This window comes from Meriones unguiculatus, chromosome 2 (genome assembly GCF_030254825.1).
Source record: "Meriones unguiculatus strain TT.TT164.6M chromosome 2, Bangor_MerUng_6.1, whole genome shotgun sequence".
Classification (NCBI taxonomy): Eukaryota; Metazoa; Chordata; class Mammalia; order Rodentia; family Muridae; genus Meriones; species Meriones unguiculatus.
Window position 1 is genome coordinate 159,783,956 of NC_083350.1, and position 60,948 is coordinate 159,844,903.

General features: G+C 41.4%; 1 protein-coding gene across 2 annotated transcripts; it reads right to left on the reverse strand.

Moving 5' to 3' along the window:
* Nucleotides 1–12,953: 12,953 nt before the first annotated feature.
* On the reverse strand, nucleotides 12,954–55,199 carry Cog6 (component of oligomeric golgi complex 6). 2 transcript variants are annotated; one of them, XM_060378298.1, is made up of 19 exons: nucleotides 55,009–55,199; nucleotides 53,928–54,021; nucleotides 51,849–51,920; nucleotides 49,993–50,051; nucleotides 49,135–49,246; nucleotides 47,864–47,946; nucleotides 47,439–47,509; nucleotides 45,565–45,658; nucleotides 40,717–40,845; nucleotides 40,553–40,644; nucleotides 38,148–38,212; nucleotides 34,331–34,422; nucleotides 32,444–32,561; nucleotides 28,781–28,912; nucleotides 28,314–28,481; nucleotides 25,519–25,626; nucleotides 24,687–24,740; nucleotides 22,176–22,255; nucleotides 12,954–13,983 (listed from the first exon to the last, which is right to left on the reverse strand). In XM_060378298.1, exons 1-19 carry the CDS (start codon nucleotides 55,110–55,112, stop codon nucleotides 13,836–13,838), a joined length of 1,875 nt encoding a protein of 624 aa, XP_060234281.1. In that variant the 5' UTR covers nucleotides 55,113–55,199; the 3' UTR covers nucleotides 12,954–13,835. The 2 variants fall into 2 exon arrangements, with proteins under 2 accessions (XP_060234281.1, XP_060234280.1); XM_060378297.1 differs by having other exon boundaries at nucleotides 53,928–54,071; nucleotides 55,009–55,164.
* Nucleotides 55,200–60,948: the final 5,749 nt, after the last annotated feature.

Here is a 60,948-nt window from a genome sequence, read left to right on the forward strand (position 1 = left end):
GGTCTGTTGCTTATGTTTTCCGATACTGGGTCTGTTCATAATTTAAATCTGTCTCTTCTGGAGCTATTTTCCGAGTTGAAATATTCCTTCCTGGAGGGAAGAGAGGGGCTGACAGACTCGGGAAGTAGAGGAAATTTACAAGGCTCAGGAAGTAAACAAAACTAAGAAGGCTGAAGATGTCCTGAACCAAGATTCACAAGGTCTTTTCCTGAGGTTATATAAGCAGTAACCAATACATTTTCATTATGTAAGGAGTTCACCAATGTGACCAGTGAATGTTACACTCTTTTTCCTTTCAACAAAAAGAAAAAGTTTTATTTTATTTTTTTGTGTATGAGTGTTTTGCTTGCATGTATGTATATGTACTATGTGCGCCTAGTGCTAGAAAGGCCAGAAGAGGGTATTGGACGACCTGTGGCCAGAAGACACTGCAGATCCCCAGGAACTGGAGTTATAGATGACTACGAGCCATCGTGTGAGTGCTGGGCAGCAAACCTGGGTCCTTGCCAGAGCACCAAGCGCTCTGAACTGCGGAGTCGTGTCTTCAACGTGAACCCTCGTGAACGTGCCTGTCATCCTTGTGCACCCACACTGATCTGTGTATGGTTCCAGTTGTACGCGCTGCCCGAATGAGCACTACAGACCCACAGACTTTGCTTTAATCAATTTTTTTTTTTATCAGAATAACAGATATTGTAGAATGGAGATTTACAAAAGAAGCTTACTGTCCACAGTTGTCACCGCCACGAATCCTTAGATGAAGGCGTCAGGGATTAGAGGCCCCTGAGGGGCGAATGAACACACAAAGCATTAGAGAACTGCATTCACGTCCCCCCTCCACTCACAGCCCTGGACCTAACGGAGCTAACGGTCATCACTTGTGTCTGACACTGTGCTGTAGACTATGTGGCTACGCACAGATTGTTTTAATTCTCCCAACAGACCTGCCACACCTTACTATAGCCCACTAGCCCCAGTTTACAAAGAAGGAAAGTGATATTTTCAGAGACTGACTAGCTTTCCGGAGGCGCCATAGCCAACAGCGGGACTTCAAGTTCAAACAAGTAACACAATCACTGCATCATGTTGGATAATGAACACCATGGGGCTCTGGAAAATTGCAAGTGCCACTGCCTGTCTGGAGAGAGCAGGAGCTGGTTCAATCGCTTCGGCAAACAATCTCAGTATCTCTCTACTCTGTGGCCTGGAAATTCTACTCCAAAGTAGAGAAAGTCCTCAAGCGTTTACCCAAGTGTGTGTGTGCAGTACTATTTTGGAGGTTTTGTCCACAGAGCAAAGCAAACACATAGACAAAATGCCCCAAAATACATTTGACAGGACAGGCAAAATAACTTGTGATGCCATGATGAAAATGTGGACCTTTATGCATGACAGCAGAAGTTACAGTAAATTACCTCAAGAAAGACACCACCTTGAGAGTCCATGCAAGCAGACTGAGCAGTAGGGGGCATTTCTACATTGAAAAGGTTAAAAGAATGAAACCCCAGCAGTTTCCTTTGTGGCTAGGCCAGTAGGACAGACACGGGAAGATGCGACTCCTGAGGACATTTATTAAGTCGGGTGGTCAAGCGCACTGGCCACTGCTTTGTCAGGCTTTGTGGTTCACATAGTATGAGTTAGATATGATATTTTGAATGGAGCAAATATCTGCATAATTTAAACTCTTTTAAAAAGACACCATTGATGGGGCTGGAGAGATGGTTAAAAAAAGTTGCAGCTCAGCTCACAACCAGGCAGCACTGTAGTTCCAGGGCCTCTCACGCCCTCTACTGGCCTCTGCAGGCACCAGGCATGCATGTGGTGTGCTTATGTCAAGCAGGCAAACACCCATACATATAAAATAAAAATGAATATACATATTTTTATATGATTTTATTGTCTCTGTTTGTTTGGTTGGTTGGTTTGCTTTGCTTCAGTTTTCCGAGAGACAGGAAATACTTTGTGGAAATATTTTGATTTTTCTAAAGCTAACATTGAGACTTAGCTGCAAAGCTAGATGTCTGCACGGGGAGCACCCTCACGCCATCCCCCAGGCATGGACACCTACACAAGTACAAGGAAAACCCACCAGCCCCAGGTGCAGAGCTCTGATTAGCCAAGCCTGTTTTTCTGACCCCGGCAAACTAAAGGACTACCTAGGGCTCTGGGGCCTGGATAAATAATCTTGCCAGCACAGAAAGCAGATGAGGAAGATGTAGGCCACCCACACAGCAATCAGGAGTTCCTGTGGGTGGGCCAGGAAATGACAATTGTCCCAGCTCGGTATCAGGGCTAAACCACTAGCAGAACCACAGCAGGGGTGGCATCAGTGTGAGTGTGTGACTAGCCACTGGGTCCAGTGTGCCAGCAAAGCCCACCGCCAGGTCAACACCCATGTGTTCTAGCTGAAACAACTCAAGAGTGCATAACTGCACAAAATAGAGCTACAACATAACTACCTCATTAAAATGGACTACTAAACCTCATTGTCTCTGAGTGTGAAGGACACAGACACATGAGTGAAAGAGCAAGGAGAATTGCACTAAATGACTGTGAGCTGGAGGCATCTGAGAGGACCTGGTGGGGACAAGAGACCCTGGCTCCTCTCAGACAGTGTGTGAAAACTCAGATCTTCTCTGCTACAAGGAGATCTGCATTTGGGGAACCTCAGCTCTTGTTCAAGGGACCCTTGCTCTATCTTCCTTATTTCCACGGTTCGCCCAGGCATGGCTACCTGAGCCAGCTGTGGCATTGAGGGTGGCAGAATTCGGAACTGGAACTATGAAGGATTGGAGCTTGGCTACTCCAGCAGAGCTGCACTTGCCACTCTGTAAAATGACTGATGAAAGTGACAGCCTCTCTTCCTCCACTGGAGGTTTGCACAGGCATTGCCAATGGTCCCATCTTCACCCTCTATACAGATAATTCTATGCTCAATCCCAGAAACTGCCATTGCTCCTACTAGGAACTCCGCAAAGAGGAAAATCTCAGTTGCCTGCCTCTTTTGGAAGGCTCTGAAATAAATCATGATTCCGCACAATACTCCTGCAGCACTTCCTGCCTGCCTCAAGATGCTCAAATGGCTAGGCCTCCCTTTGTTATCAGTTCTCTAAATGGAGAGTGGTCTGACAATTACCACAACCTAGAGAGGAATGAGAAAAGTTAGTGTCTCAGAGCCATCATGCACTCAAGTGTCGCCTAATGAGTTATTTTCTTTTCCGCATTAAAAAAGCAGATAAATGTTAACAAACTGGTGTCATTGAGTGTCACTAACAAGACTGAAACATTTAGAATGTTTATCGTAGGCACGGCTTAGGCAAGGGATGCAGAAAAGAAAAACCAAAAAGGTGAGAAACGAGAAAGAGCACATATATGCCGGCTCCAACTCACGTGCAGCACTCACTGTGGCCATTTACGCTGAAAAACAGGAAACACCAGGCCCTGGGGAAGGTTAATTGCTCACCCCGGGCTCACTTGCTTTCTTGACATCTCTATGCTGAGCGCTCCTGATTGTACAGGCAGCTTTCATGGACTGATCTGTTTCTATGCATGATTCAATGCTGCTGATTCCTTGGATAAGCTCAGGAGTGCAGAGGAGGAGGGAGAAGCATTTTAATTACAAGCATTTCAGCCTGGCAAATAGAACTCTCAACCTGTCCAAGTCCCAGACTTCTGACCCTCTCCAAGATGGCCATCTGCTTCTGCTGTGGCAGTTGGGGAGGGGCTGCCCATGTGAGTTCCCACAGAAAGAGAATCTTGGATCAAACACTTAGCGCTAACAAAGCCTCGGTTCTGAATAAAAGTCTGTTGAGACATTCAATTGCTTTGGTTTTGAAGCAGGGGGAGATGAGGGTAGTGTGGCGAGCTGGAAGAACCCAATTTCAGTCCATCTTGATGGAATGTGGGAGTTACAAAGGCTACTCTTGTCCCCCAGGTTTTTCTGGTCCAGGCCAGGGTGGGCTAGATGGTACAGTCCTTTGAACGGTTCTACGGTTCTAACTGGGTTCCTATGCTGGCCTTTTCTTGAGTGTCAGAACACCCCAGAAGCCACTAAATGGAGGTCCTGCAATGTTAAAGAATGAGCTGGCAATCCTCTCTTTATGGGCTTCCAGAGAAGAGAAGAGGTGAAGGGTCTTGATGCTGGAGGAACAGGAAAGGTGAGTGATATGTCAACTTGGTGTCGTGACTCAACTGCTAAACTGATCCCACAGATCAAGCTCCAAGCAAGGAACAAGAAGATGGACAAGGATGGCAGAGGTGAGGAGGCACAAAGTCTAGTGGCAGCAGTGGCCAGGCAGCAGCTGCTGGGTCTCAGCTGGGCTGCCACAGCTATTAGCTATCCTAGGCACCTCCTCTGGTAAGTGGAGGCAAGGGTTGGTAAGAGTTGTCTTCTAGATCCTATAACAGAACCCTGGTCACAGCGACTTGGCCTTTGAGGCTCCATAGCATTGGCACCTGGCTAATTGCTCAAATATGTGCTCAGCAGAGAGTAATCCCTGCATCCTATTCGGTAAGTATCTGCACACAGCAGGGAAGCTTTGAAGTCTGGGCTCCACCCACTCCTCTGCTAACCACCAAAGTTCTATGGAAGTTTCCCTGAGGCTATTGGCTATGACTCAAACTCGGAGTCCTACCCTAAGCGTAGGCTCAGGATTAGAGATGCTTTTAAAGCAAGATATCCACCACACGAGAAAAGTGCTTCCCTATTTGTTAAAATCAAATCAAAACAAAACAAAACAAAAATGCCCAGAAGGAAAATGGCACACCCAGTCATAACTGGGATTCACATTTTATCTCAGATAGACCCAGAAGCTGGAAAGCAACATGGCATAGGCAGAACCACAGCTCTAAAATGGAATAGCTCAGCTCCAATGTATAAGATACCAGAACCCTTTAGAGATTAGAGTGACAAACTAGTATAAAACACAGTCGAAGCCAGAAGAGCCCAAGTCACTGGATCATGGATGGAAGAAGGGGAAACAACCAAATATGCCCGGAACCTCAATATGCTGTGAGGATTTGGCCTGATTTACCAGTGGCTCGGAGCAGCTGGTGGCGCCGGTAGTTCACTGAGCAGTGACTGGCCTCGCCGGCAAGTGTACCACCTAAAAGCTTCAGAATTAGAGGCAGCGAGAGGAGCATCAAGGTCATGACAAAGAAAACTATCCCCACTGACCGCTCTTTGTTAGGACATGTCATCTCCATACTTCTTTGTTGAGAGCATTGACAGCAAAAATGTAAACAATGTGTTACCAAATGGATCACACCTCAGAGAAATAAAAATAAGTCAAATTCAAATATCTAGAAACCAACTAAATCATATAAATCAAACGAACAGCCTGAAAACATATACATTCATAATTGCTGTGAAAGCTTATATAGCTCACACATCAAACCTCAGAAAGGCTACTGATGATTAGAGATGGCATGAACGGGGTGAAATTGTTGTCTTAACACATGGAGCACCTCCAGGAAAGGCTTAATTCTAAAGAGGACGATTTACTGGAATAGATTGTATGCTAGAACACAAAAGTAAGCATAAAAACGTCAAAGAGCTGAAATACATGATGCACTTTCATGTAATAGAATAAAAAGGTAACTGAAATGTTTATATTGATAAAGATTCATCCAATTAATCCAAGAAACATAAAAGGACACTATGGAGATTAATAAATACTTAGAGTGAGATCAAACAATGGTGGGGAGCCCAAGACCAAAGGATACACCTACACCACAGTTCCGCATCCCAGATACACCTGCACCACAACAGCCTCATCACAGATTCATCCAAATCACAGATACACCCGCACCACAGTTCCCCCACCTCTGTGGCTCAAAGAACATCTCAGGACGGGGTGGAAAGAGTGTAAGAGCCAGAACACCAGGAAGTCTCTCCTATAAATGGCTGCTTGAGCAAGACCTGAACAATGACAATATTAATGGACACGCTAGTGTGAAGGCGGGAGGATTTCCCTACCCTAGACAAAGAACGACAGGAAACCAATGACTCCAGGGAGAATGAGAATTTGGTCTCTTCCCAAGAAACGTCCCCTTATTGGTTATCCAACTCAGTGGCCAGCCTTGAAATCAGAGACACACAAACAGCAAAAACAGACTCCGCTGGCTGTATTTATGTATGTTTTTGTGTGGGTGCGCATGCACATGTAACAATGATAAAAAGAGGCTACCGGCTTGAGAATATGGAGGATGTGGGAGGCATTCAAGGGACAGTAGTTGGGCAGGCGGCCCAGGAATAAAATGGAGGAGGGAAGTGGGGTAATTCTATTTTAATTCAAAATATATTCTAAAAAAATTAAAAAGTAAACAGAATAAAAAGTCTAATAAACACAAAACCTATAAAGATCTATGTGTAACTATCCTATGTATAAGCAAATGCAGATGGAAGTATACACTAACAGGCTGAAATAATTATATATAAAGTTCCATTTCGAGGAGGTGGAAAAACGATCAAGTAAAATACAAAGCAGAAAGAAGGAAATAATGGAGACAACAAATGAAACAAAACAAAACAAAACAAAAATATAAAGAAAATAAATATTTAAGTTTTTTCCTTAGAATGGTGAACCAAAAGCATCTACAGACAGACTGTCATCACAAGGTAACAACGCAGCCAACAGAGCTCACCAGCCAAAGTTGGGATGAATGGACCCATGTCTTGAAATGAAGCTTACCAAAACGGACACAAGAAGAAAGCAAGCTTAGGTAGTCTAAATAAGAAGGGAAGGGAAGAGTAGATAAACTGCAACATCAAATACTATAAATGTTTAGAAATGTGTATGTAGAAAACCCCAGTCAGAGGAAACAATGTCAGGAAGAAAGGTGCCTGGACACAGTGTAATTGGCACACACAAAATAATTCCCTTTCCCTGGAGAGCAGCACACAAATTTAAAATGTAATCTAAGTTCATGATATCTGTACTAAAGAACTGTAGCATAGAAATAAAACCACGAAGTTTTGTTTATCCTGTAAAGGCAGAGTTCTCAAAAATTGTTTGGAAGACAGTAAAACTACCCTGATTAGGAAATATTATTATGCCATGATTTTGATTATCAGAAATAAATAATTTACAATATACAAGTAAATGATTTGTACTATAATATAAGTAAATTACTTTCCTGCTGCCAAAGCTATAACACTTATATAAAATATAAAATCTTTGAGAATTTGACAATGGCTCAGATTTTACTCTTTTTAAATATACAATTCTAAACTCTTTGCCAGAAAATTATATGTCCACTGAAGCAAGCAAATATTTCATATCTTTTGCTCCTAAATTTTCTCCAGTTCAGCTCATGTTTATGAGCTATGTGTTTTTACTTATTTTAAGTGCAAAATGTTTTTATTTTCAGTATTCGTTGGCATTAACATTAGGTAGATTTGATAGAATGGTATGCTGTTATTAATGCAATTTTTACATTAGATTCTCAGCTAACATGCCAATTTTATATTTGGACTTATATTATCTATTCTCACAAGTAATTTGAACAAAAAGTATTTTCATAATCATATCACTGATAATCATACTTAATGTAATTATGATCCCAAAATGACCGTATGTAGCTCTGGCTATAGTATCTAAACAGCCTACTCAACTTAAAAAAAAAAAAAAAGGCCTGGGAAGATGGCTTCGTTGGTTGTTAAAAGTGCTTCTGAAGCAAGCATGAGGAATTGAATTTGGATGCCCGTCATCCATGTAAAAAGCCAGTGGCATGAGCCGGCAATCCTGGTGCTAGAGTGGAGTCATGAGGGTGTTGCTACTAGTGAGCTCCAAGCAGTGAGAGACCCCGTGAAAAAATGAAATGGAGAGCAATAGAAGATGTTCAGCTCTGGCTTTGGAAGGCTTATCCTCACACCCACATCCCCTCCCCCACACAAGAACATAACCTGCTGCAAGAATACAGAGGAAGATGATGCAGCCAGCTTTGATGAGACCTGATAAGCCAGGGTCAGATAGAAGGGGAGGAGGTCTTCCCTATCAGGGCACTAGAGAAAGGGCATAGGGGAGAAGAGAGTGGGTGTGTGGGACTGGGAGGAGAACAGGGAGGGGGCTGCAGAGGATACAAAGTGAATAAATTGTAATAAATAAATACATAAATAAAATTAAATCTAAAAATATTTAAGGACAAACCGAAAAAACTTTCAGGATCATTGACTCTACATTCTACTCAAGATTCCAGTGTCCATTGTATAGAAAAGATAAAGCTTTAGATAGATAAATATTCCCAACTTGAACAATTAATATCACTCCAGCTGACAGCTTAGAAAAATTTGCCTCACCTTCTGTTTTCAAAACAGGCTGCCAGGTGGTGGTGTCTCTGACTCTCACAAAAATTCTCAGTATTTGAATTTCAGATGTGCCAACCGGCATGTTGCAGGCTCACTTTCTGCAATTCTTTTTTTTTTTTTAATTAAAATGTATCAAAGGTTTAAATTTATCAAATAGTAAATTCAAAGAGTAAAATGTATTAGTTTGATAATAGATTCAATACTGTGGAGCCATCACCCCTAATTCCAGAATATTTCTTTCTTCCTCCAAAGGTACCTATCAGCAGTCAGCTCCCATTGTGTCCCTTAGCTCCTGAGAGCTGCTGATGTGTGAACATCTCCGCGTGGGCCCTCCTGCACGCCGCGTGCACAGTCAAGCTGGCTGTAGCCTTTCCTGCTGGCTCCCTTCAGTCAAGACTCGTCCATGCTGTGGTGTGTATCAAAACTTCACTCCTATTCTTTAAATTCTTTTTTTTAATTTTTTTTTTCACAATTTAGTCATTATATATCCCGACGGAAGCCCCCTCCCTCAACTCCTCCAAATCCTACCCTTCCTCCCTCATCCCTCCTAGTCCCTTTCCCCTAGTCCACTGAAAGGGGGAATCCTCCTCCCCTGCCATCTGCCCATAGCTTATCAAGTCTTATCACGACTGCCTGGATCCTCTTCCTCTGTGGCCTAGGAAGGCCGCGTTACTAGAGGCGAGTGATCAAAGAGCAGGCAACTGAGCTCATGACAGAGGCAGCTCTTGTTCCCCTTACTTGGGAACCCTCACGGAGACTGAGCTGCCCATCTGAGCAGGGGGTCTAGGTCCTCTTCATGCATGGTCCTTGGTTGGTGCATGTGTCTCTGCAGGACACCCTGGGCTCAGAATTGTTTAGCTTTGTTGGTTTCCTTGTGAGGCTCCTGTTCCTTCCATGTCCTTCTATCCACCCCCCCACCCTTCTTCTTCCATAAGACTCCCTGCGCTCCGCCCAAAGTTTGGCTGTCTCAGCATCTGCTTAGATCTCCTGTTGGGTGGAGCCTTTCACAGAACCCTCTCTAGTAGGCTCCCATCCTGTTTCCTCTCTTCGCCACTTCTGGTGTCTATCCTATTTGCCATTCTTAATTAGGTTTAAGCATCCTCCCTAGAGTCCTTAATGTTTAGCTTCTTTAGGTCTGTAGATGTCTGTCCTAAATTATACTGCTAATATCCACTTGTGAGTGTATACTCTGCCTCTCTTTCTGTTTCTGGGTTACCTCACTCAGGATGATCTTTTCTAGTTCCATCCATTTGTCTGCCAATTTCATGATTTCCTTGCTTTTAATAACTGAGTAGTATTCCATTGTGTAAATGCACCACACATTTCTGTAATCATTCCTCCGTTGAGGCGCATCTGGGTTGTTTCCAGATTCCGGCTATTACAAAGCTGCAACAAACAGAGTTGAGCAAATATCCTTGTTGAATAGTGGGGCATCTTTTGGGTATATGCCCAGGAGTGGTATAGCTGGATCTTGAGGTAGTGCTATTCCCAATTTTTTGAGAAAGCACCAGATTGATATCCAAAGTGGTTGTACAAGTTTGCACTTGCACCAGCAATGGAGGAGGGTTCCCCTTTCTCCACAACCTCTCCAGCATGTTTTGTCACTTGAGTTTTTGATCTTAGCCATTCTGATTGATGGGTGTAAGATGGAATCTCAAAATTGTTTTGATTTGTATTTCCCTGATGACTAAAGACATTGAACATTTCTTTTAAGTGTTTTTCTGCCATTTGATATTCCTCTGTTGAGAATTCTCTGCTTAGCTCTGTACTGCATTTTTGGGTTTGATGGTGTCTAATTTCTTGCATTCGTTATATATTCTGGATATTAGCCTCTATCAGATGTAAGGTTGAAGATCTTTTCCTAGTCTGTAGGCTATCCTTTTGTTCTGTTGACAGTGTCCTTTGTTTTACAGAAGCTTTTCAGTTTCTTAGAGCCTGCACTGTTGGTGTTCTGTTCAGGAAGTTCTGTTCATTGGCCCTCCTGTGCCAATGACTTCGAGGTTCTTCCCTTCCTTTTCTTCCAACAGATTTAGTGTGTCTGGTTTTATGTTGAGATCTTTGATCCACTTGGACTTTAATTTTGTGCAGAGTGATAGATATGGATCTATTGGCATTTTTCTACATGCAGACATCCAGTTAGACCAGCACCATCTGTTGAAGATGCTGTCTTTTTTCCATTGTATGGTTTTGGCATCTTTGTCAAAAATCAGGTGTTCATAGGTATATGGGCGTATTTCTGGGTTTGGTTTGATTCAATTGATCCACCGGTTTGTTTCTATGCCAGTACCATGCAGTTTTTATTACTGTTGCTCTATAGTACAGCTTGAGATCAGGGATGGAGATACCTCCAGAAGATCTTTTACTGTAGAGGATTGCTTTAGCTATTCTGGGTTTTTTTGTTATTTCATATGAAGTTGAGAATTTTTCTTTCATGGTCTGTAAAGAATTGCATTGGTATTTTGTGTTCTATATCCTCTTGGGGTGTGGGTTACAAATGTGGCCATAGATATTTCTATAAAAGTTGTGTGTAGGTGTGGCTTGACATACTGAATGCCTAAGTCATACGGTGATCCTTTTTAATTTTTTTTAAAAAGCCACCAAACTGTTTTCCACACCCATTTTACACTCACAAGCATGAATGACATTTGAGCTTCTTCACTGCCTCATTAACTTATTGCCCTTTAAACACTGTGAATGTTATAGTTACCCTAGTATGTGTGAAGTGGTGTCTCACTGTGACTTTGACTTGCATTTCCCTAATGACTAATAACAGAACATCCATCTACCAGCTTGCTGGCCATTTCCGTACCTTCTTTACCTGGGCCTATTGGTAATTTTTTTGTATCTTTGGGGAGATGCTTAGGCAGGCTGCATATGTAAAAACATGTATTGCAGTTGTATATTAAACTCTTGAAGACACATAGTCTGCACCACAAGCCCTTGTCAAACACATGGTTTGCAAAGGGTTTTCTCCATTGTTTTTCCTTTCCTTTTTTCCCCCTTCTTCCCACTCCAAGGTAGGGTTTCTCTGTGTAGTCCTGGCTGTCCTGGAACTTGCTATATGGACAAGGTCTCAAAAAGAGACCTTCCTATCTCTGCCTCCTTGAGTGCAGGCATTAAAGGTGTGCACCACCATGCCTAACTTGCTTTTCATTTTATTTAATTTTTTCCTATTAATTCTTTGAGAATTTCATAGTGTTTTGACATATTTATTCCCCTTTCCCAACTCCTCCCAGATTGACCTCCACACCAACCCAACTTCATGTCCTCTCTCTCTCACTCAAGTCCCTTGCCTTGTGTTGTGTTGGCCAATTAATCCTGGGTATGGGATCTGCCCTAGAGTATGGTAGAAATACCAGAGGTCACAGCATTAAAGAACACTGCCTTTGCCTTCCCCGCAAAGGCCAACAGTTCATCAGCTAAAGGCCAAGTGCTCATCTCTCCTTCTACACTGGGTTTCCTCTGGCTTAACTTACACAAGCCTTGACCTTTAACACACTTTAAAAAAACCTTTGTTGAAATCCATCCCTGCTCCCATTGTGTGTCATTCAAAAGAAACTCTTAATAAAAAGTGTGTGTGTTTGGCAGGGCCGGGGGGGGGAGGAGGCTCTTGCTTAATTAATGTAAGACCACAAAGATGTGTAACAAGTATGTTTCACTCTTCCATCCACTCTAAATTCATTTTAAAATATGGTTTGAGGTGAGGTGGACTTACAGCTGTTGCCATTTGTGAAACGATCTACTAAAGAGTCCTGGCAGCCTTATTTGCTTTTTAAATGTTACCTCGACATATAGACTTACTTCTGTACTCTAATTCCATTTCAACCACAGTCCCGGTGTGTAGTAGTTAACACTTATAATTTGCTGCTTAGGATAGCAGGAGTTATAAGCACGCTAAAGCTCACACTTCCCATTTTCTATCTGACGTTCCTCCTGGGCTTCTGACATTCTGTGCCTGTTGGTGTTGACAGCAGCAGCAGCAGCAAGCCAAGCCAGCCCATAACCCCCAGCGCTGTCAGTGAGGCTCCACACTCAAGCTGTGTGGTTAAGCTCTGCTGTTCATGGTTAGGTAGATTCATTTCCATGGGGCACCGTCACCTTTCTCTGGGCTTATCAGAATGTAACCACACAGAAAGCTGAACAGGGCCTGTCCAGGCCCAGCTGGTGGCAATACACCACACTGTGCTGAGCACTGCTGCACTGTGGTTGGTTTTTAAATTGAGACATCTTAGCTATTTACAGTCTTGTATGTATCTATATAAATATTAGGAGCTGCCTGTCTATTTTTGAAAGAAAAAAAAGGCAGATGGAATTTTCAGAGGGACTGCATTGGCTACTGAGGAATACTGCCACCTTCAATGTTCAGTTCTGCCCACATGACATGTATTCTCATGCACCAAGTCATCTTTAATTAGGCTACATTTATGCAAATCAGTACAGCCCAAATGCAAAGCTTGCCATTCAGCAAGCCTAAGGCCTAAGTGTTGTTGTAATGCTGGCCTTTATAACCTTCCATTTTCCATGCTTCTCAGCTTAATACCGTACCACATCTCACCTGAATATTGTCCTTCTCCTGTACTTCCTTTTTCTCGGTGTTTTTTCCAAAACGCAACTGTGAGGATTACAAAAAGTACTACAAACAATGTTGCTCCAGAAATAGTTTAATATATATTAAGAAAACCAAATAACAAGAAAAAAATATCTTTTTCTCTTAGCAAACAAAATGCTAAGTGCATCAATCTTTTTTCACAGTAGAAATAAGTTATGTACAATGTAAGTTCCTTTCTTGAATTATGCCGTTTTGATAAAATATGCCATACATATTCACTGAAAAGACCAGCATGACAAATTGACACAGCGGGCCACAGGTAGTTACTTTTGTTCTGAACAACCCTTACTGGTCTGAATACAGAACAGTTTGTCTTAGCTACACTGAGTGCACGCTGCACGGCAGTACCCATTCGGAATAACCCTTCTGTTGAATGTACATTTAAACATGTACAAACCTGCAAGGCATGAGGCACCGGGTGTAAACGTAAGCAGAAAGGGACAACAGCCTCAACTGTGCTTTCCCCTAATAACTCATTTCACACTTATTTGGGGGGGACAGAGACATGGGCTAGGTTCAAGAAGGTATTCATTACAGGGAAAGCGGAGGGATCTTCTATGACGGGACATTAATTACTGACAGCAGACACAGGTTAGATGTTACGTGGCACTACTTAGAACTAACTCATTGTACTTAAGGCTGAAATAATCTGACTTTTTGTCTCGATTTATAATCCCAAATAAAAAGGACCTTTAAGCTGCTATGCAGAGGCAGCTAATGAGCAAGAGAGGAGATACAGCAGTACAGACTCAAGTCAATATTGAGTTATCTCCAAGTTAGCTGAGAATGAAATTGACCTACAGTCTCATAAAAAGGAAACTGTAATTCTCAATCTTCAAAGTAAGACTTCATAGATTAAAAACCCAAACCACTGCTGGTGATGGCAGGCAGCAATTATCTGCAAAGCCATCAAGATCATCAGGAGAGCAGCGTCTTCACTTGCTCAGGGGACCTGTGTAGGATGCTCTCTGGGTCTTTGTATGCATTGACTGGATTCATCACGGCTGCATACACCTCCCCATAGGCTCTGCAGACCAGCTCGGTAGACTGCTTCACAATCTGCTCCCTATTGATAAGCACACAAAACCAGAACATGACATGAGCTCAAGAACTGTAAGAACACACCCGAACGATATGCTTCATCTCCACGCTGACCAGGTCCTACTGATTGAGAGTATATATTGTTTACTAAAGTCTTCCTCATAATGTGTAGCCTCCAAACGCCAGACGCTCACTTTCAATCACTGCTTGGTCATCAGGACTAAAACAGTGCCTCACAGATAGATGCTCCTTGATTTAGGATGGGCTAACATCCTGAAGGAAAAAGCTAAAAATCATGGGAGGAGAAAGATGCATTTAACATACCTAACCTACCAAACACTGTAACCCAGAGTACCTTAAATGTGTTTAGAGCATTTAACATTAGCTTAAAGTTGAGTGAGATCGTCTGACAAAGGCAATAATAAATTATTTTAGTTGTCATACATATATGCAATGAATTCATCGACAACAGAACATATTTATTTAAGCTGTCTTTCCAGGATCTATGTTTTTCATAATAATGGCAAAAAATAATACATTTGTAAGACTATCTGCAGTCACGAGCCTGTGGCTTACGAAGTACAATAGGTGGAGAGAAGCAGGAGAGAAGTCTCCATGACGACAGGTCTACGTACCTTACTCATCTAACCTTACTGAGTTAAAGCAACATGACAAATTTTCAAAGATTCCTACAGGATTGCAAAATAAGGGAGGCGAGAAGAAGACTGTTGAGTCAACGGTCTGAGCTCAGCGCAGTGGTGCTGACTTTCCACTGAGGAGGAGGATGGTAGAGGGTTGAGGGGGTGCACACATGGCTCAGCAGTTAACAGCGTTTCTTCCAGCATCATGAGGATAAGACCTCAGATCCCAGCACCCATGCAGCAGTCCAGTGTTGTGGCTATAAACGTGTTTTTGTTTTAATCCCAGCTGTGGGATGTGGGACTGATTTAGATGGTCCACAGCAGCAAACTATTTGCCTCATGCCAGCTCTGAGAGGAGCTCCTTGCCAGCTGCAGATAGTTTAAATCTGGGGACCCTGGAGAGAGAATGAATGCCAGAGCCACGAGAGGAGGAGCTCCGGGAAGAGTAAGGCTGCTCCCCACCCCTGCAGCTTCTTGCGCTTGTGATGCAGCGAGACAAGAAGTTGGAGATCTCCAGAAACGAGGACTGGACTGACGACCCTAACCTGCAGGAAGCAGGCAAGAGAACTGTGCCCCTCTCCCACTAACCCTTTCTCTCTCCTACCTAGTAATGGCTTGTTGGAAGGAATTGGGGTGGACTAGAGAGAAAGAGATATTTAAAAATGTAAATAAAAGTTTTTTAAAAAGTATGCCAATCATCTAACCTCTGAGACAGAGGACTTGGGGAACTGGCTTCAAGCTTAGCCATGAACATGCGAGCCCCAGGTTCAGGGAGAGATGATGCCTCAAAGGAATAAGCAGAGAGTGATAAAAGAAGACACTCAAGTTCACGTTTGCACCCAGATGCAGACACACAAAACAAATATTAAAAAATAAGAAAGAAGCTGGTTGGGAATCTACTTAGTCACTGAGCTTTATGTGATCCACTGACTGGTGAGTTTTCCTGGAGCTTCACAACAACTATACCAAAGCAATGTCAAAATTATTTTTCATAAATGAAATAACCAAAAACCATTATGAGAAGGCATTTAACAACTGTTACATAAGCATTTGAAAACTTTTTTTTTCTTTCAACAAGTCTGAAGTAAGGCTTTAGAAAAAAAATTCTAGCTCATCATTCAGAGCAGGATGATAGGTGTTGTGGTGGCCTCAACACTTATTACCCAAACCTTATACTTCATAGTTTGCCTTCAATCTGACTACATCATAAGGAAATAAATGGAATACAGAATAAAGCTACTATACATAAGGTTTAAACTCAGAATAAGGCACAATAATGCATATTAAACATTATTTTTAAAATACCAAGTAATTGGCAAATTTAGCATACTGAAAAATCTCACATAGTTGTTTTCAAATCCTCATTATAAAATAAAAATAGTGAAACTGAATTGTAACTTGGGCCACATTTCCAAGCTAAATTGGCTTACAAATGTCCATAATTCACAATACAGTTGAAAAACTACTACATGTCTTCAAAGGAGAAAACCAGAACAAAGCTAAAACACAGATAATTAAATAAACTCAGGCCAAAAAGACCCAGCAAGACTCTGTAATTTGTTCTGAGTGCTTGTATATGATAGCATGGGATTTTCCATGCTGCTCCTTAGATTGAGAAGCCACTGAGATAGACAAAGAACTAAAACTGAATATGGAACTGAGGAGACAGAGAGAATAGAGGTGGTGGATCAGCACCAGTCTTGGAAGCAGTCAGAGGAGGGAAGAAAGCAGGGTTCCCTCTCCCTCAGCTCAGCCCCAGCCAGGAGAGCTAGAGGGGAGTGGGGATTCACTGCAGTGAGCCCACCTGTGATCACAATCCTCATGTAGGAAGCAAGAACTCTGACAGGGCAAGATGTGAATCATAACCACCAAGTCCACACACTCACCTTCACTCAGTGTTTCCCAGTGAATTCTACATGGCACAGTAGAGGAAAAAACAAAACAAGCCAAACACCAACAGGAATCCCAAAGGCTGGACTGAAGGCTGTGGGACTCACTATGGTTACGGACTGTACTTTATATGTTCTCTATAAAGTATCGATTAGATAAGTCCTTTCCGCACCTTCAGCATTTAAACTATTTAAGTCAGATGACAGCATTTTAAGAGCTTGTCTTTTTAAAGCTATTCATGTATCTTAGTACATGCAGACACACAGTAGTACTTGGAAGAAACGTAGTCCCTAAATACGCTGCTGAAAATTTGCACATTAGTGTCGACTTCTGCAGTACTCAAACCACGTTACCCCTTCCATTCTGAAATCTCTACTATCCTCCCTTTTAATTTCTAGTAGGAATTACCCTGTAAGCTCAACCTTTATCTTGGAAGCTTATGTGTCTGTCTACGCTGCACGTAAGTTTCTGTCTGACTATGCACCATACTGCTTGTCTTTCTGCCTGGTGTCAAGTTATCTTGATGAATAGCAATATCACATATGAGATAGTTTCAAATAAGGAGAATCACTATATTGACAGATTACTGATGTCTACAATGAAAAAGCTCGAGGGACTGCGTAACTAAATCCAAAGCCTTCTAGAGATCACCTAAGTCCATCTGTATGCTTGGAGCTTGCGAGCCTTTGCAGGCGAGCCTCTCAGCAGTGCTGTGGAGGACTAGGCTAGCCTGGGCCCCCACCAGCCTGCACTCAGATCAGCCGCAGCCCAGCTGCCGACCGACGGCCGAAAAGCTAGGTTCACAATGGTTCCTCTAGTATGATTTTCATAAGGATAAAGACTCTAGGGGCCAGACAGAGTGGACTCCTACAGTGAAATGGTATTTTTCGGACATAATAGGGTAGCTGCTTGTATGAACTCAGAGTGGCAGGGACTGCATGCACAGGCCAGGCCAGCCACCCAGCGTGGATAGAAGAGCAGCACACAAGTCAAACTCCCGAGGAACTCCTGGCAACTGATGGCCACTGGGGAAGGAGAGTCAGCTCTCTTCATGGATGTGGCCTCTCAGAGGCTGCCCACACTCCAGCAGACAGTCCCACACCCAGGCACATGGAAGCAGCACAAAGAGGACTCAGCAGATTTAAAAAAAGAACACAAGAAGCTGGGAGGAAAAGTAAGTCGGTGGTAGGGAGGAAGCAAAGTGAGGAAATTTGGAAAGGGAGCGGATCTGATCAGAACACATGTGCAGATATGAAGCTCTCACTTTTAAAACATTGTAAAAATGGAGGAAAATGTTATTTTAATAAAAGGTATGGTCATTTATAAAGTCAGACCACTAACTAGCTTGGTGTCTCTGCTACCATAAAATCTTGGCATCAGTTTACTAAATGGTACTCTAATTCCATCCAAGCTAATTTTCTAAAGACAAAATCTCACCTCTTTTTGTGAATATAAACAGAACATGTCACAGTCCTAAATTCATGTCAACAAGGAAAATCCTAGGTGGTAAAGCTGGTCACAAAATGCTCTTTAGAACCAGTCAACACACACCCAGGGTGGTGCGGCCTGAGGCCATTTACAGTATTTGAAAAGAAAGGCTCAAATAAAACAAGTTCGGTCCAAGTAGGCTAATGTGTTGTAGTGTAAGGAAAATCACGGCCTTATGGACAATCTTCAAGCACACAGGCTCTGCCACTTAACCTATCTACACAACTTGAGGCCTTTACTCTCCAAAGAGCAGAGTCAAGCAAAGGTGCATCTCTTCCACGTCTCTCCAGTGGGGTCAGGTAAGCAGTCAAGTGTAACACCGAAAGCCCAGGCTCTTCTCCAAGATTTGGAAACTCCCCAACACATCTCACTTTAGAAATGATTCACACTCTGGATCACACAGCAAGGAGAATAATCATGATGCTAATTTACCAGCAAAAACATGAGTGAACGGAGGATCAACTTCACATTTCACCAAAGGGCAGGATCATTTGATTCCTTATACTTCAAAATGCTGAACACTAAGAAACTGTTTACCCAGTTACAACGTCAAACTTTCAAAACTCTTAATACAGATCACTATGGAAGGGCAGGGAGAAATCATTTTATTAAAATACATTCATGTAGACTGGTTGCATTTTAAACAGTTATTTAAAGCAGCAAGCTACCAAATGAATTGCTTGCTTCTAGAATCAGGGAGCTTGTTAATCAGTACTTAGAATTCTCGTTGCCTGACAACCCAGTACAACTTCAGCATTACCACAAACCTACTGTCTCTAAAAATAGCTTCTTTCCACATTCAGGTTCTTTGCTCACTCAATCAATTGCACCCCAGGAAAAAGGCTTGAACAGTAAGGCCTGTGAGGACAATACATTGAGGAATAATAAGAACGCTGATGTGTGTAGCTTTAGTGTTGTTGGTTTTGTTTTGAGTGGGTCTCTATTCAGCTCCAGCCAGCCTGGAACTTGTTATATAGATCAGGGGAGCCTCAAGCCTGCAGACACCTGGCTGGCTCGGCCCCTGTGTCACCATACCCGGCTCCACAACTGTTAACAAATGTCCTCCAGGTCATGCTGCATCCTCCTCAGGCTCTGCTTTGCGCAGCAGCACCCTCATGAACTGACCTATTACCTTTGTGGAGCATTCCTCTATTTCTCATGTTAACACCTGGTCTAAATTCCAGCTTTATTGTGATTAGTCCTGGCACATCCTGGCTTCTACCAACCTTTTAATTATAAACTGTCGTTTGCACTCAGAGTACATGTATTACAGAGAGCAGGCAGCTGGGCCACGCTTTTTCACTCCATCTGAGGAATCCCTGCCTTCCCATTGAAGTGTACTGTCTTCTGCGTTCAACAGTTACCTGCCAGGCTACTGCCCTGCTGTCTGCCTCTTCCTGTTACATTTACACTTTTCTCCTTTGTTCCTTGTGTGCTTCAGAGGCTGGTAAGGTTTCCTGTCTGCCCTTACAGGGCTATACAACCCACAATGAATTCAGGAGCCTACATCACCACGACAGCACATTTCTACATCCCTCTAAACATTCCCTTAAATGGTTTTCCAGGTTCAGCCTGTCTTCAGGCTGAAGAACCCTTCATTACTCTGAGGTTATTTTCCTTTATTCTGAAAATTTTCCTGGATTATCTCCTACAGTGCAGTATGCTGGTGTTTTTAAAGATGGTAAAATATATTAATTTTGCTATTAGCTTTGAAGGGTATTGGTACGATTTTTGCTTTACTAGGGCTAGGAGTTGAACCCAGGGTTGCCCATATTCTAGGTAAGATCTCTACCACTAAGCCCTGAGGACCATACAATTCATGTTAATACTCATTCAGCTGGCTACAGGCAGCATCACATTGTCTTTTAATAGTACTGTTTCCAATCCAAGGTCAGCACCTACTCTTCCCTCTAGCTGCTCTTCATGCTTCTCTTTATAAGTGGCTTTTGATAATCTGACAAGGATGGAATGCCCTTTTGCAACTTTTCTGTTCGGGTTTATTTAGCTTACTGGGTAGGTAGATTCACATCATATCTGAAGAAAGTTCTTTTTGCATTAAATTTTTTTGTTCCAGTAACATGATATTCCAATTATGTATACACACACACGCACACACGTTATCCCACACGTGCTTCCCTCCTTAGACTGGCTGGTCCTTCCTTCAGGCGAGATGAATGTTTCATTTTAGATACTGTACTTTTCAAGTTAACTGCAGCAGCTTGTTTGCAGTTTCCTTCCTTATCTCTTAGAATACTGATGCTTTCCTTTACTCCCTGGACACATTTTTAGCAGTATACCTGCTAAAACTACTCGCTAATTCTACAAACATCGTCTGTGGGTCTGTTTCTACCCACTGCCGTGGCCGCGGCCACCTTCTGCATGCCTTGCCCCTGCTCCAGCCTCAGAACATAGATCGTCACTGTGCTCCCTTTGACACTGCATCTTCTCAGGAGTTTGCACTGTTTTATTCAAGTTCAGTAGCAATTGCCTACATTTTTAATAAAAGTGTTGCTCTACGTTAGTGACATTTCATACTGTCATTTCCACAAAAACAGAAGGATGTGGTTTAACCCTTAACCACTAGTCTGGTGCATTGTGCAAATTAAGTATTGCCTAATCTTCTACTTATAAAAGATTTTATAAATATGTATTTTTTAAAACCAAGGATGCCAAGTTATAGAATCTCTTGCTACTTGTAACTGTACTATTGCAGTGTCTTAGGGTATTAGAAGAGTTTAAAGAATCATTTGTCTTGAACACATTTGCAATAAGCATGATGATTTGACAAACAATTTCCCACTTTGTCCTGATGAGAAAACAGCACGCTCAGTGGAAACCACACAGCAAGTTTTCAACTTTGAACTTTTAGAAGGTTGGTGACAGAATTCTTTGTATTTTCTCTTTTGGTGGGCAGTGCCAAGCTGTGCCTGGAGACATGCTAGTGTGGACTCATGTGCCTTGGCAGCCATGCTAGTATGCTATGATCTGAGCTATGATGTTCAGTTCCACTAACTGAGATGAGGCTACAAGCATCTATCCCCACTCTAAGTCAAGGAGCACATACAATACTTAATAGTTTTAAATCTACATAAAACCAAGACACAAAGTAGGCCATAAGCTAGTCACCCACACTGCAAAATGTGTACGACATAATCCATACTATCAACGTTGCCTTGGTGTATTTACAATATAAAAGAATTTGGTTTAACTCCAATAGTAGCCAGAACAATTTAAAATCATTAGCAAAATAGGACTATATTTTGCAGGTTATTTGATCCCATTGTGAACCCCAAGGTTATGAATTGTAAAACGTATTTATTGTTTGGTATAGCCCAGCCCTAACACATATCTTTAATCCAAGAACTTTCTGTTTATTGTAAACAGGTGGTGATGGTGTAGCTCAACCAGCCGTAGCACACACCTTTAATCCAAGAGCTTTCTGTACAAAAGAATAAGTAAAGTTAACCCCAGGTCAAGATGCAGAGCAAGATACTAGCTGACAGAAATTCAGTAGAAAGGAGGGGCTTTGAGAGAGGGGTATTTAAGACAGCATGGAGAAGAAAAAGGTTTTTTTTTTTAAATTAACTAATTATTACGTATATAATGTTCTGTCTGTATGTAGACCTGCATGCCAGAAGAGGGCACCAGATCTCATTATAGATTGTTGTGAGCCACCATGTGGTTGCCGGGAATTGAACTTATGTTCAGCCAGTGAGTGCTCTTAATCTCTGAGCCATCTCTCCAGTCCCAAGAAAAAGCTCTTTAGTTCTTTGGTTCTTTAGCTTTTTGGGATCTTTGGCCTTTTCCTTCTGGGCCATCAGCTGAGCTAGCAGGCTTTTGGTTTTTTTCCTTCGGGGCGTGGACTGAGTAGAAAGCTTGGTACTTTCTCTGCCACTCTGAGCTAGCAGGTTTTCACTCCAGTCCCTGGCTCCTGAGTCTTCACTGGTAAAATCAAACGTCTGGGATTTTCATTCTTTTAAAACAACAATTATATATTAATGAGAGATCCTGAAGGGAAATAGGAAAGGAGTAAGTATGGACAAGGTCAATTCCTTGGAGTACTAAGGCAGGAAGACCACTGAAGACTAGAGCTCTTCAAAGGCAAACGTCTCAGTCTTAATAATAACTTATTTTCAAGAAAAATATCTGATGTTTAAAAATTTATGACTCTCTCCACATCCTAGGAGCAGACACTTACTTCACTGTGGCACTGAGCAGAGAGTTCAGCTGTGGCATCAGCAGGTGGTCTGGGGCTGAGAGGTAGCGGTCAAACTGCACCTGAGAAAGAATAAGACATGAAATGTAGGGGTGGCTAAGTAGCTACCAAACATCCACTTCTGGGGAACGTTACAACTTCAGAAAATCCCCCATTACAGCCATCTAGGGATCTTTGTTCAAATGAGCACTTCTTAAAGCATTGTAACTGAAACACCCTAAAATGCCTATATAAAGCTTCCATGGACCGGGGTTTGAAAAGGCTGGCGGGGTACAGTGACTAGACAGTATAAGAGTTTACATGCAAGTTTCATTTTATGTGTGTGTATGCTACTTTGTGTGCACATGTGTTTGTGGGCGCATGTGTATACAGAAGACAGAGAATGACTTTGGGCCCTGCTCCTCAGGTGTCCAGCTTTTCTCCCTCCAGTACAGGGTCTCTGGCAGCCTAGAGTTTGCCAGGTGGACTGGGCTGGTCAGTGAGCTCTGGGATCCCATCTTCCTCCCTCCTCCTCCCAGCACTGGGATCACAGGCATGCACTATCACACCTGGCTTTTTAAGTGGGTTCTGGGGACCAAGCTCAGGCCCTCCAGCTTCTGTGGCAAGCACTTTTTACTGACTGAGCTGTCCCCAAACCTTAGAAATAAATTTGTAAGAAACTTAGATATTTTTAAATGAATCTGAAATCCATTCATTGTCACTGGAATTCTTAAACATAAAAATTTTCTCTGAAATTTCAGTTTGCTAGCACAGTCTTACTCTGTGTATACGGTATGATTGCTCCCTCTAGGTGGAGTCTTTATCATCATGTAATATACCCTATCTGTCTCATGTAGGGTTCTAAACTGCAAGCTGTCTAACAGCAACCCTGCCAGTTCTGCTGCCTCTTCTGCATAGCTGATATCACAGCATTTAGTTAGTTTCAGTCCTGGAGTATGGTTGCAATGCCTGTAGGGCAGGACCTGGAATGACCTGGGAAGGAATCTCAATGATGGACTGTCTAAATTAGGTTGGGCTGTAGGCATGCCTGTTAGAAATCTTCCTAACTGGATTAACTGTGAGCAGAACGAACCTGACTCTGGACAACAACATTTCACGGGTGGGGCCAAATGAACAGCAGCAGAGCTCTCGCCTCCTGGCTACGGACTGCATGTGGCCAGCTGCTTCAAAGCCCCACCAAAGCACAGTCCCTGTAACTGTGAGTTAAAACAAACCCTTTCCCCATTAACTTGATTTTGTGAGAGCAAGTCTATCAGAGCCAACAGGAAAAGACCCTAGGACAGTAATATGCAGGGTATCTCTGACATCAGAATGATTTGCAGACATCCACTTTGTTAGGGCTCATCTGAAGAGCTCAGGATGGATGTCACCTGTAGCAGGCAAGCCTCCAGGCTCTGAACAACTGACTTCCTGGGTGAATGGAATTAAAGAGTTAGAGCAGCAGTGCTGCTGTGAACTTGCAGAGTTTCACTTACAAGTGACAGGGCTACATGACTTACGAGTAATGCCATGGGGAGATATGCACAGAACATATATGCACACTTATGACACATGCCTAGAACAAGCTGAGGTCAGAAGAGCATACTGCCCAAAGCACTGCTCATCCCAAAAGGAATAATGAGTTTGTGTTTGAGACTGTGTACATGTATATTAGTGATGCCTGACTGTGTGTATGTGTGTTTTGGAAGTGTGCAAGAATGTACAGGTGGGTCAATGGCTGAATGTGTGAACTTGAGTATGTATTAGTATATATGAATTGTGTGTTTATTTGTACATACATGAGACTGTAAATGAACGCTTAAGTGCATATGCTTGAATGTACATATGACTAAGCATGTATATCAGTATGAATGTGCTTGAGTGTGTGTATGCCTGTGTGAATATGTATGTGTCTGTCTGTGAGTTTATGTATGCGTGTGCTCATGTGTGTGACTGTGTCTGAGTATACATGTGAATGTGTGTGTGTATGTTGTACAATGCTGGGGACTGAACACAGGGCTCCGTGCATGCCAGGCAAGCATTCTACTACTGCAACTGGAGCTGTTCACTTGAAAAGTAAGACTGAGGGTTTCACGAGTCTCCTGCTGAAGAGTAACACACTATTCTAAAGACAGAAATCCAAGTTCATTATCATCTCAGAAAAAAACCGGAGGTTTAAACCAGGAATCACGGCAATACAGAGTCTGTAATTCACAGCCTAACTTCACATCTGTCACCACTCCTGTTTCTCCACCAGATTAGGAACCAAACTCTGTAAATGAAGAAATATTAAATTGCACTGGTGACATGGTCAAGGCCTGATGGAAGATCCCAGCAAGCAGTAAATCCTAGTGGGAGCTGGTAAGAGGAGCACACAGATAGGAGCTGTTATTGGGCTCAAATTGAACTCAGTAAATCAAGAGAGAAAAACCATCACCGAGGACACCCGCACCATATAGCCACGGCCAGCACTGCCTAAGGGAACCCACCTTGACTGCTTTGTTATGCACTTACCATTGCAGCCTTCAGTGCCACCGAATCTAGGTTGGGCAAACTGGCTAAAGAACCCTACAAAAAGGTTATAAAAATGGTCGATTAGAAGATTGCCAGTTTGGAAAAAATTACATAGTTGTTTCCAAAGAAAAGTGTTTTCGCTTAATTGTAGTAAAAGAGGAGCTAAATCACAAATTATCAGCAACGGAGATAGCACCACACTGAGACTTACTCAAACCAAGAAGAGGAAAGTGACAAACACTTGGAGGATGCTGATGAGGAACAGCAGCCACGGCCTTCTTGGGGAACGGAGAACAGTGAGGAATCGGTTCCCCCGTCATCCGGCTTCAGTAAAATGCAAGGGTAAAGCTGCAGATGCTTTGCTCTGCTTTTTAAGGTAGGACAGCTACCTTGTGTTAGGGCTCCCCAGTACCCTAGGATCTATTACTACCTGGGTTCTGTAATATCATTTCAGTTCAGATCATCTTCCTTTACTGAGCTATCTGCTAAGTTAGACGGAGAATAATATTACTTGTGTAGCAATCCACTTATTCACTCAGCTGAAAACAAATGGGACTTTAAAAATTCAACAGTATGACCATCTTGTATTCTGTAAAATACTATTTATGTGTATTTACATTTTGTGATTCTAATTCAAAAACATTTTCATTAATTCTAACCAAGAATTATTTGCATTTTTCAGGCACTCTCCTAACCCTGACTGTTAGGAGGGATTAGACTTGTCATTAGAAGACATGAACATAGAAGACAGCTAATCGGTGGCAGAGCCGAGATAAAAATCTAGAGTCCATCTCCTGAAGACTCCCCCTCTGCCAGGCCAAGTGGTACTCACCTGGTCAGGTCTATGCTGCTGTACAGTATTGTAGATGTAGCTCAAGCCAACTCTAGTTAAAACGTAAGAGGCTTGCTCGTTTATAAGAGTGTCCAAATGAGCTTCAATCTAAAATAAAACGCAGCAGAAAAAAATAAAAACATTTTCAATGAAAACTAGCAGTGACAGCAGTAAGAGCAGAGTGCACTGGGGTTGACATCATGATTTGACTTGTGGCCCAGATTGTGGACCCACAGCAACTCCATAACAGCTATTTTGTCCCTTGGAGACAAGGCCCCTGCTTCTTAATATGTTACAACTAAAGTGAATTCTAGGACTGGCCTCTAGCTAAGGAATATGGGGTGCTTCTCAGCAGAGCACAAACAAAAGTCACAGTGTGTGAAATAAATTACTCAGGGACAATGAGGGCTCGAGGCCAACATCCTGAGCCCTCCCTCTGTTCTGTACAAGGCCAGTCTCTGAAGAACCTGGTGGGAAATGGCACAGTAGCTGAGGAATGGGACCCCTGAAAGAAAGCACCCCAATAAAAAAAGCTGTTCTTCCCACTTGCCAGGCTTTCCCTGCTCTTCCACACCACAAACTGTCCCCAGTTTTAGCAGTGTTTGCCAGCGGCAGAGTAGCTGCCAACTCTCATTTCTGTCCCATGTGAAAATCTGCCTCATTCAAGCAACTCCAACTAATTCCTCATACTCAGAAGCCTATTACATTCTCTTTAATGTAAATACCCAAGAGAGTACAACTAAGAGCCCTTACTACTACAATTTATTAAAAACCAAAGAAAAGTTATTTGTTTAAATGTAAGCATTTAGTGCAAGTGAAAAATAAAATAGTCAATGCTAACAATCAAATGAATCAGTGACCTGAAGAAAAACAGAAGACAGAGAAAATATCAACGAAGCAGGTTAAAGAGACTTAGAATAAATTGGAGAACAGATCCATGATATAAAAATAAACAAAGAAAGGATCTCTAGTAAGACAGCAACACAGAGAAATGATAAATAAAATAAGTGAGTAAATAAAAAGTTTGAATCTTCAAGCTGCAATGGCTCTCAAATGTCTAAGATGGGAATACTAGGAAAAGAAGAATCCCTAACCTATTCTGAGATCCTGTCTGAACCCAAAGGAAAATCCTTACAGGTTTCTAAGTACAGAGGCATGACTACTCCAAACTGGAGATTCAGTCCCTGTCTTAGCAGCAATGCTGGGAAAAACTAAGTGGGAGTGGGAGATCATGAGCCAACACGGGAATCTGGAACCTCAGCCCAGCAACATGAATTGTCTTTGGAGGATCCCAATGGACCAACACCTGGGTATGTCTCTGGAAGTTTGTGTGCAGAGTCTAGCTGACATAAAATGTGGGAGGGAAGAATACAGAGTCCCTGGACAAACTAATGAACTCTCTTTAACAGATACAGAAGAATGTTGTGCCATGCAGAAAATGCACAGAACACTGAGGACAGATGCAAAATAATGAACATTTAAGAAAATACATCTGGGACAAATGGCAGAGATTTGTGTATGAACTGGTAACAAATAAGAAAACATTATGAAGCATATTAAGTCCATGGAAATAAAAAGTTATTCAAGACAGAACATTAAGCATTCTCCCTTATAGAGCTCAGCTATCAGCAGTATTTTCAGTCACACACTTCAGCACAGCAGCAGTCTGGGTGAGAGTTTAACTGCACTGGAGAGAGGACAGATTCTGTGTAAGGTATCTTTTGCTTCAGACTGTATGTATAGGTAGGGAAAGCCAAAGAGGCCATGAGACAGAAGGACAAGGTCGTGAGGAAAGTGGGTCATGGAAGAGAGGAATAGAAGATATACATAAGCAGAAGGGGGAACCGAGGGACTGAGAGAGAAAGAAAGTAAGCAGCTGCAGAGAGCGTGGAAGTCATGGAGGAAGAGAAAGAGAACAGCAAATCCCCATGTATGGGATACCATCATAAAACCCATTATTCATGTGCTAAACTAAAAACTTAAAGACTCAATCCTCCCCCAAACCTTAAGTGGCATACATGCCAGCATTTAGAGCGCTCAAGGCAAATTCTAAAAGAAATGAGTATACAAATGCGTGAACAGGAGACACTAGTTCACAACTGTGCCTTTTTACAACAAACTTCAGCATTATTAAGACTTTATGATTGTTGATCACTCTCAAATATTCTTAAATGAATTAAAATTAGAAAACCATATATATCAAAAGCAACAAATCAAACTTACTAAATCCACTACCAAAGTATCCATGCTTTTGGTATCAGAACATCTGGAGCCTTTTGCTGTATCCTTGTTCCCTTGAACCTGCATCTGCCAGTCATTACATCCATGTGGGAGCCAGACCAAGTGAGCATTAGGTACCTTATAAGTGGCTCTGACTTAGCCATCACATAGACTCTGAGTGACACCAGCTGACTTATGGGAATAGAGACTGTTAAGCAAACCAGAGTGTTTCATCCTATACTGCTTCTGTCCTCTGTCAACACAGGCTACCTGTGTTACATGGCCTGAGAAGCGTGTAACACATCTGTGCACAGCAGTGAGCATGCAAATGAGCCAGAGAGCTTCCCGACACCATCTCACACCATACCTGATCAAATTCCATAACCATTTCACATTCTGGCTTCTCTAAAGCTGAAAACCAAAATTGTGTGTGTGTCTGTGTGTACAGTCTTCGAACAGACTATCTTAAGAAATTTATGGAGTCAGGCCATAGGTATTTGTTAAAAGCTAGTAACTTTAAGCTATCACACTGAAACAGCAGAATCACAGAGAAGCTACTTTCTAGCAAAGTATACCTGAAATTGAAGCATTTCCAGGCGCCTGTCTGTGAATTCAAACAGAGCCAATGTTGTCTTCATCATGTATAGTGAGTTGACCATGAATGTGGCCATGTCAGCTGTGCCTAAATTGCTGGCTGATACTGTACACATCTGGAGGAGAGGGTCTAAGACGCATGACAAAACCTGTAAATAAAAAGGAAATGAGTTTATCAGGATATGGTCCTGGATTTATAGCCCTTCAGAATGAAATGTCAAACTAGCTGGAACATAGCAGGTCAACTGATAAAAGTGGACGAAGAAAAGATTTAATAACAAAAACAGCTTAAAAATAAACATCACTGAGTTACCCTTTAAAATCAAGAAGTGATTTAACATTGAAGACGAACCAACAATAAGGGGATTGTCAAAGCATATGGCTACAGAGGCCAGCAGTTGACAATGTGTAAGAGTGGGAGCACACAGTCAATAGATTTACAAACGACCTGCACAAAGTCAGCCTGCCGAGCATCCAGGGGGACGACTGAAGAATCGTGTGACGCCAGGACATCCCGCAGCAAGGTGAGCGTCTGACTCAGGGCAGAACTCGGTCCAAGGTCAGGCGGAGGGAGCTCAACCTGGACAAAAACAATAGTTTACCTGCTGCCTGTGTTTTCCTTATGAAGTTTAAAACACATGGAGGGTTCAGGATAAAAATGCAAATGTAACATAGCACCATGTCTAATATATTACAAGTACAACCTACCAACAGTTGATTTTGAGGTATGCCATTCAGAGTGACAGGATTTTGTTAGCCTACCCCAAAGTTACTATCACAACTTTCTATGTTAAAGCTGAAGAACTGAGAAGACTGATGTTCACTGGAATTGTAGAGTTACACTTTTTACGTGTTGAAAATAGCCTGGTTTAATTCTGTTTTTAGCCCAGGTCATGAGAATAAAATCCACACAGCAGCACAGCCCCAATGGCAGTATCCCTGAGAACACCACCCATTCTCAGGTCTCAGCGTCTAGGTTGGGCTCTTGACTCTATTCTTATTCAGGAAAATTCCAGGAGGTTGATTCATAACGCTATTCATTTTGTGAAGCAATTCACAGAAAATACGGACCACTAAAATTTTGAAAGATAAGTTTAAGCCCTGGATCTAGCACTTAAGTTACCAGGAGAGCTAAGTTCTTAGCGTTTCAGAGGACTCTGAAGGGCTGGGCGGAGTCCCTGCATCAGCTGCTGAACAGCGCCTAGGGGAGAGAAGCTGGGCCTAACATATCACTGGTGCGCTGCTCAGACGGACCACCAGAGGACTCCTGTGAGCTTACTTAACATTATTTTTAATACAAAAAGAACTCATGCCTATAAAATTTTAAAAGGATATCAAAGTGCTTTTAACTTTAACAGATAAGTACTGTAAATTAAACAAATTTTGGCAATTAGAGGTCTTTTTAAGAAACTATAGCCTTGTGTTAGGTAGACAAAGCAAAACTTTTTCAATGTTAGGATTTAAGAACTTCTCACGCATAAAAGTTAATGAATAATTACCATCAGTAGGAATAGCAGAGTAGCCTGTGAAACTCCTCTCTCTTTTATGAAAGTAAAAACAACAACAAGAAAATGCTATGAGATCCATGAGCAAACAAGAAAATATGGTCTAACAGAAAAACAGAAGCTCTTACTGGTCAAGTTGAAGAACCAAAGGAAAGAATGAGAACAATGGCTGCAACAGACAACCATGACTAAATAAAAATGCTGAGGTGGATACACTAACGGAAATGAAAACTTTACTACAGGGGTTCAGCAACAAATGTGAGGAGGTACAAAAGAATGGCTACCGAACTTGAAGAGGGGCCAGCTGAGATTATCCTGATCTATGCAGCAGACAAAAATGGATGAAATGAAAGTAAACAGCACCACATGGGATTCCAACAACACCAGCACAATGCAAGTCCAGAAGAAACAAGCGAAGAAGCAGCAAGTACGTGAAGAAACAGTAGCAGACAACCTCCCAAATCTGATGTACACTGATCTGAATGGTCAAGCAGGTGACTGCATCCCAACACAAATCTACACTGGTCCCTATGGAGACAGAGCATAGCCCAAAAGATAAAGTGAGAGGCTGTGGAGATGGCTCAGTGGTGAAGAGCACAGGCTGCTCTTTCCATAGGACCTGAATTAAATTCCCAGTACCATGAGGTAGCTCTTAACTGTCTGTAACTCATTAAGATTAACAACCAGTGTTGTTAACAGTGTTGGCATAACCAGAATGCACTAGATGACACACACTTAAGGGTTGGAAGATGTAAAATGTCAGCCAAGAATTCCATTTCTGGGAAATGTATTCTTTACGAACGCAGGAGAAATTGAAACTATTAAAACAAACAAACAAAAAACCAAAAATACTTTTTCAGTAGTTTTTGATTATATTTTCTTTTCCTCAGTGAATGAAAAAAATAACTGTATAAAGCTATAATTCTAAATTATGTTGGTAGTATGTTGCTGTCTTTGATAACAGCAGCATAAGAAAGAACAGAACTGTATATAAGAAAGAAAGTAAAGGAAGTAATAGAGATAAAGGGGAATAAAAACTCAAACATATAGAAAACAAGAGCAAACCAAACAAATTCTACTATAAGAAAGTCATCCAAATGTAAATGGGTTAAATATACTAATCAAAAGGAAAAGAATGAGGATAAATTTCTTACAAAACCATGGTCAAACTGCATGTTATCTTCTAACAAGCTGAAAGTAAACGGACATTAAAAAATGACATTGCAAAAAATCAAATGAAAGCTGGCATAGCCACATTAATACCAGACAAAACACAGTAAGGTAAAAGTATCATTAGAAATAAAGGCCATTTACTGACAGTAAAAAGATCAATGTGAGACTATACAACAGTTACCTCTGTTGCATCTATCAACAGAACCTGAATACAAAGCTGACAAAGGATAATTATTCCTGCTACAGAACTGCTCAACACTAGATCATACAGGTCTCTCAGGTTTTGTTGTTCGTACAGAGGAATTTTAATCCAGCAATATGGCTACTCTGGCTGAAATAGAGACACATCTTTAATCCCAAAAGACAGAGATAAGCAGATCTTTGAGTTCAAGACCAGCCTCATATAGAGCAAGTTTCAGGTTTAAAAAAAAAAAAACCTTAAGTCCAGACGTGCTGATACCCGCCTTTAATCCCAGCACAGGATAGACAGAGGCATGCAGATCTCTGAGTTCTAGTCAGTTTTGTTCAGGTAGTTCAGCTGAGTCAGTGAGTTGAGAGGCAGTTCTGTTCGTGGAATTCACAGGCAGTTTTTACCAGGAGAGTTTTATAGAGACAGGTTGAAAAGACAAGAAGCTACAAACATGTGAAGACAACCAAGCGAGCCAGAGAATAAGAAGGAGCCAGAAGATTAGATCACTAGAGTTTGAAGCCAAGCTGAGCAAAAAGTCAGAAGCTGAGAGAAACCAGTTTAAATCAGTCAGCTTGGAGAGGGGTTTGAGCCAAAACAGCCAAGTTGAACCAGCCAGCCAGAGTTCAGAAAGAGCTAGAAAGGTTGAGCTTATTCAGCAGTAAGTTTCAGAGGCTGAAAACATCCTAGGCCTAGATTAGACTATATAGAGGCTAGAAGCTTCCAGGACTAGGCCTAGGTCAGAAAACAGAAGCAGTAAGCCTCCAAGACAACAATTACATCAGGTGAATAAAAGTTACTTTTACATGTTAGCTTCTATTACATAGTTTGTCTACTCACTTTCATAAGCATTGATGTGTATGACACAGCAGATAAAGCTGCACCATTAGGCAAAACTATACATCTTGTAAGAACTGATACATCTTGTAAGAGCTCCAGGTTTCACTGTGTCACATCAGCTCTCACTTAAACGTAGTTCTATGCACTCCTTAGCCACACATATTTGTAAAACTCTGTACTGAAAAGTGTTTAAAATTGAAATCTTTAGAAAACAAGGTAGTGAAAATCACCTTGAGATTTTTCTCAAATTAGAGTGAAGTTATGCAAATCCAGGAATATGAACTATGACTTGAGGTCCATTAAACTTTCGCAATATGAATTTGAAAAGGGAAAAAGTAATTACTAAAGTCAAAACATGAAACCTCCCCATTCAATGGCTGTGGCCCAGGATGCTGAGCACACCCACCTTGTCCATCAGTTTACTTGCGTGGAGACTCAAGCTACTGAAGAATATTTTTTTGCTTAGCAAGTGCATTTCTTCAATTGTTGTCAGTAGAGTAGCTGCACTATTTCCAACAATGCCACTAAAAACAAAGCATATTCATTTCAGGTTGAAAAAAAAAAAGGCCAGCATAGTTCTGTTCACTGAGCACAGTGCTTTATAAAGATCCAGACCTGGAGGCTGGAAAGATACAAAATTCATAAGACTGATTGTTTTCAAGCTTGAGGTTCTGAGTTTGAACCTCTAGTATGCCCATAAAAGCCATGTATGGCTGCATGTACCTGAAACCCCAGCACTGGGGGTCCCAGGAGCCCTTTGACCAACCTAAAAGGGAAACAGGTTCTCAAGGGAATGAGGCAGACAGTGATAGAGAAAATATCTATCACATTCTCCCCTGGCTCCTCATACTGTTTGGGTGTATGTCACACATATGAACATAAGCATATATACCACAGAGAGAAAAAAGGGGGGAGAGAGGGAGGAGAGAGGGAGGGAAAAGTAGAAGGAGGGTGGAGAGAGGAGTGGAGATATTGACTGAACGACTTAGGCTACAACAGTGAGAACTTGTAACAAAAACAAAAACAGATTTAAATAGGAATACATATATATGTGTGTGTGATCTATAAATAAAAACAATCACTCTAGGTTCATATGAAAACATCAGTTTCCATTTGAGTAAGGAGATTAAGAAGGGAAAGAAGCAAACCAAAGTTTGAGCCCACAGCATGAGATCTGAAATGTGAAACTGTGTACATAATTGTTAAGAAGCTTCAGATTCTGAGGTCTCAGGGTTTGGGTATGCAGATTGGTAAAGGCTTATATAACTATTCCACCATTCTGGTCCCAAGCATTCTGGGTAAGGTTTGGTCAACCTGCACTGTGCTCAATATTTCATACTTTAGCAAGGCTGTTAGTCAGAACTGACATCTGTGATATGCAAACACTTTCTTATCTAGCATAATGGACATGCATATTGCTTACATAGCAAAATCTGGTTTTAAGTTGAAGAAAGTCAAGAGTTCTTAGTGATTTGATAACTAGGTTGCATAATGTTGAGTTCTTGTTAATTAAAACTAGCATATTTTATCAACAACAGATCTACAAACTATAGTTACTCAACTCTATACAGCTGCCTAGAAAGCACTGTATTTACACTCATTATGAAACTCTGCAATTTTGAAAAATTATATTAGCATATTTGGTACTATTAAATTTTCTATTAAAAAAGAAGATTCTTAGATCCAGCCAAAGTGTCTTCTCACTTTTTTGCAAATAGATAAGTATGAATACTTATTTTCTTCACTGATACACTGAAGGGGATTTTAATTTTAACATTTTTAGATAAGACACATGGTTTACAATTCTATAAACTTACTTTTCTGGAGCAAAGATAAAGCTATGTCTATGTTATCACTCATGCAAAACTAAACACTAATAAAGAACCGAGAACACTGCTGTCCAGATGACACAGCTCAGTCATTGTGTTCTAGCTATGATGTGCAGGGCTCTAGCTGTCACAGATCTCATCTACTGACGCAAAGGCTTACTCTGTAGGTCTACTTTGTTATGCAAGTTTTGGGTGTGTGTGTGTCTGTGTGCATCCTTATGTGTCTCTGTGTGTGTGTGTGTTTGTGTGTGTGTGCATCTGTGTGTGTGTGTGTGTGTGTGTGTGTGTGTGTGTGTGTGTGTCTTTGTGGTCATTCATGGAGAAGGGGAGAATAAATGACATCCCCTACGGAACACAGGCACACTGAGCAAGCACACATGGTTAGTGACACGAACACTAAAAACAAGACTATGTCCTGACTACAGATAAACAGGGGAGACAAGCACATTTGCTGTTTCAGTTACCTGATTGTATGGTGGTAAAACTTGAGGAGGTTAGAAATTTTATATAACAAAACAGCCCCAGGTTCAGCAAGGATTACTTGTTCGATTCGAACCTATGAGAACATGAAGAAAAAATTCCCTTAACATTTCATAGAAGTATACCTTCTCCTCATTAATGATGGCATATAAACAACACGTACATTATATACAATTTCATTACTGTAGCAATCATAAAATGCTTTCTAAATGCCACATATTAAGATAAACATTTTAACATAAACTCTTAAAAAAAGTGCCTCAGTCTCTGCAACATTCAGCCTCCGTGGTTAACAACAAAAGCCACAGCAGGGCCACTCTGAGGTTCAGCACCACTGTCTAAATAGAGCTAAGACTAAACTGTAGAAGCAACTGCAGCATTCCTAAAAACATGCTTAGACAGTAACACTCATTAAAGAAAGAAGGAAAGAAAGAAAGACAGAGTTTGGGGGAGAGGAAGGAAGGAAAGGAGGAGAGAAAGGAAGAAAGGGAAGACAGAGAATTCGGCCTTGTATCACACTGTTCCTGTTAGCAGACACTAAGAAACCCATAAATGAGCACCACCATATCTGTCCAGCTGTAAGGCTAAGGGGACCAAGTCAGATTTAGCTGAAGAGGAACTTACTCTTTCCAGGAATCTTCTAATTAATTCCCACCACTCAGCTACTCTCTCCTTTAGTCTGTTACCAACGATGCTCAGACTATCTATTCTGTCTGTTCTTACACCGCTACTCATATGATTATCTTCTGCTTTCTAAACACAATGTTTCCTGCATCCTCCAATCTCTGCAGCATCTGGTACAACAGCGCACACAGCAGATGTTCAATAAGTCCTCTGAAAGTTGAGGCTTCTCTGTTCTTTGATTTCAGGATATAGATACTGTTAGCAAATATAACTGTATGTGTAACATTTAGTTATGGGCATTAATTTATCTTCACATCTGCATGTTTATGAAAGTGAATCTTCTTTGGCATGAGGCAGCAAGAAACAACATTTACATTTAAAAATCACCCATTTCCATATGAACACCTCTCTTGGTGTGTGTGTGTGTGTGTGTGTGTGTGTGTGTGCGCGCGCGCGCGCGCGCGCGCACTCGCATGTTGCATGCAGGTGTGAGGACCCTTGCATGCCTGTAGAGCCAGCAATCTACATAAGCAGTCTTCTTTTATCACTGTCAACCTTACTTGGAGCTGGCTGACTAGAGAGAGGCTCAGCAAGCCCAGAATTAGAATTGTATACAACATCACTAAGAATGTAAACATGGTGTTTTAACATCTTAACACAACTATTACACTATACGGGCATTAACTGTGGATGTGCTTTTCTGGGCAGATGGATGGATGTATAACTCCAGCTCAGTTATCTGGCAATCTGTCTTAGAGAATCTATAGACATAAGAAAATTCTCATTTCTATTCCCTTCAGTAAGAAAGGAGAATAGAAGGAGTGGACAGAGGAGGAAAGAAAGCGTGAAGGAGGGAAGACAGGACAATGACAAAAGCCCACCTCTTGGAGCCCAGAGCTCTTGAGGAAGAAAGACACTCTGGGTGAAGTCACAGCAGAGACAGAATAAACAGCTGGAAAAGTGGAGAATGACAAATGGCACACAAGGAAATGCCCTTTCTCACAAAGGCCACAGAAGATGCCAGCTATTCAGCAAAACCGAAAGTCTTAGGAAATACACAATTTTTGTTAAAAGAGAAAAATAAAACAAACAAGAGACTAAAACTGTGATAGCAACAGCAAGGGAAGTTAGAATGGGAAGGGTGGGAGAGGACAAGACCTTGGCAAAGCTTGAGAATAGATAGGAAGCTCCTGGCACAGCTCTGACTTCTAAGTATTCAGTGAATCATGGTCCTCAGAGGGACAAGGGAGGCTCAGGCAGATGCTTGAAACACAGATGGACTACAGGAAATGTAACAGCAGCAAACCCAGGACACAGGAAATGGGGCAGGGACGTTCTGTTAGTGCCAGAACAAGCACTAACGTGGGACAGAGAGGACCAGAGAGAGGGAGGAAGAGGAGGAGATGAAAAGGAGAGGGAGAGGGAGAGACTTCTGTGCTACCTAGGTTTTGATTAACTTGACAGATGCTGCAGTAATTTTGGAAAAGGGAACCTACCTACCAGATTGGCTTGTGGACAAACCTGTGGTACATTTTTTTGGTTGATGACTGATATGGAAAGGCCCAGCTCACTATAGACAGGTGCCACCTATAGACAGGTGGCTCTGGAATATATAACGAGGCAGACTGAGCCATGAGTAAGCAAACCAATAAGCAGCATCCCTCTGTGGCCTCTCCCTCAACTCCTACCTCTGGGTTCCTGTCCTGTTTGAGTGCCTGTCCTGAATTCCCTCAGGAATAGACTATGATGTGGAAATATAAGCAAAATAAACCATTTCTTTACCAAGTTGCTTATGGTCATGGTGTTTTAGCTTAACAACAGAACCCTTAACCAAGACAACTTTCATCTTAAGGAGTATTTTTCTTAGTGATCTATTCACTCTATCTCAGTAATATAAAATTCATTCTCCTTGATTTTCAAGCAGCTAAACTTCTAATAACATGATAACAGATGTTTTGGCTATTAAGGAAAGTTGTAGGAAAATAAAACTGGGGGATGGGTGTTGAGACAGGGTGTCTCTGTGTTGCCTAGACTGGCCCCAAACTTTCTGTGCTATTCAGGTTGGTCTCAAACTCAGTATCTTCCTGTACTAGCCCCCCAGAATGCTGGGATTATAGGTCTGTGCCACCACATTTGGCAAGAACTTAATTTCACTCTCTCTTTTAATCTCTTGCAGTATACAAAACAAATAAATGTATTTGGTTGTGAATGTCTGAACATTGCACTGGCAGGAAGTATTCATTGATGAAAGACATAAAATAATTTCAAAATACTTTTATTATCACGCTATGGTGATATTTGGATTCACAAACATAATAAATTGTGAGAAGGCAGGTCATCTGAGGTTTGTTTGCCTGCATCAAAACACCAAAGAAAATCTTTGAAATAAATGCAGTTTAGCTCATGATAAATGATAAAGTGAATTTCCACAGACTGACGAGAAGTCAGTCACTACCAAGCTCTCTGTGACTCCACTTTCTGTAAATGGAAAGACGTCTGCGGCAGGTGCAAGCTCTGGCAACCACGCACGCGTCTGCCTCACTTTAGTGCCACCACTGTGCACTGGAGGCCTGTGAGAGCTGGGCCGTGTGAGTGAGTTACAGCACAGACATGCTCTGCAACAAGGGCAGAATGAGCTCTGAACCTGCTGACTCCAAATCCTGACCCTGCAGGGCAAGTAATTTGGCAGCAATAGCAACAGGTAAGGATGTTCATATTTGGATTAATCATTTATTAGTATGATTACTATTAAATGTAGCATTCACAGCTGGGCGTGGTGGCACACACCTGTAATCTCAGCACTTGGGGAGGCAGAGGCAGGTGAGTTCTGGGCCAGCCTGGTCTACAAAGCAAGTCCAGGACAGCCAAGGCTACACAGGGAAACCCTATCTCGAAAAACAAAAACAAAACAAAGCAAAACAAAAGCATCATTCATTTGCTGTTTCAGCTGAATCCTTTTCCTTGCCTGCTTATCACTGGCACAGAAAGCATAACCTATGAAGTCAGTCACAACTGTAAACTAGGGAATTCCCACATTGGTTAAACTAAATTGATGGGTTAATTTGAAAAATTATAGCTCAATTTCAAGCTATTACTTATCAATTTCTCTGAACTTCTGAAAATACATCAATACTTTGGTCAGATGCTGGAAAACACAATGAAGACAAAACCTTTTACCTTTAGAGGCCGGCACACGCCCTCAGTGATATGCCCAACGACTTCTTGAATATTTTCTTCAACACCTAAAATTAAATAGAACATAATTATGTCTTACCAAGTTATATCTGACTCTGTAAGTTTTAAGAACTATTATAGGTATTAATTAATGTCATAAATGGCATTTAAAATAAAGAGCAACATTTAAGTTCAGTGTCTTTGGGATATTACAAGTTGTAATTTTTGACATGTTTCTAGCAATGTTAGTAGTAACCAGCCTGTGTCTACAAAATGCTGACAGTTCATGCAAGTGATGATTAACATTTTTGTGACGAAGCTGAGTATGATGCAAAACAAACCCCCATGAGACCTGAGAGCAGGAAGAGGGAAGAGAAGGTGCCACAGGACTCTACAAACGCCTTGCTTGAGGCCCAGTGTGGCACCGAGAACAGGCTGAAACCTGACAGCGCAACCCAAGGAAAAGCTGACATTGCTGTGAACTGATTACTACCAAGCACTACCCATTTGTAAGGTGAGGCAGACAGGCAACCACCTTCATTTTCAGAGCAAGGTTCAGAATTCCCCTAACTCTAACTTTTCTTCAAGCTTCTAGACAGTCTCTCATATGAACTTCTCTACAGGCATCTTCAAAGAAACACATACCTTCTTTCTTTTTTTCCTTTGAGGATGGGTCTTGGCCTAACTATGTTGCCCTGACTGGCCTAGAGCTCACTATATGTAGACCAGGCCAGCCTCAAACTTACAGAAATCCACCAGCCTCTGCTTTCTGAGTGCTGGGATTAAAGGTGTGTACCACTATGCTCAGTCTGGAAATGCATTCTTTGAAAACTGGGTAATAGGATGGTAACAAAAGAAAAAAAGGTACAGACTGTGACTGGTGTGGTGTCTCATGCTATATGAAGCAGGAGCGACAGGAGGAGGCCAGTCTGAGATGCACAGCATGGAAAACCATGTCTCACATAGACAAACAATGCGAACTTTATACCAATTTAACACATGCTACATCCAATCTCAGTACTACAGAGCTGAGTCTGTGACATCAAATGTCACCAATTTGTGCATGGCTTCCCCCACAAACCATCTCAGGAGCCACAGTGATATATGGCCACATTACAGACCCAGTCAGATGATACCAGGAACAGTATTTCTCTCTACTTCCTCTCAAAACCAGAACACCCTTAACTTACAGATTAAAACAAATCCCAGCTCTAAAATAAAATAAATCTCTTATAATGATTGCTCTCAGCTACTTGAATAGATTTCAGAATTGCACAAATTCTTGGATATATCTATGAGGGCATTTCTAAAGTGGTTTAAATGAGGCAGAAGGCTCACCATAAGTGTGGACTGGGCCCAAATTGATTCAAACTGGAATAGGAACAAGAGGCCACCAGCTTATCTCTCTGTTGCTGATGTGGTTCACTACAATGGAACACCAGCATCATCTCTCTCTGCTCTGACTGTGGACCACTGTGATGGAACACTATGATGGCACACCAGGTCAACTCTCTGCTTCTGACTGTGGACCACTATGACTAACCACCTCTCACCCCTGTTGCCATGTCTTCCCTGCCACAATGGAACTCTTTCCTTCAGTCAGAAATTTTATCACAGCAACCAAAAGAAGTAGCTAATATACCTCTTAAGAAAGTTACAAATAAAAGGCAAGCGCAGTGGCACATGCCTGTAATCCCAGCAGTCGGGAAGGCAGAGGCAGGCAGATCTCTGTGAGTTCAAGGCCAGCCTGGTCTACAAATCGAATCTAGGACAGCCAGAGCTACACAGAGAAACACTGTCTCGAAAAACAAAAAAACAACCAACCAAACAAAACCCAAAAGTTATAACTAAGAAAATTACAAATTTTACAGGAATCAACAACTCTGGAATATAGTCATTGCTCTCTCTTCAATCTCAAACAAACATTTTAAGCATCTGTGGTAATTATCAAGAGAAGAAAGAACAAAAAACAAAGAACTTCAGAACAGTCCTTTAAGAAAGAAAAGAGTTGGGGTGATACAAATGAACAATTACAGCTTAGTGACACAAGCAACACTCAGGCTATTCACTGCTGCTCACCTCAGCCTGACGCTGAGGGTCTGAGGAATGTATGCAGGGCACTCTGACCATGTCTACCTGAAAACAGCAGGGCAGTGGAAGGCAAGTGGACCCTAAACTTGAATGGCTGCGCAACAGATGACAAAACAGAAATCTATTAGGCGTGTGTGTGTGTGTGTGTGTGTGTGTGTGCGCGCGCACACGTGTGTGGTGGGTTGTCTAAGGACAACAAGATGTTCATATGCCAGCTAACAGCTAAGTGTGAAGTGTTTATCTCAATGAGGACAGCAGGGGAAGCACAGAAGCCGTGCACATTGTCTCTATTGTGCTCTAACTGTGAGCACACTTACCCTGTGCAGTTACTTGCTTTAAGAGAGCTTCCAGATGTTCCTTCTCAGAAGCAGTAGCTTGATGGAGCCAGGCCAGCATATCTCCCACATACCTAAAGAAAACCACCTGTTAGTGAAGATGCCCAGGGAAAAGTGTAAAATCCTCTTAGTATCAATCACTATACCTTAAAGGGTCATGCGAGTGCATTTCAATGGGTCTAGGTGTACCTCCTGGCCCTCCTCTTGTGAGAGCATCAATAAACCCACGAACAACGGTACTTCGCCTGGCCGTTCCAAATTCATCTAACGTGTACCTAGAAGAAACACATGATGTGAGAAGTAGCTGCTTCCCACTAACACTCTGCACTCGATGCCTAAGATCAGCAAGACAGGAAGCTTGGTCAGGTATACCCTCCTCAAGCAGTACCAGCTTGCAAACTAAAAGTTACAAGTCATTTTAGCATGCTGGGATTTCAATCAAGAGGTACACATTTTGCTCCTTAACAAAAGAATACTCTGGACTAAGAGCAGCAGCAGCAGCAGCAGGAACAGCTGGCTTGTTCCATGGCAGCTAAAACATGATGCCCTAGAGATTACAGAAAGCCATAGTTCTAGCTGGTTAGAATTTTGCAGCAAAATATAAAGACCTTTTGTTTTTATTTTTTTAATATTACAAAAATTTTCATTATGTTACTATTACTTAGCCTAAAAAATGAACCCAAATTGCTAATTTTAAAAGCTTATTTTGACTCAAACAAGACATATTAGTTGTTCGTTACATTTATTAACCGGCTATCTATGATCAGCAACTATCTTTTCCCTTACATTAAAAGTCACCCAATTATTGCTGAAAATGGGAGGAAATTTTTCCATGGTGGATGAACTGACAGGAGAAGGAAAGCTACAAACAAGGTGATCTAGGATAAATCTGTAGAGATGACTAGAATCAGCTCTTGTTTCCTAATATAACTACCATTCTTTATGCTCTTCTTTATATTCTATACTCAGCAAAAATTTTAAGAATTTTAATAATGTAAAGTCAGCATATTCCATAGCACAATTTTTTAAATCCCTAAACAGTATTCTGATGGTGAAAATATTGGGAATAAATTCAATAACAAACAAAATTTACCAGTTTCCCCAAGATGTCCAGGAGAACTACTTTCTTATGCTACACTGCTTTCTATATGATATTGTAGATATAACAAAAACTCCATGTTCTGTTAAACGTAAGAACGCTGTTGGATGCACTTATTACTGACATAATTTCCAACTGAACAGGAAGTGAGTGAACTGACAGACAGCTAGAGTTTTTGGGAACTTGGACAGCTTCTGAGGACTGCTCACCCTAGTTCTGAGATCGCTGTGGTACATCATGGCAGAGGGAGGGGGAATGCACGGATCAGACAAAGCTCTGCTACACCACACAATGTCTTTCTTACATTTACTTACTACACTTTAAACTAAATTAGAACCAAAAACTCCACTTTTGTTTTTTTTCTTGTGCTCTTCAATCACGCATTGAAACCACTCAATTCTAAAGGGAATATGTTTATCAGGCCTGGTAAACACTGGGATTTAACCTGTATAATTGCATGAAGTCTCATTTAACATTGAAGTCAACCCTCCTGCAGAATAAATATAATTTCTGAAAAACAGCAGGAGGCAGAAAGAACCTTCAATGAGTCTTTATAAATGGAGCATCCATCTCAGAGACAGATGAAAACCAAACAGGACTTTACCAACAAAGATCAAAACTTCACAATGTAGCTTTTATAAGAGTGAATATTCAAAACACATAAATATTATAACCTTCTGGCAAAAAAGCAAATTAAAAGAAAAGAATACTATCGAATCTCCTTTTTAGAATACAACACAAATTCATAAAAACTAAAGAAGAATCAGCTTTGTACAGGCCGTCACACCCTGGGGTAATTCCTTATCAATTAATAGTCAGGCCAAGCCTGCCCCACCCTGCCATGTCCATCGCCAGCCAGATGAGGATTATTCCTTCTTGGGGCTCTCTTTCCAGGTGGTCCCGTGTTAACAATGAAAAATGACAGGTACGGTGGTTTATTAATATAACATATCATCATTACAACTAAGAAACACAAGCTAGGCAGCATGCTCAAGGACTTCAGTTGACATATTCTTGTGGGTGATACCTATTCTCTTGAGAGGACCACACTGCTCAGATGATGATGTTCATACACTGCCACCTGCTGTGAAGAAACAGGAAACACCCCACAGCTGACACTGGCATGACTTTTCCCTTTCTTAGCATTTATCACAGCCTAATGAGTGGCCTACTTTCCTACTCAACTCAACCTCCAAACATCTCTCACCACCTTCCAGAGTTTAACACTACCCTATTGGTCCATGCTTTGAGAAGACCAAGTCTTTGCGTCCTTCATCTTTCTTTTGAGTTTGCCTCTCCTGTCCTGTTACTTCAGATGCTTGCTTAGCCACAGCTTTCTGCCTGCCTTCACATTGGTTAGAAATGTCTGACACTGCCAAAGGTTTGGTCATGAGTCTTTGCTTTGAAAACACTGCTAGTTAGAGTCTTTCAGATGCGCTCAGTAGACTCCTGTCATAGGTTCAATGCACATCCCATCTGTCTTTCTAAATGAGGATTGATCATCTTACCCCATGTCTGCTCAATTGATTATCTTTTTTAGGTGTATAGATTTCATTATGTTTATCATATCTTATAGGTCTATATAAGTGAGTATATCCCATGTTTGTCTTTCTCCTTCTGGGATATTTCACTCAGAATGATCTTTTCTAGATCCCACCATTCTCTTTGGTCTCCCCACCCCCGAAGGGAGGAGCAGTCCTGTTAGGCCACAGAGGAGGGCTTTGCAGCCAGTCCTGAAGATACCTGATAAAACAGGATCAGATGAATGGGGAGGAGGTCCCCCCTATCAGTGGACTTGGAAAGAGGCACGGTGGAGATGAGGGAGGGAGGGAGGGAGGGACTGGGAGGGAATGAGGGATCGGGACACGGCTGGGATACAGAGTTAATAAAATGTAACTGATAAAAAAAATAAAAAATAAAAAATAAAAATAAAAAAAAAAGAAATGTCTGACACTCAGTGACATGCTCAGCACTAATTAGGCACCTACTGAAAGGAGCCCTCTACAGCCTTGGAAAACAGGCACCATTACTATCCTCATTCCACCAACTAGGAACTAAAGCACGCAGAGGCTCAAGAGCTCAGCCAGGATATTTGACCCAAGAATCCATCCTAAGAGCTCAGTGCCTGAGGTCTGAGGAGACGGTTCATCGATAGAGGACCTGCCACACAACCATGAGGATCTAGATTCACGTATCCAGCATCCAGGAAAAAGCCAGGCATGACGATGCACACTTGAAATCACAATACTGAGGGAGCAAAAACAGAGGATCCCTGCAGCTCGCTGGCCAACTGGTCATTCAGAATGTGTGAGCTCTGGCTTAAGTGAGGGATCCCACCTCACAAAATAAAAAACAACAATTATAGCAGCAGTAATAATAATAATGACTATGAGGATGTTCACTGGCAAGACACTGAATACTGACCTAAGATACAGGTAGTCTAGGTGCCCATCAACAGATGAATGCATTGAAAATGTGGTACATACATAGCCCAGAGCATTAATAACCACAAAGAAGCATGAAATCTTCCCTTTGCACAAAAGATGTCATTTTAAGTAAAGTAAGTCAGACAGATAGCCAAGTTTAGCAAATTGTGAAAACAATCCCTACCTCTAAAAATCCCTGCTCTGAAGCAAGGCCTACCAGGAACAGAAGGTAGGCAGGGGAAAAGAGCCAAGTAGATGTCACCAACACACACAGGGTGCTTGTATGGAAATGATCAGTGAAGGCACTGAAAACATTACCTCTGAACCAGGATAAACCTGCAGCCGATGCAGCACTTGCTTAAAACCAGGCACAAATGTCCAAGGACTCAGGACTGTGCTGAGCACTGCCAGGACGATCAGGTGGAAGGGAACAGCAAGGCTACAAAGCTACTGATTAAAAGTCATCCCAGCTTGTCACAGATACACACCAGCTCGCAGCCAGGTCTCACTACCTTCATTCCCACTATCTATCCATTGGAATAATCTGCTTCTCCCAGGAACCACCTCTTCAACACTATTTCCCTTAGGAAGAGCATTCTAATGGTCATTGCCCTCTCTTTTCTCAGGACACATGGGCCACATATACCTGAAACATGGCATTCAGAAGGCTATTAAAATCGATTTGTTTGGGTGACATTGCAGAGTTATAGGAATCTGAGGGAAGCATTGATTGATGCTCTACCCTTTTACTCCAAACAGGGCCTACCCAGTAACATGAACTTGTAAGTTATGGGACAATGCTGACATTTCACACAGCTGGCCTGGCACAGCATCCATGTTCTGTGATGTAACCATGTAAACATCCATCGAAGGGGACCCTCCAAGGGGTGGCTCTGCATGAACCATGGCCATCTGCCAGAGCATCAACACTTGCTGTTCTTACGGCTGGCTTTTACTCTGCTCCAGAGCTTTAAAAATGCACTGACTTTGGTTTTATGAGTACTATTAAGATACAGAATTTAAAAATCAATGCACAGGGCTCCCAACCAAAGCATTAGTCTGAAGATCTTGGCTGGCAAAGTTACAAAATCAAAGACCTGGACATTAAAAAATGGCCCACTGATAAAACCCTGACTGTGAATATTCTTTTTTCTTCTCAGAGTAACTATATCATACAATACATGACTGCCTTCTCTCAGGGCTGTGCTGCTCCAGGGGTTTTAGTAATGAACGACTCCAAAAGAGTTAATGATATGGCAAACTGGCTAAGCCACCTGGCTGCCACCTAACTAAAGGCAATCATACTGCAGGGACACTTTGGTCTTCCTTTATTACATGCAGCATTCACAGAACCTGGTGCTCCACAGACACACACTGAGAAGTGAAGTATCACTGCGCATCACTGTTAGACACGAATTTGATACTACCACAATTGAGGTAATGATTAAAGGCAAAGCAGCATGTCTTACTTGTACAAGACAGGCCTGTCCTGCAGGGCTTCCATGGCCTGGGTTAAAACCACAGACACATCACAGGACTCTTGAGTCAATGCTCTGCATTCACCTGGAAAATAATCAGCATTATAACTCCTGCTGTCTGTTCACACTGCCAGCGCTTTTCTTCAGGAGCAATCACTACTTTATTTTGTGCCTGTTTTAACTATACAGTGCTTGCAAATCCCTACCATGTTCAAAGAACTGAGAACTTATTGACTGAGAGATGCTGAGCCTTAACCTGGCTCCACTATTCCTGGGAACCAAGGCTGCACAGCTGGCCAACGCTGGCTTGGATATTAAGGAAGCACAAAGAAATCTAGGTAATGTCCCGCCTTTGAGGAAGTGGATTCCAGCCACAAGGATGTGACAAACACGGAAAAAGTTGCATCACAAAAGAGCAGCAAGTCAATGCATGCTAATAATCCCACTGGCTGCCTCTCAGTGACAGCCACTGCATCACAGCGGGCCCGTACTTCAGGGGCACTTGGAACCTCACACTGTCTTGAAAACTAAGACCTGGACACAGAGAGGGAAAGAGCAGTCCACATGGGAGCAGACTGTATACACAGGAAGAGGTAGAACACAAGGAATCTAGACCTTACAGCAACAAAGCAAAGGACTAGAGTGCAGTCCAGTGTTGTACAGATACATCCAGATAACAAGATAAACTCCAGCCTTCACACCAGTCGGCTGGGCTAACTACTCACCTACTAACACTGCACACTCATACTCCATTATCGATCAATGTAACTGTCTTCCCCGATTTAACACACTATTTTGCAAACACTTAACTAAAACATTTAAAAAGCAAAGTGTTTTAGTCTATCTTGCAGGACTTCCATGTCTTAAATCAACACTGGAGACATAGCACAGGACTCTCATATCTAGGAAATAACCTCTGAAGATGCCCACACTCAGGTTCCTGGCAGCTGTGAGTGTTATTGCTTTAGGTGGCAAGAGGGACATGCAGATGGACTGAAAATGAAAGGCCTTGACACTGGGACGTGTTCTCACACTGCCTAGTATAAGGTAATCACATAGCCCCCAACTAGAAGAGAGGCCATGAACTATCAGAAATAGGAAATGGGGAGAAGAAAAATGGAAGTGACTTGGGCAGACATGTGGGCTGTGAAGATGGGAGAAGACAATGATGAAAATGGATCACATACAAAGCAAGCTAGTGAAAGCCCCAGTGACAGCGAGCAAGGCAAGCTCAAGACTTCGTTCTTACAGCTGCAGCCAAACCAACTGGCCTAACAAGTGGACTACAGAGGGACAGAAGCACCTGAACAGGCCAGCCCAGCACGGTAATGTTACCATGGCAAGAGCCAGGCCTAACTTCTGACTAGACTGCTAAGATGACATAGTAATCACTGTATCTCAGTCTGTGGTGATTTCTCACAGTGGAGTAGAAAATTAATTCACCACTTACAACATTACAGCTACATAAATAGCAAGAGCTGCCCAATCAAACGCTGCCTTTACTGTTTTCCTTTAGAGCAGAAACTTTTCACTTCTCTCCCTCTTCAGCGACATTCCTGATAAAAACAATGACTGTATGTGAACATGTAAAGTTTGCTCTGACTTATAAGAACTATCAGTTAGAGACCGAGAGCACACGCTGCTCTGGCAGCGTTCAGTTCCTAGTACCATGTTGGCGGCTCACCACCATGTATGACTGGAGCTCCAGGGGAAACAATACCCTGTTCTGGCCTCTGTGGACACACGGACTCATGTGCATACTCTCTACACACATAAAACACCTTTCAAAAATCCAAAGGAAGGCCAAGTGGAATTTTAAGAATTAAATACCAATATGCATTTAAAAAAAAAAACAAAACACTTACTTTGAGCCCATCGGTAAAGTCTTTCATAAGCTGTTTCCTGAAGCAAGGCCATCTGTTCCATAATCTCCAAACTTAAGTGAAAATTAAAGGGTCATTATGTAAACTTTAGTCAACAGTGTATCTAAGTATTTAATTATTTATATTTAATCACATAACAATTTGGCCCTTATTAACTTTTTGTCATGTTATGGAATTTTTCAATAAATTTCTTTTTTTTTACAGTTCAGTAAATGCCAAATTTTAATTCCATCAGTTAATTCCCACTGTTCTTTCAGTCAAGCATATTATAAACTTCCACCTTTCCCAAAGACAAATGAAGACTGAATTCCTATTTCAAAGAACACAGTTTCAAAAAGAACCTAGAATGCCCTAAAAGTTTACAAATGCAAGCAGCAGTGCAGCTGGCTTACCAAGCGGCTACTCACCCTGCCGTCTGTTGGTTGGTTCGCAGAAGAACTTTGACATCATTATGAATCTGTTTCACTCTTCCTAACGCCTTGAAAAAGTCCTTGAAAATTAAAAATGTCATAAAAAAAAAAAACGTGTTTTCAGGAAAAACTATACTACTCTAAATTAAAAGATCAGTACAAAGATGAAACAAAACCCTACCTAATGCGTCTTTCACAGATTTTGACTGTGGTTTTATAGAGGGCATGATGCGTACCTACTTCTGCGCATTTTAAGGCTGACATTAATTACCATGTAACAAACAGTGTGCTAGTTACCAGCGATAGATAATCTGTGAAGACTAGGCCCCTGTCCTCAGCAAGCACACAGTCGAGTGAGAGGATACCCAGGAACAGCCTAGCCCTGCAGTCACTTATGTCTTTGTCACAAATGCATTCCTGCTCCCTCACCAAGGAGCAAAGAATGGAAGACGCTCATTAAGCAGAAAGGACTCAGCTGGAAGGGCATACTGGAACCTTGGGAGTTAGGAGACAGAAAGAGTCCTTTCTGGACAAATTGCAGGACTTTAAGGAAAAAGAAGACAACAGTCTTTGAGAGGTTTAGCTCTGTCATTCAGTCTGCAAAGTGTTGCTAGGCATTAAAACAAGGAAAAGACAAGAAAACGCCAACTTAAAAAAGATAAAGTTATGAAAGAAAACAAACACAATGTATCATTATCCTAATGAAAACGGGAATAAAGAATGCATGTATATGCATCCTTTATACTCAAAAAGGCGATTTAAGAAGCTAAATCCTTGCATTTCCATGTCAGAAATATCCTATGAGATTAGGCTGGCCTCAAACTTCAGAGATCTGCCAACGTTTGTCTCCTACATGCTGGAATTAAAGGCAGGTGTGTGCTACCACGTCAGACTGATAATCAGAGAAAATTCTTTTAAATATAGAACTAAAAATACAGTTTGCACAAGGAGCAGATAACAAGTAAAACAAGTTCATGAAGTATCAGAGGTGGAAAGACCAGGTGATGTAGTTATGTTGTGCTCTAACTTAAAACAAAACAAAAATACATGTGTAACTTTGAAATAACCCCTCCAAACTAATTAAAATACATACCTTAATTTCATATGTAGAAATGTTTCCACATTGAATTTTTTTTAGATGGGAAAATTAAGTTTTTAAAATTGCATCATCCCTGTAGCACCTATAATTACTACACTCTAGGTGACCCTGACAGCACACGGAGCTCAGGATTGGGGCCTCACTGAAAGTGACCCTGACAGACATGTACCTCAGTAACGGGGCCTCCTCTTGTGCCCCGGAGAAGACTCATTTCATCAGAAGTCAGCTGGAACTTGGATAAAAAGGCATCTGCAACTTGTGCTCTAATTTCTAATCTTTGGCTGTAACAACAAGAAAAATGAACTATATTACACTATATTAAAACATTCTGTTGAGAATTAACAAAGATGAGCATTATCTTCATGCAGAACATGTCTACGTTCTGTTCCCTGTATTAAGCTGAAAGACTTTAAATTTACCAAGTCAAAGTCTATGTGATGAACAACACAAAATTTTAAAAGGGAAACAATATCCAGGTATTTAATTCAAACAATAATGTAATTTCTAATTAATTCTACACAGACCTAAAAGGTGTCAGTTAATGGATTTTAACTTTTAGATAGAGTGCCAACCCTCATCACACAGGTTTAAAAGTAATTACAAAGTGTCATAAAAATCCTTGAAACAATAGAAGTTAACTATTTTACTAACAACCATTTTTGGAGCTATTTTTAGACTTATTTTCAGTATTATCAGGCACAAAGCAGAATCGTTCTCCCTGTGGTTTCATGAACTGAAGTGGTATTCCTGCCATCTTAATTGATCATATACCCTACCATAACAATTGATTCCAAATACCAAATAACCTCTATTCCAAAACCAAAATGATCTCTGAAACCAAGAATGAGGCATAATGTTCTCAATGACTGTTTTCACGTTAAAGTTGCTGTTAGTATAGCCTGGGAGCTTATGCCCTCCGTGAGCCTTGAATCACACTCTACATTATTTCCATTTTAACTTAGCACTATTTACAACTTTCTACTTACTCTGCATTAACGAGGAGGCGGTGGTCCAAAGACAAACTTACCTTTCTGCCTGAAGCTTAGTAGTCTTTACTATTAAATCTTGAGTCTGTTCTTTTGCCGCCTAAAATTATAAATAAACCGAACATTAGAAAATTCCAACTTCATTATATTTTATAAGACTAATATCACCACTTCCTGGAGTTCAGACAAATGGCAAAGAGCTCAAAAGGCCCGAGTAATTGGCACAGAAGTTTCGTGGTTTATGAACTATCTTTCCAGCAGGCACTCTCTCTGAGTTCTCAAGACACAGGGTGCTGGAACTCAGAAGACCCAAATGCTTTCTCGTGAAGCAGAAACACTGTGAGAGCAAGCTAAGGTAAAGAACACGACTTCAGCTGTGGTGTGGTGAGCTGCACAAGAGGAGACCACAAAATGAGACTGCAAATTATGTCACTGGAATATAGCCATACAAAGTTCAACAGCGCAGGCGACAGGAATCACATCTCATAGCCAGAAAATACACGACTTGAAGAATAGGTCCCAGAGACAGACCTGGTTGCTCCCACATGAGTTTCAGCCCAAGAAATGCTCTCCTGTCCCCTTTTAAGCCAGCGTCAAAATAGCAGAACATGGTGGGCAGCAACACTATCCAAAGATGAGGCAGCCACCTATGAAGTGGATTCCAACAAGGCAGAAGTGAGCCCAACAAGACTCTCAAAACCCCAAACTACAGAACATGACAAAAGTAAGACAACAGCAGCTGTGAGATGGCTCAGTGGAAAGGCTAACCCTGGTGACCTGTGTTTGATCTCTAGAACCTACACCAAAAATGGAGAGAAACAACTCACATAATTGTTCTCCAGCCTACACACAGACACCACGGTGTACACACACACACAAAATAATAGATAAATAAATGTAACAAAAGATTTAAGGCAACATCAATGAAAGGAGACACAAATGGCAAGGGTGGGTCCATGCCCTGAAAAGACACTGAGCCAGAATCATCAACAAACGAAGTCATTAGTAAGTGAACACTGTACAGTACACCTTAACAGACAGCAACACATGGAGCAGAAGCTAGTCAGTCACTAAAGGAGAAACAAGATCAAAGACCTCAAGAGAATGGGTCCTTTTCACGTTGGAACAAAACTCTGATGAGCTCAGCCAGGTTGGTCAGGGTCTCTAAGACTGAAGGCAACTACGGCCCTGCTTCCTTCCTGCAAATCCAACTCTCAGTGGAAATTCTGTCATTCTGCTTCCCAAGCATCCCGTTGTGGAGAACAACTGCCCTGACCCTCCAGTGATATTTTTAAGAAGGACTTGAGTGGAGATAGTTCCATGTCACCAGCTCTTAAGAGTACTACTGAGTGGAGCAGCTCAACACACACTTCTACAACTGAGTCTCAAATGCCTGTAACCACATGATGTTTTGCTTTAAAGTTTAATTGCCACTCTTTTGTATTCTAATACTAAGAAAATTTATCTAAGGACCCAGCTTAATCCCCAATTAAAAACTCATCCCCAATTAAAAACAGAACCTGAGGAAAACTGGTACTTTAATTATATGGTAAATTCTGTGTAGAGAAATTCATAGTTTTGAAGCATTTGCTATTTTCCTCTAAGTATCTGATGCTTGTTCCTGAAAAATTCGTTCCTACAGGACTCTGGCAGCAGAGACTCACCCGCATTCTATAGCCACCTCTGCACTTCTCAGACGAAAGAAGGCTCTTGCAGTTAACTAGTATTAAGAAGCAATCACAAAAAGAAAAACAGGGCAATCCTGTGCTTGGACTCTTTCATAAACATAACATTTGCATACAGACTTCCTACACAGCATTATGTGTCAAATGTCTATACACTTCTGAAACCTCACCTCTACCAGATGCTACATTAAAATCTAGCCACTATGGGGTACCTGTAATCGACTTGTCATGTCCTGACAACAGCTGCTCATTGCTTGGACATCTTCATTGATGCTTTCAAGTTCCTGAAATAGGAGAAAGAAAAAAAAAAAAAAATCAACTACCATATTTAGCTAAAGAAAATTTTCCTTCTTAGGCCAAATCCCAGTCTTTGTTGTTTTGTCAAGGTGCAACAAAAGATTTTTATAAAATTCATTATTATATACAATAAATAGCTGTCAATTAAAGACAAGAGAATCCATATTTCAAATTGGAAATGATTAAAAAGAGTAATACTTTAGAGTGTTACTAAGGTGTAAAGGAACTGGTCCATTTCTTTTAGAGGGTATATGAAAACAACAAAAAAGTATTAAACAGATGGATATCTGTTTACATAGCTTAAGAACATAAGAATAACTACATAGGTAGTAAATATATTACTACATGTAATTATGTATGTATAATTAGCTAGACAATTACTATTCCAAATTTATATGTAAAACTGTATATATACAATATATGTGTATTTACATATATAATTTTTATCTGTTAATTTTTAAAATATAAAAAAATTGTAGAACAAAACAGTAAATGTGCAGCAACATGCACAGCTCAGTCAGGTGTTCTCTAAACAGAGGAAAACTAAACACTTCAGCATACAATGGGAAGGGTGTACAGATCAGCAACCGTGATAAACCACTGTTTTCCAAAGACACCCACATAAGGCAAAAAAGAGTCATAAAAGCACACACAGTACCACATCACCTCTTTTTAAAAAATACTTTTACTTTCAAAGTATGGGAAAGCAACTCAAAACATGCTGATGTTACTTCATCCCCATGAAGTACTCTACCAACTGAGCTACACACATAGCCCTATTTAAAGTTCCCATTTTCTTCTTTTCTTTATAATGTATGGGTGCTCTGTCTGCATGTACACCTGCAGGCCAGAAGAGGGCATCAGGTCCCTTTACAGATGGTCATGAGCCACCATGTGGTTGCTGGGACTTGAACTCGGGACCTCTGAAGGGCAGCCAGTGCTCTCAACCACTGAGCCATCTCACCAGCTCCTCTTTTTAATATTTGCTGAATTATGTAATTCTACTCATTGAACAAAACTATGGCTACCAAATATGACAGGTACACGATAAGTATGTGTTACAGACTTTTTATGCTATGAATGCTCATTACCCTGTTCAGCACTCATCAGCTTGGGGCCATTCTTGCCTCTTCTGCCTGCCTGCTTCTCCCATCCTTGCTTCCTCTCTCCTATCAGCTGAATTATTCTCAGGCAACTCCAAATGTGACTTTACCCATGAACTCACCTTTATGTGGTTCTGAAAAGACTAAAAAGCAGACTGTCACTCAGATATAACAACACCTTTTTTCTTGTCTTTTTGGAGACAGGGTATTATTACGTACCCAACCTGGCCTTAAATTCACAATCCTACATCAGCCTCTGACATTATTAGCCTTTGATCAATGAAATCCTACTAAGCGCTTTGAAACTGTTATATCAAGTCTTTGCTAAAACCATGTAGATCACTTCCACCTGGTTTCTACCTGGTCAGTATATAGCAATACTAACAATATCACATTATTAATGAAATATACAATAAACAAAACATACAATAAATAAATCACAACACAATAAAGATCATTTATCTTCATCTTATGTTTTAATAAACCACAATCAAGTATGCTGAACTATTATTCATGTTAAAATAATCATCTTGATCTGGAAATTATGTACTTTAGGAGATAACAAAGTTAACTCAATACTAATCAATTTCCAATGAAGAAGTGATCAACTAAAGTAGTGCATTAAGTGAGAAAATATTTCTTTTGGAAAACCATTGAAAGAAATGTTACTTTTATTAAGAAATTACAATTCTTAAGACATAAACATTTTAATTTTAACAGAGGTAACAAAAAAAAAATCCAGAAATGACAATAATTCAAATAAAAACAGAGTTAAGCTGGTTTTTATCTGACCACTGTACATTATCAGATAACACTGCAATTTAATTTTGAAAAAATACTTATCAAAACACCAAACACGGCTCTTCATGAACGCTAAGTGAAGCTACATACCTCCTTCACTTCTTTGAAAATGCTTACAAATTCCTCATTGATGGCCAAGCTCCTCCGCTCAATATCGCCGCGCAAGTTTCTTCGAGTCCGCAAACTGTTTTCAACAAAAAAAGCCGAAAGAGCCTTGAGAGCTTCCAACATCTCCTACACAAGCGACAGCAGAAGGAAATCACTGGGGTTGACTTTCAAGCGGTTTCTTCATATCCAGCCAAAATCCAATGAAATTATTTTCGATTGGCTTATCCCCATTAAATAACTCAAAAAGTAATGTCTGACTTTCAAATTACTAAGCAGTAAACTTCCTTCCAGGACACAGTAACAGTACACTTACACGCAGCGTATAATCATAGATGTACAAGGTGATACACAGCAGAGCTGCTTTGAATTTGAATGTATATATTGTTTTTAAAGAAAACAATTCTTCCTTTTTCATTTTTTTTAAGTTTAATTTTATTTATTTTACATCCCCTCCCTCTTCTGGGATTCAGAAAGTTGTTATTGATCAGTCCCACGGCAAATCACACAAATCAGCGACCTACACGTTTTTGTTTTGTTTCGTGGGGCGGTGGCTGACTCTGAGAGCTTCTTCTCGATGCAAACCCTGAGCTTGTTATCCCAAGCTCTTCTAGCCAACCCAGGTTTTGTAGCACGTCACAAACCTATCCAGTCCTGGGCCTTGTTTCTTACTCCACATTTTAATGTTTTGTTTTTAACACGTCGGAGTCAAATTCTCGTTGACACCTTATTTTCACTTTACCACATATACCGGTAGCGTTACAACTCTCACATTACTGTATTTATTTATTTTTTTTCCTCTGTGCCACGCTGGCACGGCCACCCTACCTGGCTCCTCAATGCTGCAGAGGTGACAGCTCTGACAGGGCTGCGGAAGTGCTGTCCTAGACGTGTTGGGGAGGGCGGGTGGCCCGTGCAATTGAAGAGAACACAGCAAGAGCCCACAGCCGGTGCACGGCTAAGAGCTGAGGCCGGTGAAGGCAGGTAGGAGGGTCCCTGCTCCCGGGACCGCAGCGCCGAGCCGGGAAGGACGTCCCCACTCCGCGGCCCCGCCCCCCGCCGTTACCTTGTCATTGTCCAGCCGCGTCTCCAGGATCTTGTGCAGCTTGCGGGACAGCGGGTTGTTGGGCTGCGCCGGAGTCGCGCCTGCCCCGTTGCTGCTGAGGCCATTAGCGGCCCCGGACGCAGGGACCGCAACCACCTCGGCGTTGGCGTCCGCCATGGCGACTAGACCCGACGCAACCGGAGCACTGCGCATGTGCACCTCCCGCGCACGCGCAGCCCGGCCGCGCGTGCGCGACGGGATCTGTCACGCTCCAGCGGTGGGGTTTACTTTAAGTCCTGGCAGCCGGGAGAGGGGGAGGACACGCTCCGAAGAGAAGAAATTGGAGGACGTAAAAGAGACTTCAGGAATGCCGGACTCACGAGGTGGTTATATGAAAAAAAAAAATCGTCAACTGAACTGATTTTAATTAAATTCCCTTTATCTGAATTAGTGTTTCTGAAAAGCATCTATCGACTATATAGTATTTTCCAGGGCCTCTGGAGTGCACTGGAAAATCTAGTTTGTGCACAAAGAGTGAGTCATCTCTGTAGCCTCCACTATCACTTTTTCATAAAAAAAAAAAAAACATGATGGCAATTTATTATTAATAATGACTACACTGAGATGGTGTTAATGGGCCTTCGCAATTACATGTTCAGATTCACGTTATTGCCCTGGCCTAATTTATAGGCAGGCAGCAACACCCTCACCATGATATGTTACTGGGCACAAACATGGAAAATTTCAAACCTCTATATTCTAATCCTTAAAACCTACTTTAGTCCTTTTCAGCTGCTATCGCAAACTACTCTAGACTTGGTACCTCATGAACAACAGAAATGTATTGCTCATTGTTCTGGCAGATGAGAGGTTCGGGATTAAGGTATTAACAGCTCTGGAGTCTGTTGGGGTCCCTTTCTGTGTTCATAGACTGACCTGCTGGTGCTGCTAACCTCATCTGATAGAAGGGAGGGATGAGCTGGCTCTTTTCTAAGACCACGAGTAACTTTGCCCTCATGTTCTACTCACATCTCAAGCTTCAGCCTCCAAACGTTAGAGGCCAGGAACTCAGTGTCTAAATTTTGGGAAACACAAGCATTCAAACCATAGCACCACTTTTCCAGGGATGTCAGACCTTGTGAACCTTATTAACTTCTATATGTCTTTTAAAGTCCTCCCAAATATCTGTCTTCCCACCACTTCTTAAAAAGAATTGATTAATCCCCCATGTGAAGTCCACAGCAGTAAAAGCATAATTCCTCATTGTTGTGTGGGTGCTTAGATCCAACACAACTCAAACACCAGATCTATGCAGATGACAAAAGTTTATGGAATTGATCAGGATCACAGAAGAGACTTGTGAGCTGAACTTTGAACTCCCCAGCCCTACCCCTAATTTCCACCCTTCACTCCTACAACACTCCCCAGCCAAAATGTTACAGAGCTTTTAAGCTTGAAAACCGTAAGCATCTGAGCCAAGTTAGCATTAAATTTTTCCAAGAATCAGGATTTAGGGATAAGGGCTTTCTTATGTGATCTATCTAACCAATCAAATCCATTTGTTCTTTTCTGATCAGAAACAGTCAGTCATTATATTTGGGGAACAAAAAATGAATAACAAGTAGTTAGGAACAGTCATCCTGTTTTGGGGAGCAACAGATGGGTAACAGAAGCCGATTAGTTATTGGGGAGTGTCCAGCTCTCTCTGGACCTGGGAACTAGAACTTAGTTTCATCCTGTGACTAAAACGTAGACTGAAGGCAAAATGGCAGTACTTAGGACAAGTTGGGGTTTTTGTTTGTTTGTTTGTTGTTTTGTTTATTTTTTTGCTTGTTTCCAATACTCATGATTTATAGAAGACATTGTTTATGTTTTTGTTCAGTATTTGCATGAGAAGGACTGTTGGAGGCTGGTCTGGTGCCATGTTTTCAAATGCTGATTTCAGTGCCTTGAGATCTGGTTACTGCCCTGCCATGGGCATGGTTATTAATGTTGAACTACCTCCTGTACCCATGTGATGAGAAGGAATGGTCCCCAATTATTCCTGATTGGCAGGTTAAAGGCTTATACCTGGACAGGGCATAACGAGGCAGGTGGAGCTAAGGTTCACGAGCTTTGGGGACAAAATGATCGTGGGAGAGAGAAACAGGAGGAGGAAGGAAGAAACACCTTGCATGGCTTAGCATGGGGTGAAGCACATGGCCAGCATGGATGGAGAAAGCAGCCTAGATGAGAGAATAATGAAGTAATTATGGAATTATGGATGGGAGGTAGCCTGGGATGGAGCTGGGAGGTAAAGGTAGTTTAGAGGGTTAATGTCTGTCCTGCCCCAGGTGAGATAAGGCTATTCTAAAACCTATCAGGTGTTTCTGTCTTTTATTATAATGACAGATTAGATAATGCCACTGTAATAATTTTAGGACTAATAATAAACATTATTAGGATATACCTTTAAATTAACCATAACAGGGGACCCTTGGCCAATCTGGTTTTGTACCTTACTCAAGTCAAGCTTTTGCTGTGCTCTGACTTTTGATTCAGTCTAGCCTCAGTAGCATATGCTGTGGTCTATCAGTAAAGCAACCATCAATAAACAAACCTATAGAAACTGTGCCTCAAGAAAGAATAGAGAATAAAACAGGGGGTAAATGGTACAATTCTTGTTCCCACAACTGTCACAAAGCTGTTTTTGGAATGCAAGACTTCTGTCTTTTCCAGAACGTTAGCCGATCAAAGTTTGACATCTGGTGAGGTGACTTAAACTGTCACAGAAGAAAACCAGAGCCTTTTCGTGTTTCTGCCTGTATGAAGTTGCCATAGTTTGTTTTTTATTTTCCCTCAGACCACAGCAGTTTTAAGAAATGATCTGGTGATTCTGTAGGCCTCATCCTTCTTCCATACCCCACAGCTAACTCCAGTTCCCCCTTAGGGTCTGTCATACAGCCAGCTGACACTCTTCTGGTGTGTCCACTCAGCATCATAAGGAGTTCTCAGTCTCCAGTTCAGTCAGTCCCTGCTGACCACCCATCCTAAGGTCCTAATATCTTTCAGGGCAAGACCTTGTTTCTGTCAGTTGCAAACACCAAGATGTCACAGGTTTAAGCTGCAGTTTAAGGTCCCATTCTACACATTGTGCACACACACGCACACTTGTGTGCTTTGTTTCTAGTTTATATATTCTGACTATGAAAGGTATTGACCGAAAAAAAAAAAAAAAAAAAGAAGAAGAACTCCAGCTAAGAACAGCATGAGCCCTAAACTAATGAGGAGCCACCTCCTGGTTGTTGTTGTAACAGGTTATTGATAGCATCTGCATTACAGGGCAGTTCCTTTTTCAAAGTTAAATGTATACTAAGACTAATAAATTCCACAGGTTTATTATTTCTTTCCATGTAAAGAAATTTGTTTATGTAAGAAGCACATTGTATGTGAAGTTATGGTGATATAAAAGTTTTCAGCAATTGGCAAGTAGCAGAAAAATCAAGCATGACTTTAGCTGAAAAGGATAAAATATTTCCCCCTTCCTAAAGGAAGAAGACTATTCTGTGCAGCCAGTCCTCCTAGAATATGTGAATATTCAGAGGCTCTGCTTTGGCTGTCCTTGGTAAACTGGATGCTCAATAGTGGGTTCCAGGTATAAGGACATACCTGTTGTTGAATCCATAGCCTATTTTACTTTGTTCTTGGGCCCAAATGGCTGACCAGGAAGAATGATGATTCACACACAGAATTGGTAACATGTTAATATGGTTACCAAGAGCAAGCATTGTAGCATGGCCTTTCACAGGACTCAAAAATGTCGTGTGTGTATGAGTGTGTGAGTGTGTGTGTGTGTGTGTGTGTGTGTGTGTGTTCTGATCCCTAGGCTGATTTATTGGTAAGATTTGAAGGCAGGTTTTGAACTGCAGGAATGATGAGAACACGGATGGAAATCAACCAGGAGTATAGAGTCTTGGGGGCGGAGCCGCTAGACAGATTTTAGGACTACTGGCCATGTTTCTGCTTTTACACAACATTCAAAGTCTGGACACAAGCTCCCTTTGGCTGCTTGCCCATCTATTGATCAAGACAACGTGATTTACAGACCCAACCTGACAGTATACAACTCAGGAGAGTTATTTCCAGTCAATGTAATAACTATAAATTTGTGGTTTGTGAGACAGGTAAGAAAGTAATCCATATAAGAAAGGTGCAAAATCCAACTAGGTAGTAAAGATATTAGTCACAGCACTAGCACAGGGAAGTAGAAGGGTAAGAACCAATTAACTTTAGCAGTCAGTGGAGATTGATTGCAACTGGGAGGGAGGCGGTTGAGCAATAAGATGTCAGGGACCCAAATTAGGCAATTAGATTTATGAAAAGGGTTAGAGGGAGACCAGTGTTGGGAGTTGTAGTAAAAATAAAATAGCCAGATGAAGCCATTTATTTTCAAGAAAAGGAAAAAACTTGAAAAGCCTCTTTTCTACATTAATGGGCTCAATGTGTAACATGCAACTTAAGTTAAACTTTCTGGAGAAATTAGGCTCAAGGTCTTTGTCCAGAATCCCTAAGAACTACATCAAATGTTTTTGATAAATGACTCAGCAATCAGGATGGTGTGAAGATATGCATAGATGAAGACAATGATTGAGTGAAATCCTGAAATCTAAATCTTCTTGTACCAAATTTAGAATGGAAAAGGCAAAACCAGGTCACACAACACAGAAAAATGCATAAGAATGAAATGAAGAGGTCGTAACAGTGTATCTCTGTACATCTCAATAACGTGAAAAGTTTGTTCTTAAATTTGGCACACGGATCTTGTTATTTCAGCACTTAAATTAATGTTTTAGTTTTAATTTTAAAGTTTTACTTGTCTGTCTGTCTGTCTGTCTATCTATCTATTTATTTGATCTTTTGAGGCAGCATTTGTCTATGTGCCCTTGGCAGTCCTGGAATTCGCTCTGTAGGTCAGGCTGGCCTCGAACCCAGTGAGAACCGCCTACCTCTGCCTCCCAAGTGCTGGGATTAAAGGCATGCACCACCACCGCCTGGCCATGGTTTTAATTTTTAAAAGTACAGCATTAACAGGCACATTTTGACAGTATGGTAGCCCCCACTTTATCTGCAAGGGGTGGCTTCTAAAATCTCTGATAGATATCTGAAATTATGGATAATACAAAACACTACATATGCCCTTTGTTTGTTTGTTTGTTTGTTTTCTCTACATTTACAGACTTCATTCTTTGACTGACACATATTCAAGAAACCTGTGATGGCTAATCTTGGTTGTCAACTTAACCACACCTATAGTCAACTAAAGCCCAAGCTGCTGGACACTTCAGTGAAAGATTTGCTTAATCAGATTATCTGAGGCAAGAAGCCCAGCCCTAAATCTGGCCCATGCCTTCTGGTGGTAACCCACATCAAATGAGATGGAAGAAGAAAGGGTTTGCTCTTTGTTTTCTTGTCCTCACTCTCCCTAGCAGGTTCATCTGTCCTGTTGCTGTCACTTTCCTTCACTGTTCTTAGGATTTCAGCATAGGTATTGCTCTGTGTTACATGTTCCTGTGGTGTTATGTTAGAAAGATGATATGCTATGTGTGTTAATATTTTAAACATACTGCAAGGTGTTGACTGTGATCAAGGGAAAAACATTTCACCTTAGGCATCCTACTAAACAACCTGGGCTTGGTTAACTTCATTATTCAGTCTGAAGGAAAATCAAATTCTTAGGTCAACCTCAGGTTCCTAAAACATATTCAATAAACCAGAGGTGATAAGGATGCAAATATATTAATGTGTGCTATATTTTAGTTAAGGAATTTAGTGGAGAATTTTATGACACTTACCAATCTAAAGAAAAGTTAGGTTGACCAGAAAACTGGCAAATATTTGCTAACAATGAAGCTACTAAAAATGTACAGCTTGTTATTAAAATATGAATTTTGAAAAATGCTAAGTAGGGCCACAAAAATAAAA

Excerpts from the sequence above, each read along its gene's own strand:
- Cog6 (XM_060378297.1), bottom strand. The coding sequence starts at position 55,164 with ATGGCGGACGCCAACGCCGAGGTGGTTGCGGTCCCTGCGTCCGGGGCC. Across the intron at positions 45,659-47,438 it reads ACTTTACCGATGGGCTCAAA|GTGAATGCAGAGCATTGACT; the intron begins GTAAGTGTTTTG and ends ATTATTTTCCAG. Across the intron at positions 13,984-22,175 it reads CTGCTCAGTGCCACAGTGAA|GGAGCAGATTGTGAAGCAGT; the intron begins GTAAGTGTCTGC and ends GCTTATCAATAG.